The 70644-nt window shown below is 48.7% G+C and overlaps 2 protein-coding genes across 3 annotated transcripts; both read left to right on the top strand.

Moving 5' to 3' along the window:
* The first annotated feature begins 14926 nt into the window (after positions 1-14926).
* Positions 14927-39457, top strand: LOC103542252 (histo-blood group ABO system transferase 2-like). Of its 2 annotated transcripts, none has more exons than XM_070594672.1 (8): positions 14927-15109; positions 25538-25610; positions 28378-28428; positions 29228-29275; positions 30115-30162; positions 30962-30997; positions 33188-33316; positions 36091-39457. In XM_070594672.1, exons 1-8 carry the CDS (start codon positions 15097-15099, stop codon positions 36779-36781), a joined length of 1089 nt encoding a protein of 362 aa, XP_070450773.1. In that variant the 5' UTR covers positions 14927-15096; the 3' UTR covers positions 36782-39457. The 2 variants fall into 2 exon arrangements, with proteins under 2 accessions (XP_070450773.1, XP_070450772.1); XM_070594671.1 differs by having other exon boundaries at positions 14959-15109; positions 29225-29275.
* A 7873-nt stretch (positions 39458-47330) lies between these two features.
* LOC103542251 (histo-blood group ABO system transferase-like) lies at positions 47331-60744 on the top strand. The gene is given in 8 exon segments (XM_008509190.2): positions 47331-47528; positions 53692-53761; positions 54394-54450; positions 55379-55426; positions 57602-57637; positions 58132-58266; positions 59394-59829; positions 59831-60744. Coding segments are annotated over 8 exon segments (1065 nt in total). The 5' UTR covers positions 47331-47500; the 3' UTR covers positions 60086-60744.
* The last annotated feature ends 9900 nt before the right edge of the window (positions 60745-70644 follow it).

Genomic DNA, 70644 nt, shown 5'->3' with positions numbered 1-70644 from the left:
TCTGCTTCTTCTTGACTCAGCTTTGGGAGATTGTAAGAGTCTAAGAATTTATCCATTTCCTCTAGGTTATCCATTTTGTTGGCATATAGTTTTTTGTAGTAGTCTCTTATAATCCGTTGTATTTTTGTGGAGTGTTGTTATTTCTCTTCTTTCATTTCTGATTTTGTTTATTTGAGCTTTCTCCCATTTTTTCTTTGTAAGTCTGGCTAGGGGTTTTATTTATCAGTTTTATTTATCTTCTCAAAGAGCCAGCTCTTTGTTTCATTGATTCTTTCTACTGCCTTTTTCTGTTTCAATAACATTTATGTCTGCTCTGATTTTTGTTATTTCACTCCTTCTGCTGACTTTGGGCTTTGTTTGTTCTTCTTTCTCTAATTCAGTTAGGTGTAGTTTAAGATTGATTATTTGGGATTTTCCTTGTTTGTTAAGGTGTGCCTGTATTGCAATGAATTTCCCTCTGAATACAGCTTTTGCTATATCCCATATGAGTTGGTATGGCATATTATCATTTTCATTTGCCTCCAGATATTTTTTGATTTCTTCTTTAATTTCCTCAATGATCCATTGCTTGTTCAATAGCATATTGTTTAGTCTCCACATCTTTGTCCCTTGTCAGCTTTTTTCTTGTAATTAATTTCTAGCTTTATAGCATAATGATTGGAGAAGATGCTTGTTGTTATTTCCATTTTTTAAAATATATAGAGGCTTGCCTTGTTTCCCAACATATGGTCTATCCTTGAGAATGGTCCGTGCACACTTGAGAAGAATGTGTATTCTGCTGTTTTTGGATGGAGTGTTCTATATCTGTCTATTTACTCCAACTGCTTTAGCTTTTTGTTTAATTCCACTGTTTCCTTGTTGATTTTCTGTCTGGATGATCTGTCCAATGATGTGAGTGGGGTGTTGAGCCCCCCTCCCATTATTGTGCTATTGTGCTGTTAGGTTTGTTAATAGTTGCTTTGTGAACTTTGGTGCTCCTGTGTTGGGTGCATAGATATTTATAAGCATTATTTCTTCTTGATGAAGTGTCCCTTTGATCATTATATACTAATCCTCTATGTCTCTCTTTACCTGCCTCATCTTGAAATCCGTTTTGCCTGATATAAGTATTGTGACACCTGCTTTCTTTTGTTTGCCATTAGCTTGGAGTATTGTCTTCCACCTCTTCACTCTGAGCCTGTGTTTGTCCTTGGAGCTGAGGTGTGTTTCCTGGAGGCAACAAATTGTTGGATCTTGTTCTTTAATCCATCTTGTGGCTCTGTGTCTTTTTATTGGAGAGTTCAATACGTTTACATTGAGGGTGATTATTGATGTGTGAGGGCTTAATGCTGTCATTCTGTCACTCGTTTTCTCATTTTCCTGCATTTCCTTTGTTTCTTGTCCTGTGTGTTTTGGCCTACCCATTGACTTCTGCAGTTTCTTATGCTGTGTTTCTTAGTTTTCCCTTTCTTTATGTTTTTTGTCTCTATTCTGTTTCTTAGTTTAGTGGCTACCCTGAAGTTTGTATTCAGAATCTCATGCATAACATAGTCCATTTTCTGGTGGCCTCTTATTTCCTTAGCCTAAACTGATTCAGTCCCTTTCCTCCTCCCCTCCTAAGTTATTATTTTCATCTCTTATACCCACTTGTGTTGTGAGTTTGTGGTTAAAGTGACAAGATTGTCTTTGTTTTTGGTGTTTTCCTTCCCTTTATCTTAATGCTATAGTTGAATATTTGCTGTCCTATTCTGATTCTATCTGTCTCCTTACTCTGTGTTTTGTGGCCCCTTTCTCCCTTCTTTTCTTTTTTCATGTATGAGGGCCTTCTTGAGGATTTCTTGTGGGTGTGGGGTCTTGTGGCTACGAAGTCCCTTAGCTTTCAGTTGTCTGGGAAAGATTTAATTTCTCCTTCATATCTGAAGGAGATTTTTGCGGGCTAGAGTATTCTGGGCTGAAGATTTTTGTCTTTTAAAGTTTTGAGTATGTCATTCCAATCTCTCCTGGCTTGTGAGGTTTCTGCAGAGAAATCCACTGAAAGTCTGATAGGGGTTCCTTTGTAGGTTATTTTCTTCTGCCTTGCTGCCCTGAGTATTCTTTCTTTGTCATTCATGTTTGCCAGTTTTACTACAATATGCCTTGCAGTAGGTCTTTTTACATTGACATATGTAGGAGACCTGAAAGCTTCCATCACATGCATTTCTCTCTCATTCCCTAGATTTGGGAAGTTCTCTGCTATTATTTCTTTGAGCACACTTTCTGCTCCATTCTCCTTCTCTTCACCTTCTTGGATAACTATAATTCTTATTTTGCATTTACTTATTGAGTTGGCTATTACTCGGAGATTTTCTTCCTTTCTTTTTAGTCTTAGTTGTCTCTCTTCCACTGTCTGCAAGCATTCAGCCTGTCTGCCTTCGATTATGCTGATTTGCTCCTCTGTGGTGGCCACACGAGCATACAGGGAATCTCTATTTTGTCTTATCTGATCCATTGTATTCTTCATCTCTAGTATTTCTGATTGACTCTTCTTTATAGTTTCAATCTTTTGTGAAGTAACTCCAGAACTCGTTGAGTTGTTTCTCTATATTTTCTTTTACCTCATTGAGTTTTTCGACGATGACTATTCTGAATTCATTGTCGTTTAGTTTACTTATTTCCAAGTCCTCGGGACATAATTCTGGGTGCTGGTTTTCCCTCTGATCTGGAGATTTAATGAATTGACGGATGCTGGAAGGACCCGTCTTCCCCCTTGTGATATTATCTGGTTGCAGTCACAGCCTGTTCCCACTTGATGGGGATCAATAGCCACATATTCTGGGCCCTCTGCCTTTACCCGAGATGGTGCAGCCTCACTGGTGGCGGTGAGAGGGGGCACTTTCTCTTGTGCACAGACCTGGTTTTCCTGATCAGCTCTCGCTATCTGGTCTCCTGGGGTCTTGGCTTGATGAGGTCACCCCACGTGAAAGCTTTCACCTCGTTAGAGGGCTGCCCTCTAGGCTGCAAGGGCGCTAGGGAACCATGGGCCATCCTGTGGATGCCCGACCCCTCCCCTGCTTCTTCCCTCTTGGAGCCTCCCCTGGCAGCGATCCAGGTCTTTATGGGAGGGAGCAAAGATCTCTCTTGCCCTGTTCCAGCTCCTCGAGGGGGCTCCAGCCTGTCCGCCCTCTGTCGTCTGGCTACTGTGGGTCTCCCAGGATTCCTGTGGTATTGGGATACTTTTTGTTGGAATGTGGTTGCTCCTTTTTGTTGTATGTTGGTTTGGAGAGAGTCCTAGGCAAGCTCACTCCACCATGACGCTGATGTCACTCTCTCATAAAACTTGGATGAGTTTTATGGTGTGTGAATTATATTTCAATAAAGCTGTTAATAAGATTCTTTTGACCAAACTCCAGGTAAGAAACAGTATAACCAAGAGGAAGCTGGTGTGTCTCTATTAGACGTGGGGCTTGAGGAGGAAATGCACCACCAAAGAGAGAATGTCATCACGTGTTGGAAGGGGGTTCAGCTCACCTGGAAGGTAGAATGGTTCTGACGTGCACCCGTAACACAGCTTCACACCCATTTAGCACAAACTGACATGACTACAAGGAGAAAGCAATTTACAAACAAAAGTGGGGGATTTTTAACATCTCATAGGAATTGATATACCACGCAGACCAAAACCAGATGGATGTGGGAGGTTTGGATGATCGAGTTCACAAGCTTGACCTAATGGACACAGAACAGTGTATCTGAGAACAGTCCACGCTCTCTCAGCACATGGAACAGTAATGGAAACAGCCTCACTGGTCCCTTAGCCAAGTCTTATGTTTCAAAGAACTGGCATCGTAGGAAGTATGTTATCTCACCGTAGCACAATTTAGTTAAACAATTTAAGAGGTAATTGTCAAAATTTCATGCTTGGAAGTTTAAAAACACTTCTGAATTTCCTCTGAGTCAAAGAATAATTCATAGTGGGTGTTAGAGAGTATTTAGACTGAAAGATTATGGAACTACTATGAATTAACATTTGTGGGTGCAAAAAGCATTTTATAGCCTTAAAGTGTGTGTGTGTGTGTGTGTGTGAGTTCTTGGATATAGATCTTAGGAAGGGATTGCATTATGCAGCATAGTTTTCTACCATTTTGGTTGACCTGCAGCCTTGTCCCAGGATTCTATTGTCCCACCCCATCCACACCCAGCAATCACTCCCAAATCATTTTCCATCCTGAATTCAGGAGAGCTGGGAGAGGGTAACGCCATGTGAAACGGCACAGGAGCATCTCAAAAGGCCTGGATTTTCAACCAATCCTGTGTGTCGTTGGGTATGCCCCTGAAGCCTCAAGGCTGAGGAGCTCGCCCCTGCCGCTCAGAGTGCCCCTGTGTCCTCAGCGTCTTGCAGCTGGCAAGAAGAGGAGTGGGGAGAGGAGGTGATGCATTTTGGTGGCAGGTGGCTTCAGAAATGCCTCATTTCTAGAAGCAGCGTTGCACAGTAGGAGATACACCACAGGAAAGAAAAAGTGAGGGAGTATGGGGAATTCTTCACCTGGTGACAGGTGGAGAAACAATGTAACTCCGAGTTTAAACACTGAAAATGCCCCAGCTTCCCCTTCTCAGCCTTAGGCTTGGCCAGTCACACCCCTTGCTGGCTGATTGCTGGGAGTTGATGATGCAAAGAAGCAAAGACAGCACATCATTTAGTTTGGTGGCTGGTGGCAACACAAACACCTCTTGTGTAGAAGCAACAGTGGACCCTGGAATGGACAAGAGGGATGAAAAGGCAACATTACAGAATGAGTCTGGGAGGCTCGAACTAGAACTCTTGGGTGTTGCGTGCCGCACGTGCAGAAAATAAAGCAACGTTGTGGGAGAAACTTCCAAGGGCCTAATGTCAGAAGAATTTCCAGAACCAAATGGCAAGAGTCTCCGCCTCAGAAGGTCTCCTTCTTGGTGTCCAGCAAGTTGGATAAAAATAGCGCTAATGAGAACACATGCTTGGGAGCCGTGGTCCACTAAGAACTGGGGTTGTAACAGCCCTGATGGGTCAGGATAGTCTCTTGCCACTGGCCCCTTTGGGTGAGGCTGGGAAGAAGGCTCACAGCCAGCCTTTCCTTCGTTTGGGGTCCAGGACTCGAGCTGCAGCACATCTGGAAATGCAGGGAGGGGCTGTGACGACCAGGTAGCTCAAGCGAAGCCTCCTCACCAGGCCAGGGCAAGGGAGTGGAGGCAGAGACAGGAGTTGATTGTCTCCAGATCTCTGGGTTGGCTCATCTGGTTCACACAGTAGCCTTGCTGACAGTCACAGGGGTCTTGCATATGTGGCCAGTGAAGTGCTGCTGTGTTCTCTGCTGCCAGGGGCTTCTGGCATCTGCATCAGCCGTGGGAGCTCAGTTCTACATCTCCCACCAGCACGCCAGCCTCAGAACACAGCCAGCATGATGCTTGCCCAAGATGTCTGTGCTCTGCCGTCCCTGCTTTCCTCAGTGCCTGGACAAAGGCTGAGTCCCCTGGGCCCTCCCCAGGCAACCTGTTGGGCGGTTGAGCAGGTAACATCTGGAAAGTCTCCTCGAACAAGGCTACCTCTCTACTGAGATGTCTTACCTCTATGTCATTCCAAGGGATTTCTGGAAGATGCACTGACCTTCCTGTGGGCCACTGTGGGGTCCAGGTTTCAGTTGAGCAACACAGGAAATAACTGAATCTTCCCCAGTCTCCAGCCGGCTCACTTAAGCTTGATTCTAGATGGAACCTCATCTGAAATTATGTCCCTTGGTTTTGGCCAAGCACTTCCAGAATCAACTCCCGTATATTTCTTGCATCTTTTTTTTTTCAAGGTAAAACAGCAAATATATTTGTTCATTTACTGGGTTAAAGCTTTTTCTGACTTTGTAATTGGCCACTTGAGACCTGCTGGGGTCTGACTCTACTTATGGGTCTAGAGAGAAGCAGAGGTGGCGGTGGGGCTGAGGAGACGACTTCTCCTTGGAAGTAACTCCCTGAAGATGAGTCTTCAAGCAAGGCACAAATAGCCTTATTGATCAGGGGAGGAGGGGCTGATTTCTCGAAGCTCAGGGAGGTTGGGTGTTCAGGGTGCCAGGGTCCTCTAGGGTCACCTGAATATCTCCATTTCAGTTCTGGGGGCCCCACTTTTTGCTGATCGGTGCTTCAGCTTTCCTGTGAGAGCTCTGGTGAGTTGGTGAACCCACCTGCCGATATGACTGTTGAGGGGCTGGCCGAAACTTTGGTTTTCAGTTATATCTATCTCACAGCTGCAAATGATATGAGAGATTTTTCTACAGAGCAATAGAAAGTCCCTGATTTTCAGTCCAGGTCTTGAGCTAAAAATTTAGGACTTTGAACCTGTCCATTTGTGTCACCTACCCAGCACTGTTAAAGGAGCCACACCACCCTACAGTCCTTGAGTTTGTCAACCCTTTCCCCTTGTTTTATGGTGGTGTTCAGCTATCCTCTCAAAGTCCTGCCTCCAAAAGACATTTGTCTCAGGTGACCACATCTCCAGATAAGTTGTTTTGTAGCTGTGCACCAATATGTCCAGAGTCCCATCCCTTAACACTAACTAGATTCCTACTATCCTCAGCTGAAATCCACCTAGATAAATCCCAGATTTTCCTTATATCAGTCATGATAGGTCATCTTATATTGCATTGACAACAGTAACTTTTAATAGATAGAATCAATACTTTAAAACCAGACTGATCACTGGATGTGTCTCAGCAATGAGGAACAGAGGAGATCTCCTTCAACTGGATAAAGAACATTTACCAAAAGTCTACAGACAACATCATACTCAGTGGTGAGAAACTTGAAGTGTTCCTGCTATGATCAGGAACAAGGCAAGAATATCCCTTCTCATCATTGCTTTTCAAAATCATACTAGAAGTCCTAGCACATGCAATAAGACAAGACACACACACAATGGAATACTACTTAGCCAGAAAAAAGACAAAATTGTCCCATTTGCAACCACACGATAGGACCTCGAGGGTATTATGTTAAGTGAAACCAGACAGACAGAGAAAGACAAACATCATATGATTTCACTCATGTGGAAGATAAACACACGGACATAGAGAACAGTTGAGTGGTGACCGGGGGAAGGGGGCTGGGGGGTGGGCACAGGGGGTGAAGGAGGGTACTTGTATGGTGATGGACAATGAATATTGTACAGCTGAAATTTCATAATGTTGTAAGCTATTATAAACTCAGTTAAAAAAACATGATAAGAAAATGAAATGGAATAAGGTGTTAAGAAAGTTTAAAGAGAAAAGGACAGCTATGAAAGAAAGGCAAAAAAGATATACCTATACAAAATAGAGATCCTCAAAGAAGAAAACTGAAATGTAGGAATAGAAAAAATAATTAAAAATAGAATCCAACAAACCTTTGTGGGAATTAAATACACGAGTCCAGTCCCATGAAAACTTCGTCCTGAATGTCCCACACTGAGATCTGTCCTAGAAAGGTGTGCTGGGCTTCAGGATGAGGAAAACAACCCTTAGGCAGCCATGCAAATGTGAAATTATGTATAGAGGGAAATCAGACCTCCCTCCTGCTTTGTCACAGTAATGTTCAGCTTCAGAAGCTGGTAGGCTAGGGCTCCACCAAGTCTCCAAGGAAAGAAAGAGTGAATTTTACACTGAGCCAAACTCTCCTTCAAGTATTAAGGCAACAGGCAAACAGTTTGAACATAGAAAAACTCAAGAAAGCTGTTCCCATTAACTCTTCTTGAAAAACTGCTAGAGAACAAATCTCAGTGGCCACACCTTAAGCGTATAAAGGATGACAACAAGGTTAGTGGCAACAGGACCCTGTTTAAGTCTAGAAGCAAGTCAGAAACAAGGTGAAGACCATAGTTCCAGAACGTAAGTAGAAATTATGTAATTTTCACAAAAAATCGAGAAGAGAAAGTGAGAGATATTAAAGTAAGTGGGTTTCTTCATTTTTATAGACATGAATAAATTATATCATTTAAAGCTGAAAATTCAAGTAATGGAGGCGTAAGTATGTTCACAGTACCAACGTAAATATTTAGAAGCATAACAAAGTCAATTAAATGAGGTAAGGAGGGAAAGGAAGGGGGAATACAGAGGAGAAAATTAATTACTTTTAACAGGGAATGAATATGCATTGTTTAAGTAAATAGAGAATGAAAGGTATTTCAAGAAATTGTGCTTATAAAATTTTCCACTCTATTCAAATCCAGATCTTCCAAATTATTACATAAAACAAAGAAAACACACAATGAAAGGTCTTTCCAAGCTATAAGAGCGAAACAAATACAAATAACTTCGTTGAACTCAGAGTCAACATAGCCATAACTGAAAATTTGCTCAGTATTGTTAGTAAAGAAAAAGGTTCAAATTGGATCACAAAGCAAGCTAAACTAGTACTATAGATAAGAAACATACTTGAAAAGGATGTGATGCATATGGGCTCGCAGTCAAAAGGTTCACAAAGAGACTGGATGAGTGCAAACCAAAAATACACCAAGGACATGATCTGAGTATGTGTCACCGCTGATTTCCAGGGGAAAGCATTACTTGAGGAAAAGAAGGGCATCTTCCGATGACAACAAGTGACATTCTCCGTGGAGATATAGTGGGTGTGATTCTATCTCCACCAAACGATGTAGGACCAGCATGAAAAATGCCAGAAACGGACAGAACAGGCTTCAGTTTATCTATATCTATTCATGTCAGATCAACTTGACACGAAATAATATGGAAAGCTAAGGTAACATAAGTATTATTTTCAGTCTGATACATGTGCCAAAAATGGAAATTATGGCGTTCAAATACTCATGGCACATTCACAATCAGAAATGCGTGAACGTTATTACACTATAAAATAAATCAATAAATTAAAACAAAAACACTACAAGTAACATTCCTACATTCTCCAATTACAGCATATAATAATGATAATAATATCAATGATAGTAAAATAATAAAAAGCTGCTACATCCTAATAATTTAAAAAATCTCAACTTTTGGGTTAGAAGAAAACAAAATGGTCATGATATCATGGGATGCAGCTAATGCAGAACTCAAAGAAAAACTAATTAATTACCTCTATTAAGAAACAAGAAGAATAAAAATAAGTAAACTAAACATCCATTCAAGATGTATGGAAAATAACAACAAAATAAACTAAAGAAGAGGATTTCGTAAATCCAAAAGGAGATATGAATTAGAAATAATTGAATCTATAAACTATTAGCAAAGAAAGAAGGAAAGAAGGACTAAGAAAAAAAAAAGAAATGTAAAATAAGAAATACTAACAGGGAAACAACCAAGGATATATAGAAGAGATTTTAAAAACCATAAGCAACTTCTTTGCTCAATTCTATGCAAATAGGTTTGATGATTTGAATGAAATAGATAACTTCCTAGAAAATATAATTTATCAAAGCTGATTCTAGAAAAGATAGAAGGTTAAAACAGACTGATTTTAATAAAACAAATGGAGAAAATTTCAGAGTTATCCCCACCTTGGGAAAAAACAATTTACCAGGCACAGATTTTTCACAGAATTTTACCCAACCTTTAAAGAATAGATAGTTTTAAGGTTTGTAAAATGTTCAGAAAATAGAAAAAGACATATTGCTTCTAAATTATTTTTAGTAATTGATCATAACATTGATAACAGGACCCAACAAAGATAGCACAAAAGAGAAAACTACAAATAACACTTAAGGATATAGATGCAAAAATCTAGAATAAAATTTTAACAAACAAAATCAAGCAGCCCATTAAAAGAAGAATATACAGGGACCAACTGGGATTTGTTGCAAGAAGGCAAGGAGGGTTTTATATTAGGAAATGTACAGCATAATTCATTATATTAATAGATCTAATGACAAAAATATGATCAGCCTCTACATGCTTGTTGCAAGAGACCATGGCAACATTGTTGCTAGGCTTCAAGCTTAGCAACAACAAGTTACAAAATGTGTGGCTGAGAAATATGTGATCTGTTGATTCTCATAAACTACTATACTAAATTGTTTGTACTTTGGAATCAAAGGCCAGAAGGGAGTATCTTATCAAGCATGAAGGCCAGGGGCTTAAGAGCGCTTGGCCCTTGCACTAATGGAATGGCATGTGCATAACTTGATGATTGTTCCTAGGATACTCCCTAAGGCAACAGCCTTGGGTGGGGCCGGGGTACATTGAAAGGAGGAAGACTAGAACTGCTGAGTTTTGCCTTGCATATCCCTGCTGGCATGAGTTCCTGCTATGCTTGTATTTCTTTGCCTGCAAAGAAATACGTGGAAATCGGAGGAACCTCACCTCAGTCCTTGAGGCTGATGGTCCCCTGTCCCGTTAAATAATATAGATTGTGTCTTGTCTATTATATAGACTGTGTTCTGTCTATTAATTCTGTCCGCCCCTTCAGCTGGCTGCCTAGCTGGTCTCGACAGCAATGCTGAAAAAATTTTTGATTAATTTTAACTTCCATTCTTAGTTTTAAAAAAACAGATAATAGGAATTATAACACGATAATAACAGAAGATAGGAGTAGCTGGGGTGGCAGAGGCTGCTAGGTAACCCTCAGTATTTATCCTTTCCTTCTTCCTTGGTGATAAACTCCCACCTTTTAGCTGGGTATGGGGTCACCCTAGATATATACAACATTTCTTCGCCTCTCCTGCAGTCAGGTTTGATCATGTGACCAAGTTTTGGTGAATGGGACATAAGCAGAAATGTTACTTCCAGGAAGTTTTCTTAAACTGAGGGAGGCACGCCCTTCTTTGGCTCTTCCTCCTAGCTGGAATGTGGTTGTGATGACTGGAGCTCAAGTAGTCTTCATTGCCTGTGTCCCCAGTGCTACAGGCTCTTAACATCAGCCCTGATATCAGTTCCCCCACACTGAACCCAGCGTATATGGGGTTAAACTAAAACCCACCACCCCCTTTCCTGCTTCTCTAGCTTCACTCATATGTAAACACCTGTTTCTTTAAACTTGGACTCTTTGAGCTTTACAACTAAATGGGAGTTACAAATTGTTAAAAGCCCAGGTGGCCTGGAGTTGGAGGCACACTAAAGTTTAGCTAATCATGTGTTCTTGAGTTTGCCAGGAAAGCCGCTGTCTCAAGAATATCAGGGAGCAGAGGCTTCCCAGACCTCAACGCCTCGACTCCCGGCACTCGAACCCGCCTCAAACAAGAAGACGAGACAATGGCGTCCCCCCGTCCCCCCCCCCCGGCCCCTCCCCCCCCCTTGCTGCAAGCAGCCTCTCAAGGCCAAATGCAGGCTGGTGGGAAAACGCCAGCCTGCACAGCTACATGCACCCCCTCCCCTACCCAAAACCCCAAATAAAAATCCCTACCCATTCCTCATCGGGGAGCTAGCAATTTTTGAGGCATGAGCCCTTGCTTTGCTCCCTGTGCCTGGCACAGTAAACACCTTTCCTCTTCCACTCAAGACTCTGTTCTCGTTATTTGGATTGGCATCGGGTTCAGAGACCAAACTTTCGGTTACTCCAGCGCCTGGAGCTGAGCCTGCCGACAAATGGTGGTGGAGTGAATGAATGTTTGTGCACCAGGTCCTGTACCGGCTGTTGGGGACACGTGTCAAATGTCTCATCCCTGTCCTCATATTCTAGAGCGGGCATGGAGCTCCATTCAGGGCTGCAGTTGGGGCTGCTGTGGGCCAGTGCCAAGTGCCCTATGGGGGAACTGAGGCATGGCTCCCGACACAGGCTTGGGGCGTCGGGGCAGACCCCTGGAGGAGCAGTGCACGAGGGAGAGGCCTGGGAAAGAAGTTGGAGGTAGCCATCGTAGCAGGAGAGGGGTGCTGAGGCAGGTGGGGGAGGGAGAGAGACGAATGCACTCTGGGGGTCTCGTGGAGTTTGCTTTGGCAGGACCCAGAGCAGCAGGTGAAAGAAAGGGGGCCAGTGGGCCTTGCAGGGGAGGTGGTGCGAGGAGTTTGCACTCTATCTGAGGGCTGTGCATCTTCAAAGGGATTTCATGTCAAAGGTGACCTGGCAACACAGGCCCCGGGTGGAGGGGTTGGAGGAGGAAGTGGTGAGTCCTGTTTCATTTGAGACAGAGCTAGTCTTGGGTTACGAGAACTGGGCATAGGGCCGGGGCCAAAGTCCTCGGTCCATGTTGACAAATGTCTGGGTGGGGGAGGACAGCTCCAGAGCGACCTGGGAAGGAGGCCCTGCAGGCCGGGGGCAGAGGCAGAGAGAAGATGGGAGGGGTTTCTCAAAAAGGCAGAGGGGAAAACAGTTTTGAGGAACAAACCTGAGCTGTACCGTGGTTGTCATGGGACTGGATGGGCTCCTTGCCGGCAGGGTGTGGGCAATGTCACACCTGTTCTTCCTCAGTTCCTGTTGGATCTGGCCCTGCCATGCTGTGTGTCTGGCATTGAAACCTTGGCCCAATTAGAGGTTTACCTGTTGAGGGGCTCCTTTCCTTCCTTTCCTGGCCACATCACCACCATTGTTGCTTCAGCCACATGGTGCCACTTGGTGGTCCCTGGCCCTGACCTCAGGGTGGGGCTGCAGGGGCCCTCCCTTCTGTCCCCCAGGCCTCAGTCTCAGCGTCCAGCCCTGACAGGTACTCATGCAGGTATGCCCACCAGTGTCCAGCCATCTCAGGCTGGGCATGCAAGTGGGGACCCGCCCTCTGCCTCACCCCTAGGCCCATCGAAGTGTTGAAAGGGATTTCACAGCAAAGGTGAAAGGAGCACCTGACCTCAGGAACTGGGAGACCTGGTTGTCGGGATGACCGGGCAAAGGAAATATCTTTTATTTGTTCATCACGAGCCAGTGGTTGAAGATACAACACAGTTGAGTTTTTAAAATTTATTAAGCTGAAATTCACATAATATTAAATCAGTAATTTTAAAGTGTGCAATTCATTGTCATCGAGTGCATTCACACTGTTGTGCAGCCGTCACTGTGATCTTGCTCCAGGGCATTTTCATCACCCTCAAAAAAGGTCCAGTATGGATTAAACAGCCATTCTGCCTTCCCTCCTCCCCCAGCCCCCAGCAACCACCAATCTGCTCATCTCTACGGATTTCCCTGTTCTGGATATTTTGTATAAGTAGAATTATATGATATTGGCCTTTGTGTCTGATTGCTTTCACTGAGCATAATGTTTTTGATCCGTCCATGTTGCAGCGTGTGTCGCTACTTCGTTCCTCTTTACGGCTGAATAACATTCTGCCGTGTGGATGGACCACACTTGTTTATCTGTTCGTGCATTGATGGGCACGGGGGCTGCTTCCCCCTTTGGCTGTTGTGAATAGGGCTGGTCTGAACATGCAGCTACAGTGTTTGTTTGGGGACCTATTTTGAATTCCTTGGGGTACAGACCTAGAGGGGGAATTGCTGGCTCGTATGGTATTCTGTGTTTACATTTTTGAGGACCTGCCTAACTGTTTTCCACAGCAGCTGCACCGTTTTACATTCCCACCAACAAGTTATGGGCTTCCAGTTTCTCCACATCCTCACCAACGCTTGTTATTTTCCGTTTTTTTTGGGTATAGCCGTTCTAGTGAGTGTGAAGTGGTATCTCATCGTGACTTTGATTTGTAGATCCTTGAGGACTAATGGTGTTGAACATTTTTTCACGTGCTGGTTGACTATCTGTATCTCTTTTTTGGAAAAATGTCTATTCAAGTCCTTTGTCCATTTTTAAATTGGATGTCTTTTATTGAGTTGTAAGAATTCTTTATATCTTCAGGATACTAGGCCCTAATCAGATCTATGATCTGCAAATATTTTCTCCCCTTCTGTAGGTTGTCTTTTCACGCTCTTGATGGTTTTGACTTTCGATGCACAAAAGTTTAAAATTTAGGTGAAGTTCGGTTCATCTTTTTTTGTTTTCTTGCTTGTGCTTTGGGGGTCATATCTAAGACGCCATCACTAAATCCAAGGTCAAGAGACCCCTGTGTTTTTCTCTAAGAGTTTTATAGTTTAAGCTCTTGGGTTTAGGTGAGTGACCCATTTTGAGTTTCTTGTATATGGTGTGAGGTAGGGGCAACAGTTGACTTTTCAGCTTCTCCTGCTGCCATACGACCCTGACAGGGGCCTCTGTGGACCCAGCTCTGTCCCCTCCCCACTTGACACAGGTAGGGCACACCCTTGGCATGATGCATGGAAGGACCCCCTCTTCCATGCCCCAGGACTGGCACCGAGCAGTGGAGCCAGGCAGGTTGGGATCGGAGGGGTGGAGACTGGAGAGGAGAAGGGGGTCTCCAGATTGGGGGTGACCATGAGCCATTGGTCGGGGCCTCGGGCTCCTCCCTGCTGGGTCTGGTTCCCTCATCCGTCTCCCCCGCCAGGTGAGAGCCTGCAGAGGAAGCGTGCGCTGGAGGAGAAGGGCAGAGAGGGGGCTGTCCTCTGCCTGTCCCTCCCTCTGGGGTGTGCCATGTGTCATCCCTGGACATGCTTGCACCACAGATGGGTCTCCCCTGAAGACATAGGTGGCACCCTCTCAGAAGCATCCTCTACTGAGGCCCTCATTTAATCTCATCTTTATCCCAGCGTGTCAGAAATCTCTGGGACCAGGAACTTTCCTCTAGAGAAAAGATAAGCCCTGGAAAGAGTTGGTGGCCTCTGGGCTGTTGTGTCCCTGGGCCAATGTGCCAGGTGGTGTGAGAGCAGCAGCTCCCCAGGTTGGAGAGACAAGCAAGGAGAGGTGGATAGGGGGTTGGGGGGGCAGCCAGCCTCAGCTGGAGAGGTGGGCAGGGGCCACATCCCCCAGGGCCTGGGGCTGTAACTGGGGCAGGGCTTGGTCCTGAGAGCAGGGGTAAGCCACCAGCTGGGCCCCTCCATGATCTGACATGTGGCTAAAACGCTGCCCCCGGGGCCAGCTGGGATGGCTGGCCTCAGACACCTAGCTGAAAAGTCTGGTTTCTGTCCTGGGATTGAGTTAGCTGCCTGCCCTGCCAGATGCAGGCAAATCAGAAACCGGCTGAGACTCCTCCCACCCAGAAGGGAAAGGTAAGGTTGGGCCCGGGCAGAGGCTGGGCATCATTCCTCAGGTGGATCTGGCTCTGAGTCTGAGGTCTGAGCTGTGCTTAGCTTCTGCCTAGCTCACCTCCACCTCCCATCTCCAGCCTCTGCCGCCAGGCACCTGGCCTGTGGGTCCTCGGAGAAGCCATGGAGCTCAGAGGTGAGCAGGGGGGCACAACGGCTCCAGGAATGGGCTGTGGGTATCTCTACGGCCAGCTGACCATCTGGCTGGGGCTTCCCTGCTGGTCCAGAGCCAGGGGTCCAGAGCCAGCCTTGGCGAGGACAGCTGGGCAGAGTGGAAGCAGAGAGCATCTGGGGAGCCGTGTTTGCGTGCATGTGTGGGGTGGTCTTGGGCAGGGATGGCACCCAGGGAAGTAGAACAGACAGGATGTGGCCAGGACGGTGTTAGGGCAGACGGCAGACCCTTGGGGGAGGTGTCCTGACTGCCTGGCCCTCCTGCCCAGGGCCCCTGCGTGTGGAAGCACCTGCCTCTGTCCCTCTCCTGGCCTCTGTCTTCTGTTTTCTTGACTTGTCTGGGCCCCAAGGACAGAGCCGGTGTCGGTGAGGGGATTTCCTCCTGTCGTGAAGCCTGCCTGTGATAGAGCAGGTCCACCGCCCCTCAGAGGAGCTTGGACACAGCCAGCGCCTGGAGAAAGTGGGGACCCAGGGCACCCGCTGGGGGCAGGGAGGGAGAGAGGGAGGGAGGAGGAAGTGAGCTGAGGGGAAAGGAGTCTCTTGCAATGTCGGCTGGGTCCCTGATGTCGTCAGTCCTGCCCTAGCTGTCCCAAGGTCACACTGTGAGGCTGGGGTAGGAGGGCAGAGAGGAGGAAGGGAGAGAGGAGGGGAGGGGACGGGAGGGGGCCTGGAGCTCTGCAGGCAAGTGGAGTGCTGGGTGTCTGGACTCCACAGAACCCGACAGAAGGGGTGTTCATGTGCCCCTTTCCGAGGAGGGCCCAGCGCAGTGAGCGCCTCCAGCGGGCACAGCAGAACAGGGAGCTGCTGGTCAGCTGCTCAGAGTTCCTGCCTGGGCCACCCTGCACCCAGCTGCCCCTCCTCCCAGGGACCCAGCTGGTAAGGATGGGGCCCTTGTTTGCCTGTATCTCCTGAAGGGCAGGACCAGGCCTTGCTCATTCACCTTCTCACTGGGGCCCTTTGCATGGGCCCGGCACACAGTGCGGCCTCAATGAACTTTCCAGAATGGCCATCCGAAGTGTGTGCCCAGCTTCATGGATGTAAAAACTAGCTCTGTGGGCCTGAAGCCACAGCCGGGGTCAACCCCAGCCCCTGGAGTCACACCTTATTGGCCAGAGGAGGAAGGCAGAAGCTTCCTGGGGGCTCTGGGCTTTCCAGACATCCAGGAAGCTCCGTGCCCCTGCTCAGCCCACTTCCCTGAGAGCAGGGGGAAGTGGCACTGGGGAGAAGCTGGGCGGTCCGGTGAGGCAACAACAGATGCCAGATTCCTCTCTCCTTTCTGTCCTGACTCCTGGGACAGAGACTGGCTGTAGGGGGCCCTGCCAGAGCCTGTGAGGAGGCGGTAGGGAGGAAAGGGGCTTCTGTGGTCCTTCAGGGAGTCAGGGCTCATCCCGGGCAGGACCCAGGCCTCCATCTGCCAGCTGGCACGGGGAAGCCACTGGGTGCCCGGAGGAGGGCACAGGTCTCCCTGGAAGAGAGAACCAGAGGGAGTGGCCGCTCCTTTTCGTGACGTGAAGTCATCAAAATTCTCTTTTGTTGATAGCAGGCAGCCAGACTGGCCTGGCTTGGGCTCCCTGGAGTGGGGCTCCCAGAGGAAAGTCTGTCGCTACACAGGCTGGGAGGGATGCGCTGGGTGGTCGCTGTTCACTTTTGCACTGGTTGCCTAAATCCCTGTGTCTCAGAGTCTGCTCTTCGTGACCGAAGCAGAGAGGCCCTTCCGTGGGTGTGGCTGGTGGAAAGGTCTACCAGCTCCCAGAGCCAGCCAAATCCCACAGCCCACCAGGCGTGAGAAACAGTGAGCAGAGTTCTGCGCTCCTGTGAGGTCACAGCATCCCGAGTGTGCCCCCTGGACTTGGGGTTTCCTAGTCCCCTGAAATGTGGTGACCATGGCCCCGAGGACAGTCAGGATTGGATGGGGTCCACCAGGGCATGTGTTGGTTCTGATGCCAAGCACCCCAAAGGAGACAAGACCGGAATCCACAGCCTTAGCCATCTGGCCCCCCAAGCGCACCCTCTGAGAGTCCAGGCAGTGACAACCCTGGACCAACGGTCAGGGACCTGATAGGGTGACCGATGCATCGCAGGTTGCTTAGGCTTGTCCTGGTTTTAGCACTTTAGTCCCATGCAGACCAGGCAGGGGGTCACCCTGGACCTGGGTTTGGGCCCTAACCTTGCGGTGAACTCTCCATGACCTGGGGCAAAACTGTTCTTTCTGCGAAAGTCCCGCCCCGCCCTGCCCTGCCCTGCCCTGCCCCGCCCCACCCCGCCTGAGGAGCTGTGGTAACCCGTGGTGCAAGGACTCCACCTGTGCTGTCCTTTGCAAAGCCCCTTGTGCCCTCCCCCTCCCCTGGCAGCAAGCAGAGGTTTTCAGGGAAAAAAATTCAGGGAGCCATAGGGAAGGCCTGAGCCCCTTTGGCTCTTTGATACAAAAAGAAAAAATTGTTTTAAGTTGCTGCATTGATTGGCGGTTAATAAAATGTTCTCTGTTCTTTTGACCTCATTTGTCAGCAGCAGCCCAGGGGCACAGCTGGGTGTGTTTTTCCCTGTGCAGAGCAGCCTTTAGGAGCTGCCATGAAAGTGCAGCCCTAGAAACCTCCTTCCTGACCCAGCCCAGAACAACCCCTGCACCCTCTCATCTCACCGTCCAACACCGCTTTGGTGCCATTTTCTGCCCTGCCTCCAGACCACTCCCTGAGGCCTGGCCTGGCCTTCCAGCCCCCTCTCTCTGGGGATGGCCTCTGCTCCACCTACACCCCCTGGGTCCTCCAGCTCCGGGTGGTTCCTGCTGCTGCTGTTGTCCACGGTCCCTTCCCAGACCCTGCCCTCCTGCCTCTCTTGCCTTTCTCTGTGTCTGGCCTGCTGCCCCCTGGTGCAGACTAGCTCTGCGCTCCCTCCCTTCCTGGGCTGGATTTGCAGTCTAGGGTGTGCTTGCCCTACACATTTTGCATGCTGAGCTCCTTGCACATCGACAACCCAAACAGCCTGCTCTGTTTCAAAAGTGGACGAGAAGTGGGGAGGTCAAAAAGTCAGCAGGAAAGTTCCAGAACTCAGACCACCCCACCCCTCCCCTGCCACCTGCCCTGATCTACAAAACATGGGCCAAGAGGATTCAATACACAGCTGTCCACTGAGCTCCTACAGTGTGCCAGGCACTGTCCAGAGAGGGGGCAAGAGAAATGTGAGAACAAACGACCTGAGCCCCTGGGCAGGGTGGATACCGGGCAGGGTGGCAGAAACTTACCAGCAGACAAAGAGTGGGGCATAGTCAACGGACACACGATAGCCCAGCTCTCAGCACCCCACCCGGCAGGTCAGGGGAAGGCTGCCTTCCGACACCAGCTGCCCTGCATGGTGGAGGTGTGAACCAGGAGGGCACCCAGCGGTCAGGAAGCCGCCTTGTTGGACAGGACCCGCCTTCAGCCTGTGTTCCCATCCGCTAGCTCAGGCCACTGAGCACCACCAGGAGCAGGACGTGAGCCTCCAGGCCTATCCCATTTGTATGCCCATTCTTTTTTTTTTTAAATTATTATTCTGGTAAAATATACATAACAAAAAAATTACCATTTTCGAGTGCACAGTCCAGCGGCATTAAGCATATTCTCATTGTTGTGCAGCCATCCCCACCATCGGTCTCCAGGACTTTCTCATCTTCCCAAACTGAAGCTCTGTCCCCACTGGACACTCACCCCGTCCCCTCTTCAGCCCCTGGCACCACCATCCCCCTTCCTGTCTCTGTGGGTTGACGATTCCTGGGACCTCAGATAAGTAGAATGCTACAGGATGTGTCCTTCTGTGACTGGCATATGTCACTTGGCCTAATGTCCTTAAGTGCATCCGTGTTGCAGCACGTGTCAGATGTTCCTTCTTTTTTAAGGCTGAGTAACATTCCAGTGAATGTACGTGCTGCATTTTCTTTATCCATTCATCCATCACTGGACACTTGGGTTGCTTCCAGTTTTTGGCTCTTGCGAATGATACTGCTGTGAACACAGGTGTACATATATCCGAGTCTCTCTTTCTTTTTAAATGATTGGCACCTGAGCTAACATCTGTTGCCAATCTTCTTTCCCCGCCTCCTTCTTCTTCTCCTTAAAGCCCCCCACTGTATAGTTCTGTATTCTAGTTGTGAGTGCCTCTGGTTGTGCTATGAGGGACGCCGCCTCAGCATGGCCTGATGAGCGGGGCCATGTCGGCGCCAGGATCTGAACCGGCGAAACCCTGGGCCGCAGAAGCGGAGCGTGTGAACTTAAGCACTCGGCCACGGGCCGGCCCTGGAGCCTCTGCTTTTACCTCTTTGGGGTGTACAGCCAGATGCAGACTTGCCGCGTCGGATGGTAACTCTCTGTTCAGTTTTGTGAGGGACTGCCGCACTTGTTTCCGCAGCAGCCGCTCCAGGGACACGGTGCAGGCGGAGCTGACGTGGTGGCTGCAGAACTGGATTTGGGGTGGGAGGGAAAGGAAGTGTCCCAGATGCCTCTGAGCTTCCGACGCCCAGTGGCGCCCTATCTTGAGACGGGAAGAGAGCCCCACTTGAGGGGTGGTGACGGGGACCTGGAGTCCCGTTTGGCCGTGATAAGGTTGATGGGCCTTCCGTGGGGATGGCCCATGAGTGGTTGGGTTTCCAAGTCCAGAGGTCCACAGAGAGGTGGAGGCTGGAGACAGGACGGGGCCAGCAGCACGGGTACGGCAGCTGATGCTCCATGCCAGGCAGGACCTCCCGGGCGGTGAGTGTGGCACAGCAGAGTCTGAGACCATGCCTGGTGCCTGCGACATGTGTGTTAGAAGGAGGGAGAGCACAGGCAGGTGTGGCCACGAAAAGAGACCAAAGAGCAGAGCGCAGCCGCTGCTGCCAGGTGAGGTGGGACGAGGACGGTGAACACGAGATCAGGGCTGCCAAGAGCCCAGAGCCTTTGCTAGGAGAAGTTCCCATGGGGCAGTGAGTTGAAAGGCTGGCCAGGGAGGGTGAAGAAAGAACGGGCGAAGGGGTGGAGGGCATGGCTATAGGCGAGTTTTTCAAGGTTTTCTCTAAAGGGAAGATGAGAATGGGAGGGAGCCGAAAGGGAAGTGTCACAAGAAAAATATGAATGAGGGACAGACATAGCACTGCTGCATTCCTCGGTGGGCATCCTGCTCTGATCACGGCCGCTCCTCCCTGCTCACCTCGCCCAGCACACGCCTTACCTGCGCAGGCCTCGGCCGGCGCCCCTCGCTCACCTAACAGGTGAAAACTGGAGTCTCAGGATGATCTTTATCGGCATTGCTCTTACTAGAGTGAGGGTGAATGCCTTTCAGCATGAATAGTCTCCTATCCCTGGCCCTTTTAAGAAATTAAACTGTTGCTCTTATTTATATCATAGGAGCCATTATTAAGGAATTTAGGGCTTTCTGTGATATAAGTTGCAAACCTATAGTTTTTCCCATTTGTTTCTTTTCATTTTGCTTGCATTTTTTTTTAACCATACATAAAATTTTCCATCTTCATTGGGTCATATGTATTTGTCTTCATTTTGGGCTTAAAAAATTCTTTAAAAACGAGATCTTTTGTCAAATTTAGGCTTTCCCCGTTCAAGATTTAAAAATCTCTTTCTATGTTTTATCCTGGTTGCTTTCTATTTTTGTTTAATTTTCTTATTTTGAATAGGTAGTACACTTACATGGTTCAAAAATAAAAACGATGCTTGGGGTTACACACTGGGATGCGTCACTTCCGCCCGGTTCCTGCCGACCTCTCCCAGCTCCCGGCTCCCGCGATAACCGTGTTTGCTCATTGCTTGTGCAGACTTTTAGGCTTATCTGTAAATAGAAGCAAATATGGTTATACCTCCTCTCACCTCCTTTCTCATGCAAAAGGTTTGTACTGTTCCAGACTTCGCTTGAAATGTAACCCGTACGTCCTGAGAGCGGCCCCATTCTTTTCTTCACAGCAGCATAGCACACCCATGCTGCACTCACCACCCTTGAGTGAATCAGCCCCCTGTGGGTGAATACCGGGGTTGTTTCCAGTCTTTTCTCTTACAAACAAAGCCTTTGTGAACGACCTTGTCCCTCTGTCATTCCACGTGTGGGCAGGTGACTCTGTAGTGTAGACAGACCCCAGAAGTGGGTTTGTCAGGTCAGATGCTAAGTGAGTCTGACTCTGGTAATTACTGCCAGATCTCCCTTCGTATGTGGCTCCATCCTTTTCCTCTCCCTACAGCAGTGTTTCTCAGCCTCCTACCCCCTGATTATGGCACTGTAAGGAGAAAAATTAGACTGAATTTAAATTGTCCCTGAAGACAAATCACTAAATACTAAGGAATAAGATTTTGTTGGGTAAGGTTAAGCTTTGGAAGGCCACAGACTGTTAATATCTAAGATTTTTTCCACATGGCCCATTTTCACCTTGTTAGGGACGATATCCCTCCCCTCCTCCCTACTCCTGCCTCTGCCCTCAGAATGCAGGTCTGAGCCGGCCTCTGGAGTCTGCGCTGGGGAGCTTGTAGTCCCGCGCTTGGGACTATCGCCATCTGATGGTGGAAAATGGTACCCACTGTGGCTTGTTTTTTTTTAAGTCTGTTTTTTTTTTCTGAGGAGCATTGGCCCTGAGCTAAGATCTGTTGCCAATCTTCCTCAGTTTTTCCTTTTTTTTCCCCAAAGCCCCAGTGCATAGTTGTATATCCTACTTGTAAGTCACTCTAGTTCTTCTGTGTGGGACGCCGCCTCAGCATGGCTTGATGAGCAGTGCATAGGTCCGTGCCCAGGATCTGAACCCGAGAACCCGGGCTACTGAAGCGGAGCACACGAACCTAACCACTTGGCCACGAGGTGGCCTGCCTACCTTTTTTTTTTTAAAAAATAGCTTCAGGAATAATTAACATACAGTAAACTACACATATTTAAAGTGTGCTTTTAGATAAATTTTAACATTTGTGTACAGCTGTGAAGCCACAATCAAGATAATGAACATATCCACCACCTCCAAAGTTTCCTCCTGCCTTTCTGCAGTCCAGCCCCACCCTCCCCACCCCTGCCATCCAAGGCTACCGTTGGTCTGCTTTTGTCACTACAGACTAGTTTGCATTTTCTAGAATTTCATATAAAAGGAACTGGACAGTAATTACTCCTTTTCATCTGGCCCCATTCAGCATAATTACTTTGAGATTCCTCCGTGCCATTGAGTGCATCCATAATGTGCGTTCTTTGTGCTATCGTAAGGACACACCTCAATTTGTTCTTCTCTTCATCTGTCGATGCACATTTGGGTTGTTCCCAGGTTTTGGCTGTGACAAAATAAAGCTGCTGTGAACATATGTGTACAAGTCTTTGTGTGGACATGCTTCCGCTTCTCCTGGAATGACTGAGTCATGATAAGAAATGCCAACTGTTTTCAAAGCGGTTGTGCAATTCTCCATTCCCACCGCAAGCCTGTGAGAGTTCCGGTTGTTCCACGGCCTCGCCTGCTTGTGCTATAGTCAGTCTTTTTAATCCTAACAGATGCATAATGGTATCTGACTGATTTTAATGTACATTTCCCTAATAGCTGATGACGTTGGACATTTTTAAAAATTTATTTTTCTTTTTTTTCTTTTCCCCAAAGCCCCCCAGTACATAGCTGTATATTCTAGTTGTGGGTCCTTCTAGTTGAGCTGTGTGGGATGCCGCCTTAGCAAGGCTTGATGAGCGGTGCTAGGTCTGCGCCCAGGATCCGAACTGGTGAAACCCCAGGTGGTGGAAGCGGAGCGTGTGAACTTAACCACGAAGTCATGGGGCCGGCCCCAATGTTGGACATTTTTCATGAACCTTTTTGCCATATTTTTTTCTTTTTTATTGAAGTGTGTGTTCAAATCTTCTGCATATATATATATATAGACACACACACACATTTTTTTGGGTGGAGTTTGTTTTCATGTAATTGAGTTCTCAGATACAGCTGCTTTATCAGATATGTGATTTGGAAATAATTTTTTCCTAGCCTGGCCTCTCTTTTCATTCTCTTAACTGTATCATTCAAAGAGCAGAAGTTATTAATTTTGATCAAGTCCAATTTGTGAATTTTTTATTTTGGTGTTGTATCTAATAAATCTTTGCCTAATCCAAGGCTATAAGAGTTGTGTTCTGTTTTCTTCCAAATGTTTTATAGTTTTAGCTCTTTTATTTTTGTCCATGACTCATTTTAGTTATATACATATTTTTTCTTTTGGTGAAGAAGATTGTCCCTGAGCTCACATCTGTGCCAGTCTTCCTCTATTTTATATGTGGGATGCCTCTGCAGCATGGCTTGACGAATGGTGTGTAGGTCCACACAGGGATCCAAACCAGAGAACCCCAGGTCGCCAAAGTGGAGCATGTAAACTTAATCACTACCGCACTGAGTGGCCCCTGGTTAATTTTCGTAAATGAAATGAAGTTCGTTATTTTTCTGTGTGGCTAGCCAATTGTTCCAGCACCATTTGTTGAAAAGACTCTTCTTTTTCTGCTAAGTTGCCTTTGTGCTTTGTCAAAAATTAATCAATCATGTGCATGCCTATTTCTGGACTCCCCTCTGTGCCATTGGTTGGTTTGTCTTCCTTGATTTCGCTGCCTTTCTGATAGGACAGGACTTAAAATTAGGTAGTCCTTCAAATTTATTCATATTTTTCAAAGTTATTTTGGCTGCTCTAGGTCCTTTGCATTTCCATATGGATTTCAGAATTCAGCTTGTCAATTTCTACAAAAAAGCCTGCTGGGATTTTGATGGGAATTATACTGAATCTAGAAATTAACTTGTAGAGGTTTGACATCCGAACAATATTAAGTGTTCTGATCCACGATCATGGTAGATCTCACCATTTTTAAAGCTTGTTTTAATTTCCCTTGACAATGTTTTATAGTTTTCCCTAACAGGTTTTGCACCTTTTTTGGGCAGAGTTATGTGACGAACTCTTTCGATCTTTTATACTATTCTAAATGGTCTTGTCTTATTACTTTCCGTCTCTACTTGTTGGTTGTTAGTGTAGAGAAATCATTGATTTTTGTGTATTGATCTTGTGTGCTACAGCTTTGCTAACCTCACCAACTCACTTATTCTGGTGGCTTTTTCGTAGATTCCTTTAGATTTTCTACATAGATTAACATGTCGTATGGGAATAAAGATAGATCTGCTGGATGCTTTTCTTTTTCTTTTTTTAAAGCAGCTTTGTAGAGGTAAAGTGGACATATAATAAACTGCACACTTATTCAAAGTGTAGAATTTGGTAACTTTTGATATGTATACACCTGCGAAAGCATCACTGCAATTACAAAAATTAACATAGCTATTACCCCCAACAGGTTCCTGTGCTCGTCTGCAATACCCCCCTGCCACGCTCACACACCCACCTCCATTCCTGGGCAACCACGGTTGTGTCTTCTAGCACAATAGATTAGTTGGCATTTTCTAGAATTATATCAATGGGATCGTACATTAAGTACTTGCTTTTATCTGGATTTGTCCCACCCAGCATAATTCGTTTTCAACCGTGGCTATAAGTTTAATCGACCTGATTCTCTCAGACACACCAGACTCGGGACAGAGCAGACTCTCAAATATGACAAAAACAGATCCAATTGACACAAAGCTACTCTTATTTTTGGATACATCCCTGGGTTTTCCATTTTCCTACCCAGTCGAGGGAAACAGTTATCTATCTTAGGCCAAATGAAATTCTTTGGGAGGAGTTTCTGGGCGGCACCAGGTGTGTCTGGTTTTCTCAGTCCGGCACTTGGGACCCCAACACATTTATGATCAGCAAGAGTCTGACGGCATCGGACTCAGGCCTCATCAGACCTGGCGGTGGGGTCACGGGGGGTGGGGGGCCCTTCATCAGTGGTGGGGCTTGCTAAACCCACAGCCTTCAGGAAGATTTAACCAACGCATACAATTTCCTCCAAACGCACGCTTTTCCTGGAAGTGTCGAGTCCCCGCAGTGATCTCCCAGGCCTTCGCGTTGCTGTTGTGTGTGACTCTGCTGTGAGCTCCTACAGCCTTAGGGCTGCGGGTGTAGCCATGGGCTTAGAATCCTCTCAGTGAGGCTGGATTGGCACACGTCTGTCTTTCACAGTCCTTAGCTGTCTCATCATCCACACTTTCCTAGTCAGTTTGTTGCCACCAGCCACGGCACCCCATCCTTAGGAGTGGACAGAGTGGACCTGGCCCCCGGGGGCTTGTCAACAAGTAGGGGCACCAGGGCAGGCGCCCAGGGGCTGCAAAGCGAGGTTCAGTGGCATTATGCCTCCAGCAGAGGTATAACCCACTTTCCCTGCCAGCACGAAAGAGGAAAAGGGCTTTCGGCTGGAGCCGACACGAGGCCATCCGTGGCCAGGGCCCAATTTCGGCCTCGACGAGGTGAGCCAGAGATCAGGTACTCCAGCCCCGAGTAACCAGGCTTCCTCTCTGCAGACTTCTGGGGAAAGAGCAGCAAGTCCTGGCTGTTCCTGATCCTGCTCTTTGTTGCAAGTTTTGGCTTCTACAGGTAAGGGGGATGGGAATGGTGGGGCTCCTAACGGCTGGTTGGGATTTATGACTTGTTTGACTTTACTTTATGAGCCTCGTTGGGTTTTGGCTCACAATGACGATCCCAGAGAAGGAGTGACCAGGACTGTCCTCCTCATTTTGCAGAATTCCTAGCCTCAAGTCCTGTCCCTTGACGGGGGTGGGGCTGAGACAAGGTTCCCAGCCAGCGTTTGCTCTGCTCCCCGATGATTTACGGGCATTTCTAGGCGCCGGGTTCGCCCCGGGGTGTGAGGATAAACATGACTGTGGTTTGGAGGGCTTCAGAAGGCAGTTTATAGCCTTTTGGAAACACCAATTACATCAACACATGGAGCCCACATCAAACTTCAGCGACATGTATGGAAGATGATGACACCTTTCAACCGCATCACATTCCGCTAGGTTATGTTTTAAAACAAACTTGGTAGTTGTAAAATTGCGCTCCCTTGCAAAGATAGGACCCAGTGGACACCTTTTCAGTATGCCAGCTCTGGTTCCACAGAAGGTGAACTTGTCCCCAGCCTCCACTTTGCAATGGTGCTGAGTGTTTTCAGGTAGAGCTCAGACCAAAGAAGGCAGGTTCACGTGGTCGTCAGCTTTCAGAGCTGTGCGCCTTTTCACTGCCCATTTGAACCCCAGCTCCCTCTTCATTGCATGCAGGTGAGTGTAGCGTGAGTGTCATGCATCCCCAGGCTCTAGCGCTTGGTGGGTAGTCGTGTCACCAAGAGAGACAGTGTATAGAGGAGGGTCAAGTCGGGGAGGGGGAGTACAGAAAAGCTTGTTTCAGACAATTGAGCTCCAGGAGCCTGCAGACGTCCAGGTGCAGATGGCACCCAGGAGCGGTCTGGCTGGAAATAAAGAACGTGAGGTACCCACACTGGGGGCCGCTGCTGTCTGAGAGCAGATGAACGCAAGAGGAGGTGGGCCAGGTCGGGCTGGGCATGCGTTGGGGATGCAGCCTCCCGCGTTCTCCCCAGGGGTCCTGATGGAGAGCACCCCTTCTCGGCTTGCATCGTCAGCTCAGCTGGCTTCATTCATTCACTCCCTCACTTGCTCACGTGTTCACTGTGTGCACACCTGTTGGGCCTCAGCCTGGGGTCCTGGGATGCCCAGGTGATTCAGACACTGTCCCTACCCCCAAGGTAACACTTTGGAGGAGAGAGGTGAGGTGGTGATGTAACCGAAAGTTCGGTCTCTGAACCCAATGCCAATCCAAATAACGAGAACAGAGTCTTGAGTGGAAGAGGAAAGATTTTTACTGTGCCGGGCACAGGGAGCAGAGCAAGGGCTCATGCCTCAAAAATTGTTAGCTCCCCGATGAGGAATGGGTAGGGATTTTTATTGGGGATTTTGGGTAGGGGAGGGGGAACATGTAGCTTGTGCAGCTGGGTGCTTTCCCACCAGCCTGCGTTTGGCCTTGAGAGGCTGCTTGCAGCGAGGCGGGCGGGGGGTGGGGGTGGGGCGTGGGGGGCGTGGGAGTGGGTGGGGGAGGTGTGATAGGAGGATGGCAGGTGGGCGTCCTTCGCCGTTGTCTCATCTTCCTGTTTGAGGCGGGTTCCAGCGCCGGGAGTCGAGGAGTTGAGGTCTGGGAAGCCTCCGCTCCCTGATACTCTTGAGACAGCGGCTTTCCTGGCAAACTCAAGGCCACATGATTAGCTAAACTTTAGTGTGCCTCCAACTCCAGGCCACCTGGGCTTTTAACAATGTGTAACTCCCATTTAGTTGTAAAGCTCAAAGAGTCCAAGTTTAAAGAAACAGGTATTTACATATGAGTGAAGCTAGAGAAGCAGGAAAGGGGATGGTGGATTTTAGTTTTAACCCCATATACGCTGGGTTCAATGTGGGGGAACTGATATCAGGGCTAATGTTAAGAGCCTGTAGCAGTGACACACTTAGTCAGTCTAACCCAAATCCCAGCCAAGAAGCCTACAGTTCAGGGAGGGGTCACTTCACAGGGAGACGGAGCCCCTTCGTGAAGGAGGGGGTGCATGTCCTGGGACCAGCAGTGCTTGGATGGGGGGCCTCAGGGCAGGGCAGGGGAGGGCAGGCCAGCCAGCCAAGCTGAGAGGGGGATTCCAGCCCCTGCTGTGTCCCAATGCGGGGCCGGGGTCTCTGGGAGCCCTCTCCTCAGCCGAGCACTGGGGTTGCTGCAAAGGCTGCGATTCCCTCTTCACTCTGACGCTTCACCAGAGAGCCGCCGGGTTCCAGGGGCCTCAAGGCCCTGACGGCCGTTTGACTTCTAGTATTCCGTATGGCAGGGTTGTTATAAAACAGAAAGGAGGCATGGTATGCACCAGAGTGTACACAGGTCGCCTGGGGAAATTGTTGAAAGTAGAGATTGCCACCCACACACACCTCCCAAGTGCTCGGGGCTGGATTCAGGGAGTCTGGAATTGCATCTGGAAACAAGCCCTGGGCTACTCGTCATGCAGCATCCCGGTCCACAGAGGAAGGCCACGGGCACGTACAAGCTCTTGTCGTGTAACGAGACCGTGTTACAATAGTTGAGATGTCAGGTCGGGGAGCGGGGTGGGTAGCAGGGTGAGGCTTGGGGAGTCTGCCTGGGCACCCCGTTCTCTCCTTCTACCAGAGTAAGATGTCCCGCTGGCTCTGCTTGGGCCCCGCCTCTGTTTTCTCAGGAGCCAGCAACCAAAAAGTCTGTTGAAGTCTCAGCCTCAAAACCACAGCCGTGCGTTCTCCCCAGCCCAGTGAGGACTCAGTCTCATGGTGTTCTTTTTGTTCCCCAGCAATGTTTTCAACTGGATTCCCAGATGGAGGCAGAGAGAAGTGTCTCAAAGGTAATGGAGGAGTCTTTGGAATCAAAGTGGTTCCTTCTAGAAAGATCTAGAACAGAAATAGAAACACAAGTATGTATTGAATTGGAGGTCATTATAACCAGAGACACTCGGTTCCCAGTGTGGCTCCTGGGGTCCATTCTCTACCATGTTTTCTCAAACCCTGAAAAAGGACAAAGGGGGCCTGCCCCATGGCTGAGTGGTTAAGTTCACGTGCTCCACTTCGGTGGCCCAGGGTTTCGCTGGTTTGGATCCTGGGCACAGACATGGCACCGCTCATCAGGCCACGCTGAGGTGGCGTCCCACACAGCAGAGCCAGAGGGACCTATAACTAGGAGATACAACTATGTGCTGGGGGCTTTGGGCGGAAGAAGAAGGAAAAAAAAGAACAAAGATTGAATCCTAATTTCTGTTGGAGATGACATGTTTACAACAGCAAAGGTACTAGCCAGCGGGCTGCATCCCAAAGGCGGGGTTTGGGGAGAAATAGCGCCCAGGGTTGATTCCAGGTAAAGTCGTTCCCTTCAGCCTCCTTGATGGGGCCGACCATGATGGGGCTCCCTGCCTCCATTAGGACAGGACAGTTGGAGGCTCATTTTTCCTTTCAGAGCTCATTTCTCCTGGGGCCATCACTCTCTGGCTGAGCAGCGAACAGCAGGGAGGGAGCTCCTAACCAGTAATGCGTAGAGCCGCACCCTCCCTGCGGCGCTCCTCCCTCTGTCCAGCGCTCAAGGGGGCAGCAAATGCTTATTGGAGGGATGGTGGGTGAATGCGCTGAGCTGACGTGACTTTCTCCCAGCAGCTGTGAGGCCCACCACCTCCAGGGCCAGCGGGAGAGCCCGCCACTGAGGTAAGGACTTGCATTTTCTTCTTTTCACCCACACAAGTTGGCATTTCTGAGCTTGGCCCGGTGGTGGGAGCTTTTGCTTGGTCTTCAGGCTGGGGATGGCCCCACCAGGCTACGTCTAGGGGCCTGCCTCCCCTCCTCCCCTCCGTCAGGGAAGCTCGCCTGTGCCTGGTTGGGGCAGTGTGGGACTGGGGGATGCAAGGCCAACACCGCTCGTCAGGCCATGCTGAGGTGGCGTCCTGCATCACAGAACTAGAAGGACTTGCAACTAGAGTATACACTGTCTACTGGGGGGCTTTGGAGAGGAGGAGAGGGAGGGGAAGGAGGCGGGGGAGGAGGAGGAGGAGAAGAAAAAAGGTTGGCAAGAGATGTTAACTCAGGTGCCAATGTCAAAAGAAAAAAAAGAGAGATGCTACCTTTTCATGAAGTGACTCAGATACAGGCAGGATAAGTGTAGCACGCGCTGCTGGAGACAAAGTGGTCCGGGCAGGGGGCGGAAAGGGGTGGGAGCTGGGCTCCTGGGGGTGAGAGGCCCAGGGAGGCATTGCCAGAGTTTCCCTTGGGATTCCAGGGCCAACCTGGGTGGCCAGGGCTCCTGCTTTCTGGTCTTGGCTCCTCCCCTCCCCAGAGAGGGGCTCTCCCCAGGAGGGTTTGTCACCCTCTGGTGTGGCATGCCCCTTGGGCAGAGCTGTGCACCACAAGCTCCCAGACGTAGTCAGCGTGTGCACGGTGTCTTTGCCCTGCTTCACACCCCTGGCCCCTGGGGAAGCCTGGCCGGTCCAGCACAGCAGGCTCCTCCCAGGACCCCGCCCAGCTCTGAGCCCTCTGCTTTCCTCCCTCAGCGAAGGGGACTGCTACCCAGACACCTGCCGAGTGCCCAGAGTGCCCAGGTATGGAGACCACATCTTCGGGCTGCTTCTGTGCATATTGCCAAGCAAGTCAACACCGGTTCCCCCTCCATTCCTTGCCTCAGCCCCTCTTCCAGGGTCCGAGGGAAGAGGCGATGGGGCGGAGAGAGGAGGGCAATGAGGAGGCGTTAGAGGGTGGAAGCCACCCATGAGTTCCAGTTGACCTGGGGCCTCGTGGCTGCCCCCGCTCACATGTCTTACCTGAGGCCGACTCAGCCCCACTTCCCAGCCCTCAGCTCAGTTGAAATCTGGACTGACGCCGGGGAGGGCGTGGAGCACACAGGAGGCTGCACGGTGGGAGGCGGGTAGGCGGCGAGGTGGATCTGGCCCAACTTAGGGGGTGGACGGGGCGGGTGTGTGCCAGCCCTTGTGCTTCCCACCCCCTGAATAAAAGCAGGACATGGGGACCTTAGTCATCATGGGTTAGACCACGGGAAGGACTTACAAGGCACAAGGAGTGAAGAAAGAGCCGTGCATGGGTCTGTAACCACAGCAGTTATCACAAAACAGTTAGGGAAGACCCCCGTTTCCTTTCTGTGTATTTCAGCCCATCGGTTTATCCCTGGGAAAGCACATGGCATCCTTGGGGCTAGGTGGGTGTGCTGGCTGGGGGTTGGTCTGGTGAGTGAACAAAGGGCTTCCTGAAGGAAGGAGGGAGGGCTCCTGGCCGAGCTGGCACCCAGGGCAGGGGGACAGCAGCTTGTAGCCGAGAGGCGTGGACTAACCCGTCCCTGGTTCTCTGCACGGGAGCCTCATTTCTCACTGTGCTCGTCTTCCGCAGGATGCTCTACCCCAAGGCCCATGTCCTCCAGCCCACGTAAGTAGGGGACTTCCTGCCGTGGCCAGTGGGTCCCTGTCACCGAGGACCTCGTGCTTTCCTTTCTCTCGCTCCTGCTGGCTCCAGTCTTCCTTTCCCTTTTTCCTCTTCTCCCTTTCATGGCTGTAGGAGGCCGGTTGGTTTTGAATGGGTTTGGCACAAGTTGAGGGAGCAAGGGAGGGGCCTCCAGTTCTTGGGGTCGGGAGCCGTGTGGGTGTGCACACCAGGCCCTGACCCTCTTCTCGTGTCTTCACGGGGAAGGAGGACGGAGATCCGGGCCGAGTCATCCCTGAGGTCTTTCCACAGGTGTCAATGTCAGAGAGACAACGGTTCCAAGCCAGTCTCCACATGCAAATGCCTGTCCCCAAATCCAGGCCTCCTTAGCCCGAGCCCACCCTCCAGCTGCCACTGCCTGAACGAGGGGCACCAGACCCGAGAGTTTCGGCACAGCAAGGTGGCCCAGAGACCACTTTGACCAGCCCTGGCTTGACCAGCAGGGAAACTGAGGCTGAGAGAAGTGAAGGAGATTGCCTGAGGCCCTGCCACCAGTGAGGGGCAGGTCGGGATGCGAGCCCAGGCCCGTGGACTCGACAGCCCCACGGCTTCTGTCATGTCATGTCACCTCCCTGCCAGGAGAGCTGGAAATGCCATTTCTGAGCCCAACACCCACATCTGCTTGAGTTTCTAGAGCCACCAGCCACGTGGGGTGATGAACGCTTGACACGTGGCCGATCTGGAATGAGATGTGCTGTCAGTGTGAAATACACACTGGATTTCAAGCACTTAGTACGCAAAACGAAATATATCTCGAAAAAAGTAAGATATCTCATTTTTAATTGAGATTGCATATTGAACTGATAATATTTTGGATATAGTGAGTTAAACAAAGTATACCAAATTAACCGTCATTTCACTCGGTTCCTTCTGCTTTTCTGTGGGCACTAGAAAATTTTAGATTACATATGTTTCTGTTGGACAGCACTGATGTGGCGGGACAAGTTGGCACGAGTTTTTTGGTGGATCCTGGTGGCATGATGCCACGAGGACCCATGAATGCATGAGCACCGTGAAATCAGAATGGCAGGAGTGAGAGGACCCTGTGCGGGCTAGAGGGAGAGTCAGGGGGGTGTAGAGGGACAGAGACACAGCCCAGAGAAGATCGAGGGGCTGCAGGGGGCAGGGCCCTGAGATGGGAGGGGGCTTCAAACCCAGCTTTGTCTCATTTCCTCTGCTCACAGCAAACATGTGGGTTTCCCCACCGAGCAGTGCTGACGCCGCCCGCAGTTAGCACAGACCCTGGGGCGAGGGTCTCCGTCCCACAGACAGCCCCCACTTCAGATGCCAGTCACAAGGCCAGGTTGTCCCCTGTGCTTCTGACCTACTGGCTGTAAACTAGGGCTTCCCGCTGACCCCTCCTTGGGTTCAAGAATTTGTTAGAACAGTCCATGGAACTCAAGAAAACAGTTGACTTACCAGATGCTCAGTTTATGATGAAGGACACAGCTCGGGAACAGTCAGAGGAAGAGCTAAATAGGGCCAGGTGTGGGCAGGGGCCAGAGCCACCACGCCCTCTCCAGGTGCGCCACCACCAGCACCTGCACGTGTTCAACCCGGAAGCTCCCGAACCCCATCGCTCTCCCCTCCTGGAGGACGGGCGTGGGGCTCAAGCTCCAGGCTTCCAGTCACAGCTTGGTCTTTCTGCTCACCAGCCCCCTCCTGAGCTACCTGGAGCCACCCAGAGTCTCCTCGTTAGAACAAAAGGTGCTCCCATCACCCAGGAAATCCCAAGGGCTTGAGGAGCACTGTGTCAGGAACCGGGGGCAGAGACCAGATACATATTTCTTCTGATGGCCAAGTCTCCTCATGCTGGGAGAGGGCTTAGTTCTCGCCCTCCCTGAGACTCTGCTCCTCCCTGGAAACGGGCTTGGGAGGCCTCAAAGAAGGACTGCCCCATGGGATCCAGCACACACCTGGTGCTCTGGAGATGCGCCGAATTAGGGCAGTGAAGGAATTGGGGGTTCGGGGCTCGGGTGCTGAGCTTATGGTGCAAAGAGCACTGGATTGGAAGTCTGGAGTCCTGTGTTCTCCGAGCTCTGCTGCTCACAGACTGTGCAACTTTGGACGAGTCCTTCCCTCGGTGGCCCGCATCCCCGCGCCCTGCTCTCACCCACTGTGCTTCCTCTCCTCCAGGAGGGTGGACGTGCTCCTCATGACTCCCTGGTTTGCTCCCATCATCTGGGACGGGACCTATGACTCTGCCATCCTGAACGCACAATTCAAAAACACCACCATCGGGGTGGTGGTGTTTGCTATCAAAAAGTAAGTAAGGTCCGGGCAGCTGGGCTGGGCAAGGGTGCTTGCCCAGGAAAACCAGGGAGCCGACCTGTGGTGTAGGGGGCGCTCCTCACCCAGGGTCTCTCATTTCCAGGATGAAGAGTTTGGCTCATGGGGTCGGGGGGGATGCAGAGGCCTGAGTGACTTTGTGTGTAGGAGAACTTGGTGGGATCTGAGGGGGCCGCTAGGCAGAACCCTGCTCAAAATAGCAGCCCCACCGCTCAGAGTCATCTGCTCCAGAGGTCGCCGTATCAACCTCTTGGAGATGTGCTGCTGACATGGACCACTCACGCGTGCCAGCCGCTCTGCTAGGAGCTTAACCCCAGCAGGGCCCATGCGTGCGTGCCCTGGTACCCCAATCTGTTACCCAGGGAGGCCAGCTGAGGCTTAGCTTCTTAGTTAGCCGAAGAAAGTATACTATGTGGCAAAGTCGGCTCTGAGTTTCCAAGTTGCATTTCCGGCTTTGGGGTCTTGCTTGATTGTTTCAAAAACTGGTTCGTATTTTACCATCAGTTTCCCACTGTGTGTCTTGGACACCTTTGCCCTTGGCGCGTGCGGGCCTTCCTCATTCTTTTGAAGGGCTGCCCGCTGTTTTACTCCATAGATGCTTCATTCCGCGCTGGAGCTAAGCATTCTTTGAAAGTTGCCTAAGGTGGCGCCATGACAATAATGTTTGATCAGGGAACTTCTCAAACGTGCAGCAAAGTTGCAAGAATTTTATAGTGAATGCGTGCATGCCCACCACTGAGAGTCCACCATTAACATTATTTCTTTTTTTCTCTCATTTTCTCCCCAGTTTTATTGAGATATAATTGACATGAAACATTGTATAAGTTTAAAGGGTATAATATGATGGTTTGACATATGTATATATTATGAAATGATTAGCCCACCACGTTTAGTTAATATCTATCATGTCCCATAGTTACAGATTTTTTTTTCTTGTGATGAGAACTTTTAAGATCTACTCTTAGCAACTTTCAAATATACAATACAGTACTGTTAACTAGAGTCTCTGTCCATGAGCAGCTTTATGAGGCAAAGATAAAATGTGGAAAGAGAGGCTTTATCAAAGGTTTGCAAACTAGGCTCATAAGTTGATAGGTGAGCCCCTCTCGGGTCTTGGGGTGGCTGGGCTTATAAAGGCAAAACCTGGAGGGTCTGCAAGGCTGCTGAGTCCAGTATCTTCTTCTTTTTCTTTTGAGGAAGATTAGCCCTGAGCTAACTGCTGCCAATCCTCCTCTTTTTGCTGAGGAAGACTGGCCCTGAGCTAACATCTGTGCCTATCTTCCTCTACTTTTATATGTGGGACGCCTACCACAGCATGGCTTGCCAAGCGGTGCCATGTCCGCACCTGGGATCCGAACCGGCGAACCCTGGGCTGCCGAAGCAGAACGTGCGCACTTAACCACTGCGCCACCAGGCGGGCCCTGAATAACTTTTTATTATGATTTTTCTCTTTATTTTTTGATTTTTAATTGTGGTAAGATACACGCAACATAAAATTTACCATCTTAACATTTTGTATTTTATTTTATTTATTTTTTTGAGGAACATTAGCCCTGTGCTAACATCTGTGCTCATCTTCCTCTACTTTATATGTGGGATGCCTGCCACAGCATGGCTTGATAGGTGAGGCATAGGGCCGTGCTTGGGATCTGAACTGGCGAACCCCAGGCCACTGTGTACGAACACAGCGTACGAACCTAACCACTACACCACCGGGCTGGCCCCACATCTCGACTGTTTTCGGGTGTACAGTTCAGCAGTGTTAAGTATTCATGTTATGCAACCATCACTACCATCCGTCTCCAGAACTCTTTTGATCTTGCAAAACTGAAATTCTGTACCCATTAAACAATAACTCCCATTTCCTCCTCCCCAGCGTCTGGCAGCCACCATTCTACTTTCTGTCTCTATGAATTTGCCTGTTCTAGGTAACTCACACAAGTGGACTCATGTGGTATTTGACTTTTTGTGATTGGCTTTGTCAACTTAAAAAGCAAATTTTCCTGGTATTTTATCCTTGAAACAAGTTTATTCAGGAATACCCAAAAGAATTGCAATTCAGGAGGTGCATGCTATGGCCAATCGTGGGCAAAGCAAGAAAGCAAAGGAGGGAGCTGCTTCTATAGAGAAAAATGGGGAGAGGCAGGGCCTGTTCTAAAGGGAAGTCCATTGGGGAAAGTAACAGATGAGGGCAGGAACAGCTTCTCATTGGCTGAGCTGCAGCGTTTCTGATTGGCTGGGCTTCGGCATTTCTGATTGGCTGGGCTGTGGCATTTCTGATTGGCTGAGTTGCAGCGTTTCTGATTGGCTAGGCTGTGGCATTTCTGATTGGCTGGGCTTCAGTATTTCTGATTGGCTGGGCTGTGGCATTTCTGATTGGCTCAGCTGCAGCGTTTCTGATTGGCTGAGCTGTCGCATTTGTGATTGGCTGTGGTGTTGCCAGCTCGGGAGAGAAGTCTCCCGGCAGCAGTAGCTAGTTTTACTTCCTGTCCAAGAGCCAAGCCTCAGTCTCTTCCTGTTTGGTGTAATTAAGGATGTGTCGTGGGGCGTGAGAGCTGCCCCTGCAGGCCTGCCCAAGTCCAGTTTAGTTAAGGCTTCTTTGTTAATTTGCACAGCTTATTTCACTTGGGGTACCGTCCTCAAGGGATGCTATGGCTGTATAAGCCATTTTGCCTAAGTCTGTTCTGCTGCTGCTGTTTGACTGTGTCTAACACCCACCCTCTCTTTCCTGGGGTGCTTGTTGGTCTTAGATATGTGGTCTTCCTGAAGCTGTTCCTGGAGACGGCAGAGAAGTACTTCATGGTGGGTCACAGGGTCATCTACTACATCTTAACCGACCGGCCGGCAGACGTGCCCCAGATCCCCCTCCAGGAAGGAAGGCGAGTGGTGATCCTCAAGGTCCGAAACTACACGCGCTGGCAGGACGTGGTCTTGCACCGCATGGAGATGATCAGCAACTTCTCCCAGCAGCGCTTCCTCCATGAGGTCGATTACCTTGTGTCCGCGGACGTCGACATGAAGTTCAGCGACCACGTGGGTGTGGAGATCCTGTCGTCTCTCTTTGGCACCCTCCATCCCGGTTTCTATGCCAGCGATCGCCGGCGTTTCACCTATGAACGCCGCCCATTGTCTCAGGCCTACATTCCGGAAGACGAGGGTGATTTTTACTATGCAGCAGCCTTGTATGGGGGGTCAGTGGCTGAGGTTTACCGGCTCGCCACAGCCTGTCACCAGGCAACGCTGATCGACAAGGCCAATGGCATCGAGGCCGTGTGGCACGAGGAGAGCCACCTGAACAAGTACCTGCTCTACCACAAGCCCACCAAGGTGCTGTCCCCAGAGTACGTGTGGGATGAGCGGATGCTGCGGAAACCGCCTTACCTTAGGAGACTGCGATACGTGGCTGTGCCCAAGAATCATGCACAAATTCGGAGCAGATGAGACCAGACTTTCCAGGAGACCCCACATATAAGGCTGTGGTATGCGTTAGTGGTTCTAATTTTGGGTAAGGGATTGATTGGCCAAAGATTCAATGAGTCGTCCCTCGGTTTCCTCTTCTGGAGTGGCTTCCACCACTCATCACACGAACCCAGCTCTGACTTTTCCTCCCCTCCCAGTCCAGCTTTCTGTCTCAGTGCTGCTCTTCCTTCAAGGTCCTGACAAAGTCACCTTCCCCGTGAAGTTTTCTTGGATTGTCTCCTCCTCCTGCAGTTGAAGTGAATTGCCCCTCCCCCTGCATTTCCATAGAACACTGGATGTATTCCTTTGGCTGTATGAGCCCTCATGCCCAAATTCCCCATTGGTCTTGCCCATCATGATGCTAGCTCCTGAGGGCAGAGGCTAAGATTTCTTCATCTTTATATCCATCAGTACCTAGCTGAGTGCCTTATGCCTGGAGACTTTCAAAATATGTTCACATATAAATTAAAGTGACCTTTAAAAACCTACTCTACCGGTGCCGGCCCCGTGGCCGAGTGGTTAAGTTCGAGCACTCTGCTTCGGCGGCCCAGGGTTTTGTCGGTTGGAATCCTGGGCGCAGACATGGCGCCACTCATCAAGCCACGCTGAGGTGGCGTCCCACATGCCACAGCTAGAAGGACCCACAACTAAAATTATACAACTATCTACCGAGGGACTTCGGGGAGAAAAAGGAAAAATAAAATCTTTAAAAAAAAAATGAAACCTATTCTACCATGTTCTGAGACAAGGGCGAGGCCCCGCCTGCAAGCACTTGCTGGGTTTGATTTGTTTGTGTTGGTATCTTGTTTCTTGGTTGTTTGTCTTTTCTTACTGAAATCACGAAGACAGTCTCCTGTGTTATCATCCAAAAGCTTTATGTTTTTGCCTTACACTTACGACTTTAATCTACTGGAATTGCCTTACGTGTGGTTTTAATGTGAGGGTCCAGTTTAGGTGTTTTTCCTCTGGGTAACCATTATCTCAGCCCCACTTACTGAAAATGTGTTAGAAAACATATTGAATTTTTTCCCCACTGATTTGCAATATCATTGGTCTCGTAGTCTCAAGTGTCCCTGTGTGCCTGGGTCTGTTTGGGGGCTCCCTATACTGTTCCATTGGTCTGTTTGTCTATCCTTATGGCAATAACACACCGTCTTAGTTACTTGAGGTTTATAAATAAACCTTGGTATCTGGTAGGGCAAGTCCTCCCACCTGGGTCTTCAAGAGTGTCTTGACTGCTCTTGGCCTGTTGAATTTCCACCTAATTTTTTTTTTTTTTTTTGAGGAAGATTGGCCCCTAGCTAACATCTGCTACAAAGCTTCCTCTTTTTGCTGAGGAAGGCTGGCCCCGAGCTAACATCCGTGCCCACCTTCTTCTACTTTATATGTGGGACACCTGCCACAGCATGGCTTGCCAAGTGGTGCGTCAGGTCCATACCCGGGATCTGAACCAGTGAACCCCGGGCTGCCGAAGCAGAATGTGCAAACTTAACCACTGTGCCATCAGGCCGGCCCCTCCATCTAACTTTTCAACTTTTGTCAGATTGCACAAAGGAGCCTGGTGGAGTTTGCATCAGAATTGTGTTGAAGATATCTGACGTCTTTTCAATATTGAATATCCCAAACTCTGAACACATCTCTCCATTTGCTGAGGGCTTCTTTAATGTCTTTCAACAGAACTTCAGAATTTTCTCAAGAAACTTCTTACAAATCTTTTTTAATGATTTCTAGCTGAGGTGCCAGTGTTTTTTCCCAACATTCTATTTTGAAAAATTTAAAACAAAAATTTTTTAAAGAATGGTACAGCAAACGCTCACAACTATGACGTGGATTCGACCACTAACATTCTGCTCTGGGCTATGATTCCGCTGCCCACACATGTCACCCATCTCCCCATCCATACCTCCATCCGTCCGTCAGCCCATCTCAGTTTTTGTCTGCATGTGAAAACAAGTTGCAGGTTTCACTTTAAATACTTGAACATACGTACTATGAATTAGAGTTGAATATTTATTTAGAGTTTTTCTTAGATAAAATTTACATACGATGCATGTGAATCCACTGCACAGATCTGAAGTGTATCACTGGGTGAGTTTGACAAATATGTGCTCCTGTGTACTACAAACTCAGCTGACACATGGACTGTCAGTATCATGCCAGAAAGGTCCCTTTCCAATCAGTTCTTTCTCCCAGCCCTCAGAGACAACCACTGGTGTGATACTTTTCACTGTAGGCTGGTTTTGCCTTTTCCATCACTTTACACAGATGGTGTCACAGAATTCTCCCTGCATTTACCTGTTGACATTTCAGCTGCACTTCTTTAGTGGTTGTTGTAGGGATTACAATATACATTCTGAGCTTTTCACAACTGACTTAGACTTCATATTGTACCATTTCATGTGCAACGTAAGGAACTTGCACGGGCATTTGTGCATTTACTGCCTCCCTGTCCTACAGGCTATAGTTGTCACATATGTTATAACTCTGTAGGTTACAAAACCCAAACCACAGTCTCATAATTCTTGCTTAAAACAGTCATATTTAAAGGACACCACGAAAAAAGAGAACTACAGGCCAATATCACTGATGAACATAGATGCAAAAATTCTAAACAAAATTTCGGCAACCAGAATTCAGCAATTCATCAAAAGGATCATACATCATGATCAGGTGGGATTCATACCAGGGACACAGGGATGGTTCAACATCCGCAAATCAATCAAGGTGATACACCACATCAACAAACTGAGGAATAAAAACCACGTGATCATCTCAATAGATGCAGAGAAAGCATTTGACAAGATCCAACAGCCATTTATGATAAAAACTCTGAACAAAATGGGCATAGAAGGGAACTACCTCAACATAATAAAAATAATATACGACAAACCCACAGCCAGCATCACACTCAATGGGCAAAAACTGAGCACCATCCCCCTGAAAACAGGAATGAGACAAGGATGTCTTCTATCACCACTCTTATTTAACATAGTACTGGAGGTCCTGGCCAGAGCAATCAGGCAAGAAAAAGGAATAAAAGGAATCCAAATAGGGAGGGAAGAAGTGAAACTCTCGCTATTTGCAGACAATGTGGTCTTATATATAGAAAACCCCAAAGAATGCATTGGAAAACTCTTAGAAGTAATCAACAACTACAGCAAAGTTGCAGGGTATAAAATCAATTTGCATAAATCAGTATCACTTCTATATTTTAATAACAAACTAACAGAAAAAGAACTCAAGAACACAATACCATTCACAATCGCAACAAAAAGAATAAAATACCTCAGGGTAAATTTAACTAAGGAAGTGAAGGACCTATATAATGAAAATTACAAGGCCTTTCTGAGAGAATTGGACGACAACATAAGGAGATGGAAAGACATTGCATGCACATGGATTGGAAGAATAAACATAGTTCAAATGTCCATTCTACCTAAAGCAATCTACAGATTCAACACTATCCCAATCAGAATCCCAATGACATTCTTTACAGAAATAGAACAAAGAACCCTAAAATTTATATGGGGCAACAAAAGACCCCGAATTGCTAAAGCAATCCTGAGAAAAAAGAACAAAGCGGGAGGCATCACAATCCCTGACTTCAAAACATACTACAAAGTTACAGTAATCAAAACAGCATGGTACTGGTACAAAAACAGGTGCACAGATCAATGGAACAGAATTGAAAGCCCAAATATAAAACCACACATCTATGGACAACTAATCTTCGACAAAGGACCTGAGGGCCTACAATGGAGAAAAGAAAGTCTTTTCAACAAATGGTGATGGGAAAACTGGAAAGCCATATGTAAAAGAATGAAAATTGACCATTCTTTTTCACCATTCACCAAAATAAACTCAAAATGGATCAAAGACCTAAAGGTGAGACCTGAAACCATAAGACTTCTGGAAGAAAATGCAGGCAGTACACTCTTTGACATCAGTTTTAAATGAACCTTTTCGGACACCATGTCTTCTCAGACAAGGGAAACAATAGAAAGAATAAACAAATGGGACTTCATCAGACTAAAGAGCTTCTTCAAGGCAAATGAAAACAGGATTGAAACAAAAAAACAACCCACTAACTGGGAAAAAATATTTGCAAGTCATATATCTGACAAAGGCTTAATATCCATAATATATAAAGAACTCTCACAACTCAACAACAAAAAATCAAACCCGATCAAAAAATGAGCTGGAGACATGAACAGACATTTCTCCAAAGAAGATATATGGATGGCCAATAGGCACCTGAAAAGATGTTCATCATCGCTGATCATCAGGGAAATGCAAATCAAAACTACACTAAGATATCACCTTACACCCATTAGAATGACAAAAATATCTAAATCTAATAGTAACAAATGTTGGAGAGGTTGTGGAGAGAATGGAACCCTCATACACTGCTGGTGGGAATGTAAACTGGTGCAGCCACTATGGAAAACAGTATGGAGATTCCTCAAAAAATTAAAAATAGAACTACCATACGATCCAGCCATCCCACTACTGGGTATCTATCCAAAGAGCTTGAAGTCAGCAATCCCAAAAGTCCTATGCACCCCAATGTTCATTGCAGCATTATTTACAATAGCCAAGACATGGAAGCAACCTAAGTGTCCAGCAACAGACAATGGATAAAGAAGATGTGGTACATATATACAATGGAATACTACTCAGCTGCAAAACAGAACAAAAATCATCCCATTTGCAATAACATGGATGGACCTTGAGGGAATTATGTTAAGTGAAATAAGCCAGTTAGAGAAGGATAATCTCTGTATGACTCCACTCATATGAGGAATTTAAAAATGTGGACAAAGAGAACAGATTAGTGGCTACCAGGGGAAAGGTGGGGTGGGGGGTGGGCACAAAGGGTGAAGTGGTGCACCTACAACACGAATGACAAACAGTAATGTACAACTGAAATCACACAAGATTGTAACCTATCATTAACTCAATAAAAAAATTAAATAGATAAATAAATAAAAAATTTTTAAAAGTCATATTTATTCTTATGAAATTAAGAATAAAAATTGTCCTTCACCATTTCTGATGTCCTTCACTCCTTCCTAAATATCCCAGTTTCAATCTAGTACCAGGTTCCTTCAGCCTGAAGATTTTCCATTCGCATATCTTGCAGTGCAGGGTTGCTGGCAACAGGGTCTCAGTTTTCTCTTATCTGACTATGTCTGCGTTTGACCTTTATTCATGAAGGATAGTTTCACTAGACAAAGTATTCTGAGTTGACAGTTTTCTCTTCCAGCCCTTTTAAGATGCCGATCCACTGTTTTCTGGCCTCCATTTCTTCTGATGATAAGTCTCTGTTTATCGTTGTCCTTCTGCTCTTGTATATAATATGTTTTTTTCCTTTGACTATTTTAAGACTTTTTCTTTTGAAGTCTGGATTCAATCCGTTTGACTCTGGTTGTGCCAGGATGTGTGTGTGCATCTAGTTATGTGCATGTGTTGTTTATTCTGCTGTGGTTCACTAAGCTTCTGGAATCTTTAAATTTATGTTTTCCACCAAATTTGGGGAGATTTTAGCCGTTATTTCTTCAAATATATTTTTTTCCCCAGTTGCTCTTTCTTTTCCTTCTGTGATTCCAGTTACATGTGAGTTAGATTTTTTGATATTATCCCACTGATCCCTGAGGTTTTGTTGATTTTTTTCCTCTTTTTTTTTTTACTCTTTCCTTCACATTAGGTAATTTTAAAATATATCTTCTAGTTTACTTATACTTGTTCTGCCATCTCCCGTCTACTATTAAAGCCAATGAGTTTTTTAAATTTCAGGAACTATATTTTTCAATACTAGAATCTCTATTGCGCTCTTTCTCATAGTTTCTATTTCTTTGCTGAGGTTCATATTTTTTCTTTCATTATGAGCATATTTTCCTTTATACCCTTGAGCATAATTATAATAGCTCTTTTAAAATCCTTGTCCACCTAACCCAGCATCTGGGCTATCTCGGTTTTGGTCTTCATTGACTGCTTTTTTTCTCTGAGTACGGACCACCTATTCAGAAAAATACATTTCTTGTTTCTTCCCATGTCTACTCATTCTGTGTTGTCTCCTAGATATTGTGATGATTCATTGTGGAGATCGATTCTGTTATATTCTTCAGGAAATGTTTAATTCATTTGTTTTGGGAGGCAGTGAACATGAAATATGAGTGGATTCATATCTCAAGCTCCATCTCCTCTGTGGTGGGCAGCAACTAAATCCTCTGTTGCTCCTGTAGGGTCAGCATTGTGGCCTGGAGTCTGCCCCACACATGAGAGGTTCACAGGTCAGCCAAAGATTTGGGTTGAGTTATACACAGAACTCAGGGCTTCTTCTCTTTGGCTCTCTCTTTTCTGGTATTTCCCCCTGCACTTTCCAGCTGCTGTGGTTGCCCCAAACTTATCCCCTTATTCTTCAAATCTGTGAATTTTTTACTGAGTTTTAGCTGCATGTTGCTGATGGGCACCTGACCTCAGACTAAGAGCTGTAAACAAAGGGAATCTCTCCAAGTGCTGATCTCTTCTTCCGAGTGAAGACTCCCTCCCAAATCTCCACCTTTGGTCACTTTCCAGAGCCTTCAGGTAGTTTTTAAAAAATTTTATATTTTGGCAAAATCTTACAGTTATTAAGTGCAGGAGGGTGGGTTGGCTATGAGCTACTCCTCCTTTACTAAAAGCAGAACCTCCTCGTTTTCGTTTATACACATTGCACGTGGTTGGGAAGTTCATCTCTAGGCATTTAATGGTTTTTATGGCTATTATGTATGCATGTTTTATTCCTATTACCAGGAGCCAGCAAATTTTTTCTGTAGAGGGCCAAATAGTAAATGTTTTAGGGCTTATGGGTCATGCAGTCCCTGTCACAATTATTCATCTCTGTCCCTAGAGTGCAAATGAGTACAGCTGTGTTCCAATAAGAATTTATTTCCAAAAGCAGGCAGTGAGACAGATTTGGCCCACAGGCCATAGTTGGCTGATTCCTTCTATTACATTTGTTAATTAGTTATTGCTGGCATATAGTGTATACAAAAGCTATTTATCCTTGTACAGCCTATATATCAGGCATCTGGCTAAATTATTAAAACCTTTTATAAGTCTTAGCAGATTTTTTCCCCAATTGATTCTCTCGAAATTTCTAGATAGATAATCACATCAGCAATGAATAATAATAATACTTTTAGTTTTTTCCTTTCTAGTACTCCTGTTGACTTTCTCTTTTCCTTCCCTTTTGAGACCTGTCCAGCGCTCAGGGTCATGGTAAACAGGGAGACCAATCTACACAGTCTGAATCTAGGTAATCCCAGGCCAGCTCATTTAGGGCACATGGAATAAGAGCTTCTCCTTGGCCCTGTTTTTAGTTTCCTCCATTCAGCAATGCTGGCAAGTTGGCAGACGTGTGTATGCAGGTTGGCTGTCCCCCAGAAGGTCTCCTACATGAACACTTGGATTCATGTATCCCCTCAAATCACACTTCTTTGGATCCCATCTGTATTTCTACACAGGACATCCAGTCAGGTGGTCTGTACCATTCTCTGGGTGCTCCCACAGTGTTGCCTGCTCCCAAGACCTCCTTAGGCATGACCACTTCCCATGGTGTCACTATGTCATTACATCATGGAGAAGGGGCTTGGTGTCCTGGGCCACCCCTCAAGCTTCTGTGTCTAGTGTTCTCATTGTCACTCATTTCTAATTAGTCTGGGTTTCTTTCCTCTTTGACGCAAAGTTATTTAGAACAGTAATTTTTCCCCTTTTTTTTTTCAATGTGGTTCATTTCGTTTATTTGTTGTTGCAATCCTTTAATTGTTCCTTTCTAGATTTACTGTTTTTTAGTCTAAGGATATGACCTGTATTGGTTTGGCCCCATGAGCCCTCATGCTAGTTGTTTTCCTTCCAGGTAAATACAGCCACAATGTGGATCGGTAATCAAAATTATGCAAAGAGCCACATGTTTACTTTTGGTAACATCTCAGGCCAACCAGTGGTAATAAACAGATTTATCTATTTATTTATTGTCCTTGACCTGTTGATTCTGGGGGTGGGGGAGGGTGGTGTGTCTGTAGGCCTAATTTTATTTACACTGTCTGCTTCTCCCTAAGTTACCATTCAGCTTACTTGTGTATTTTATTTTACTCCCCACAAGCCTTTCTTCTGCTGCTGCTCCTTCTCCTTCTTTCTGCTTTTCTCGGTTATTGCAGAACCTCCAAAGAAATGCTGATGGGCAGTGTCCTAGTCACATTTCTTACTTCAATTGGAATATTACTGCCGACTTACCGTTAGAAACAGAGTTGTTGCTTCATGATAATTTCTCTTTGTTAAATTTAGAATATTTCTTTGTATTCCTGCTTAATGACTGCTGTAGTTTTTTTCTTAAACCAGTAAAGGGTTTTGAGTTTTGTCAAGTCTTTTTGTAATCTATTGTGATAATCATATCATCTCAGTCTCTCATACTATTAATATAAGTGAATTGCAGTTTATTTATGAATTGAATTGTCCTCACAAATCTGGAATAAATCCTAAATAATACCTCAATTATTTATATCTAGCATACGGATTTATTATTTCTTAGGTCCATATTCACCAGTAAGGTTGATCGATGGTTTCCTTTCTTTTCTTTGTTTTTTTTTAAAGATTAATTTATTATTATTTTTTTCCTTCCCAAAGCCCCCTGCTAAATAGTTGTATATTCTTAGTTATGGGTCCTTCTAGTTGTGGCATGGGGGATGCCACCTCAGCATGGCCTGATGGGCGGTGCCATGTCTGCGCCCAGGATCCGAACCTGCAAAACTCTGGGCCGTCCAACTGGAGCGCGGACACTTAACCACTTCGCCACCGGCCGGCCCCGATGGTTTCCTTTCTGAATCTTCTCAGTAGATTTTGGTATGTGGTCTAGATAGGCTAGCACATTGAATTCACAACTCTTCATTATTTTCTATGTTCTGGGATATTTGAATAATCTTGAACTTTGTTTTTACTCAGAAAACCCGTGGAACCGAGTGCAGTTTATGGTGGTAAATGTTTGATTAGTTTTTTTATCTCCTTCTATGGCACATGCAGCTCCTTCTGTTGTAATTTATTGAAGTTTCTACTTCTCGAGTCAATTTTGATCATTTATATTTTCTTGGAAAATCTATTTCATATTGATTTTTTAATTTGTTGGCAAAAAGAATGGCAGTGCAATTTTGAAATAACTTTAAAATCTCTGTATCTAAAATCATCTTCTTATTTCTACTGCTGTTTATTTGTGCTTTCTCTCTCCTTTTTTCTGACCTTCTTACACAGGTATCAGAGATTATTTTATTTTATTTTTAAAAAGAAGCATCTGGCCTACTATTTGTTTGTTTATTAAATGGTAGTGTCTGCTTTCATGCTTATTAATTTATTCCTTCAACTTTATTTTAGTTTATTTTTTCCTAGCATTCTTGAGTAGAATGCCTGGTTAACAGGGTCATTTATTGGGAATGCTGCCTGTTTCTGAGAAAAGCACATGCCTTCAACTTTCTTTTTGAGTAGAGTGCAAGTTGTGTCCCTCAGGCATTTATATCCAGTGTCCACGTTGTCACTCATTTCTAAATAGTCTGCTTTTATTTTCTCTTTAACTCAAAATTATTTAGAATAGTAATTTTTAAATTTCCAAGAAGTTAGCTTTGTTTCTTGTTACGTTGTTTGTTCCTAGATATATAGTTTTGTAGTAGGAATAAAGTGAGCTGCACAATTTCAACTTTGGGGCATTTGTTGAGTTGCTTCTATGGCTTACAGATGGATCACTCAAAAAATTTTCATGGGTAGTTGAAAAGAATGTACACAACATAGTACAAACACTTTGGAGAATGTCTGGCAATTTCTTATAAAGTTAAATATACATCTACCCTATAACTTTTCATTCCACTCCCCCATATTTACCCAAGAGAGCTGAAAACGTAGCCACAAAAAGGCTGGTGCAAGAAAGTTTCTATCAGCATTAGCGATAACGCCCTCCAACTGGATAAAATCCAGATGTCCCCCAACAGAGGAGCGGATAAGGCAACAGCGGAACACTGCTCAGCAAGGAGAATGAACACACTGCGGATGTGTGGGACACACGGCGGAGTCTTTGAAACGTGATGCCGAGCCCAAGAGACGAGACAGAAAAGCGCACAGACTGTTGGATTCCGTGTGCGCCACGTCCAAGCACAGGCGAACGCCTCTGCGATCGATGGTCGACGATCAAGATCAGAAAGCGGCCACCCTTTGTGGGGGGACGGCAGTAGTTGTATGGAAAAGGGGCGTCGGGGCTCGGGGACGCGTGGCTCTGCCCAGACTAGTGCGTGGGGCGGGGTGTCGGGGACGCGCCCCGGGGGTCGGGGGTCGGGGGTCGGGGGTCGGGGGGCGGGGGGCGGGGGGCGGGGGGCGGGGGGCGGGCTGGGAGGGGCGCGCGGCCTCATTGGTGCGTATGGAGGAGGCCCCGCCCGTTCTCTTCCCCCCGACCCCGAGCCGTGGTGCCCGGGGACCGGTGCCAGCCTCTGCGCCCCGCTGTTCCTTCGATCGGTCCCACCTCCCGGAGTCCTGGCCGCGGGCGGAGCGGGCAGCACGTGGACGCCTCGGGGTCTGCGGGGTCGGCCTCACCCCGCCCCGGAGGCCCGGGCGGAAGGTCGCGGAGGAGCGGGCGCCCTGGCAGCGCGGAGGGGACCTGAGGCTGCCGCTGTCGGACGCGGGGCCATGGCCGAGCTGCTGCGGACGCAGGCCCGTGAGTGGCGGTCCCCGAGGTCGCCCAGGAGGAAGGGTCCTGGCGGGCAAACCGCGCACGGCGCCCGAGGGCTGGGCCGGGAGGGCGCCTGAAGTCGCCTGCGGAGCGGCCGCGAAGGGAGGTCTGGAGCCTCCTGGGGCCCAGGTACTCGGGACCCGCTGGCAAGGTCCGAGCCTGGTCCTCGGTAGGTCGGGTGGCCCTGCCGTCTCCAGGAATCTCCCGCGCCCCGCTGTCCACGCCCCCGCCGTTCCCTGCAGGGGCTTCCCGGAGCTGCCGCCTGGGGACCGGCGAGGGCCGGGGCAGCCCGCTCCGCCCCTGCGGAAGGCTGGGGGCTGCTCGCCGCGCCAGCTCAGCCCTGTTTCTTTGTCACGGTCCCCTGGGCACCTGCTGTGCCTGGAAGAGCTCCAGGCTGGCCAGGCGGAGGTGCGGAGTCCGGAGAGCGGGGCGCAGGGGCGCGGGCGCCGGCGGGGCCGCAGATCTGTGGGCAGGGCTGGGAGGGGGACGAAAGCCAGGCCCACGCGGCCCCAGGGCACAGAGCCCTTAATCTAGAGCACATGTTGGGTTCAGGAGGGCCTGAGATGGACAGAGGCCTCGCCTGGGTTTAGGGGAGGAGGGCAGGGCAGGAAGAGTGCAAGTTTTCAGGAAAAAACCAGGTGGGTGTGCTGGCACATCTCGCCCCTGCCCTGCAGAATACTCACAGCTGGTTAGCGTTCACTGTGAGCCAGGACTCTGTCTATGCCCCTGACCCTTCCGGACACCCTGGGAGGTGAGTGTTTGTCCCATTTTCGCCAGAGAAAACTGGTTTCGCCAGATTGAGGCCACTGTCCCGCTCCCACGGGGGCAGAATGGAGTCTGGAATCCAGGTCTGACCGCAGAGACGCTCTTCACCTGCTGCTGGCGCTCTCTGCATCCCTCCCCGACCCTCCTTGTGGTCCGTCCTTCCTTTTGCTGTTGTTCCTTTTTTCCCCTCTTAAAATATTTTAACAGTTTTTTGTACAATAAACAACACACGAAGTGCAGTGGCCCCGATCAAGGTAATGAACACATCCGTCTCCCCAGCGTCACTCATGCCCCGGGTCTTACACTGTCCTGGTCGGGCTTCAGGTTATTGGACTATCTTTCACCTGCTCTGGACCCTCGGAGGACCAGGGACTCTGCCATTGGTCTCCATACCCCTGGGGTTCCAGCAAATTCTGGCCCATGACTGACCGGATGCAAACTCCAAGATGAAGATGTTCAGGTCTTTTGAGAAACCTGGCAAAGGAATCCCCATTCCCAGGGTCACGTTCATTCATGTGTTCATTCATTGATTAAGTAACAGGAGGCCTGGTGCTGGGAAGGACAGCTGCCACAGTGAGCCAGCTGAGGAGGTGGGCTTAGAGGCATGAATGGGGAGGCGCCCAGTGTGTGAAGATCTGGGGCATGAGCGTGCCAGGGAGAGGACCTGGCACCGGGGATGGCTCTGCCCCAGAAATCGGTAGGGCAGCGGGCGTGTTAGGGGAGAGAAGGAGGGCAGGGGGCTGAGGAAGGGAAGCCGGTCTGAGAGTGGTGAGAAGGGGACGTGGAGGGTAAAGGATGAAGTTGGCAGGTGGCAAGGTGGCTGCTGTGTGGGTGGCTCCTAGGAGATGCCTGACTCCACGCCAAGACCTGGCTCCCTGGAGGCCTGACAGCCCCGTGCAGGAGTTCTGGCTCTCCTCTCATTGTGGCAGGTCTCCCCAATGACCGGGGAAGAAGGGAGCAAAATCTCACCCAGAATTACAAGCAGGACTTCGGGGCAGTCTCTGCTGAGCCGTCCTCTCCCTTCAGCCTGGGGCCAGTGATCTCTTCCTGATGGCTTTGCTTTCCTAAACAGCTTTGTTGAGTTCTCGTTTACGCACCACAACACTTATCTGTTTGAAGGGTACTACTCAGCTATTTTTAGTCAGTTTGCAGAGTTGTGTCATCAATTTTAGAACTTTCCCATCCCCCCCAGAATTCCCTGATGCCCATTGCGATCCCTCCCTGTTCGCATCTCCAGCCTTTCTCTTACCATCCCGTCCTCAGGGTGCCTCCGTGTCGTAGCGTGTAGCAGCATCTCATTCCTGTTGGTGGCTGAATAATTGTTGTGGGGCTGCAACGGAATTCATCTGTGGATGGGCATTTGGGTTGTTTCCACTTCTTAGTTTTTTGAACACTGCTTTGAACATTTGTGTACAAGTCTTTGTGTGCACGTATGTTTTCCTTTCTCTTGGGTAGATACCTAGCAGTGGAATCATTGGGTCAGATGGTAAATATGTGTTCAATGTTTTAAGAAGCTACCAAACTCTTTTGCAAAGTGGCTTTACCATTTGACATCCCCATCAGCGGTGTATGAGGTTCCAATTTCTCCACATCCTCACCAACACTTATTACAGCCACTCTTGTGGATGTGAAGTGTTATCTCCTTGCTATTTTTTTTTTTTTTTTGGAGGAAGATTAGCCCTGAGCTAACACCTGCTGCCAATCCTCCTCTTTTTGCTGAGGTAGACTGGCCGTGAGCTAACATCCGTGCCCATCTTCCTCCACTTTATTTGTGGGATGCTGCCACAGCGTGGCTTGATGAGCAGTGCGTAGGTCCACACCTGGGATCTGCGCCTGCGAACCCCAGGCCTCTGAAGCGAGGTGCTCGAACTTAACTGCTACACCACTGTGCTGGCCCCTCCTTGTGGTTTGGATTTACTTTTCCCTGATGGCTAATGATGTTGAGCATCTTTCCATGTGCTTATTAGCTGTTTGAGTATCTTTGGTGAAATGTCTGTTAAGATTTTTTGCCTTTTTAAAATTGGAGTACACGTCTTCTTTGTTGAGTTTTAGGATTCCTTTATATTCTGGGTACCTGTTCCTTATCAGATATATGATTTGCAAATATTTTCTCCCTATCTATGACTTGTCTTTTCAGTTTCTTAACGGTTTTTTTGAAAAGTTTTGATTTGGATTAACTCCAATATAACATTTTATTGTTTGTGGGTTTTGGGTCATATGTGGGAATTCTTTGCTTAACCCAATGTCACAAAGATTTAGTTCTGTTTTCTTCTAAGAGTTTTGTAGCTTGTATCTTTCAAGAGTTTGTGCATTTCATCTAAGTTATCTAAATTGTTGGCAAACAGTTGTTAATAGCGTTCCCTTAAAATCCTTTTAATTTCTGTAAGATTGGTGTTGGTGTATCCTCTGTCACTCCTGATTTTCGTCATTTGTGCTCTCTCTCTCTCTCTTTAAATTTGGTCAGCCTAGCTACAGCTTTATCAATTTTATTGTTTGGTTTCATTGTTTTTTTTCTTTATGTTTTCTATTAATTTATTTTCACTCTAATCTTTATTATTTTCTCCCTTCTCACTTTGGGTTTTATCTGCTCCTTTTTCTTTTTCTACTTTCTTAACATGGAAACTTAAGTATTGATCTGAGATTTTTCTTTTCTCAACTAGGTATTTATAATTATAAATTTCCCTCTAAAAATGGCTTCAGCTTCATCCTGTAAATTTTGGGATGTTATGCTTTATTTTTTATTCAGCTCAGAATATTTTTTTATTTTCTTCTTTGACACATTGGTGGTTTGGAAGCATGCTGTTTAATTTTCACATATTTGTGGATTTGCCAAAGCTCCTTTGTTATTGATTTCTACTTTCATTCCATTGCAGTTAGAGAACATACTTTGTGTTATGTCAGTTCTTTTAAATTCTTTTACATTTGTTTTGTGACCTCATATGTGGTGCATCTTGCAGAATATTTATGGCCCCTTGAGGAGAATGTGTATTTTGCTGTTTTGGGTGGAGTATTGGAGAGGTGTCAGCAAGGTTAGCTTATAATGTTGATAAGTGTTCCATGTCTGCCAATTTCCTATCGAACTATCCCACCCGTTATTGAGAGTGGAGTAGGATTTTGAAGCATCCGACCATTATTGTGGAATTAACTATTTCTGTTTTCAGTTCTGTCAGTTTTTGCTTCCTGCCTTTTGGGGCTGGGTTGCTAGGTGTGCGTACATTTACGTTTGTTATAGCTTGCTCACGGGATGAACTTTTGTCATTGTAAAATGTTCTCTTTGTCTCCAGTAGCATTTTTGGCCTCAGTCTGTTTCGTCTGATGTTACTATTGCTGCTCTCAGCTGTCTTTGTGCTTACCGTTTGCATGATACATCTTTTACTGTCCTTTCACTTTGGGTCTATTTGTGCTTTTTTCCCTAAATATCTCTCGTGTAGACAGCTTATATGGAAGTTCTTTTCTTAAATTGAGTCTCGCTTCCTCTGCCTTCAGTTAGTGTCTAATCTTTTCACCTTCAGTGTTATTGCTGCGGTTGGATTTCCAGCTGCCGTTTAGCTATCCGTCTTCCGTGTGTTTCCTATCTTTTTGCTCTTCTGTTCTTCCTTTACTGTCTTCCTTTGTATTAAGTAGAACTTTCTAGTATGCCATTGTGACTCGCCAGAAGCCACAGTGAGATGCCACCCCACGCCCTCCAGAATGTAAAGCTGAAGAGATGACTATCCAAGGCTGACAAGAATGTGGAGACACTGGAGTTCTCACGCATTACCCACGGGGTCGGGAAATCCTCCAGCCACTTTGCAAAACGATTGAGCAGTTTCTTACGAAGTTAAACATACACTTAACATGTGACCCGTCCCTTCCACTCCTAGGTATTTGCTCGAGAGAATGGAAAGCTTGTGTCAAAAAACATACCTGGACATAAATGTTTATAGAAGCTTTGTGCTAGGCCCCAATAAGGGGAAAACCCCGAAATGTCTGTGAGCAGGTGAAACGATAAGCAATTTGGGGCATGTCAACAGTGGAGGACTCCTTGCAGTAAGAAAAAATGATACATGCAAGAGCATGAATGAATCTTAAAAACATGATGCTGGAGCCAGCCCGGCGGTGTAGTGGTTAAGTCTGCGTGCTCCACTTCGGCGGCCTGGGGTTCACAGGTTCGGATCCCAGGCGCAGACCTACACACCACTCACGAGCCACACTATGGTGGCATCCTCATACAAAATAGAGGAAGATTAGTACAGATGTTAGTTCAGGGCCAATCCTCTTCACCAAAAAAACAAAACAGACAAAACATAACAAAACATGATGCTGTGTGAATGAAGCCAGACAGCAGAGTATGGACTGTAGGATTCCGTTTAGAAATGCCTGAGAAGGGAAATCTGTAGTGAGGGAAGAAGATCAGGGGTTGCCCGGGGCAAGGGTGTGTGGTGTTTGACTGGAAAAGGGCAGGCCGGGGCGGGGACTTATTAGGTTATGGAAATGTGTATCTTGGCTGGGGTGGTGGTTCCCCGTGTGTAAACTCGTCAAACTGTGTCCCTACAGTGGGTACATTTTATTGGATATAAATTAAACCTCAAATGAGATTGACTTTAAAAGTTTAAAAAAAGAGACATGGAACCATTTTTTCAAAATGGAAGGGAAATTATTTCCAACCTAGACTGCCCGACAAACTATCTAGAAACTGCAAAAATGAAAAAATTCATTTAAACATGTAAAGGCTCAAATTTTACCACCCGTGTTGCTCGGTTTCAGGAAAATATTAGAGATACACTGTTCCGTGGGCATGGGGTTTAGAAATGCGGGGGCAGGAGCAGGGGAGCAGGGTAGGATCAGAGAAGCAGGGGGAGAGCAGTCCTGCAGGGCTGATGGGGGGAGGGGCGCGGAGGTGCTCTTTCCACATGGAAGCCTTTGAAATCTTGACCTTGTGAATATACCACTTTCATAAATGTAGAAATCACCACAAACAAAGACCAGCGATTGTTTCGAAGTGCAGGAGCTACAGGGGTCTGTGAAATGCTTGGGGGCAGAGGGTCACTTGCTCCTGGAGGGGAGTTCTGGTTATTGTGGTCCCAGCCCCTTGATGGGAGGGTCAGCAGGGGTCCTCCGGTGGTCATTTCAGTGCGGTCATTTCAGGCTCCAGGGAAAGGCACTCGGTGGAAAGGGGCTGTCAGGAGGGGAGAGTAACTCCGGGTTTTGGAGGGAACACCTGGGCCATGTGCCGGGAGGAACCAACACCCTGCGCCTCTCTCTACGGGAGAGGAGAAACTGATCTCCACCTGCAAGGGGAGGGGGCTGTCTCAGGACCTGACGTCTGAGTCATGAGAAGAGAGCAGTGGGCGGACGGGAGGAGGAGAGAGGAGTGACCTGGTTTCCACGGCTGTTTTTTCAGGAAAACCAAAATGCTACCTGCTTCGTCCTGTGACCTTTCTCCTGATAATGCTCATCTTGGTCTTCTTTGGGTAAGAAATGTTCATGGCCGTTGAGGCCTGCCAGGCTTGGGGAGAAGCAGAATAGCGCAAATCACATCCTTGTGGGGTCCCCGCCCCAGTATCGCAGCAGTGATGACAGGACTGATGACAGCGATCTCCCAGTTCCGGCCAGTCACACACACCCTCTTCTTGAAGCCTCACCTTGTGAGTGAGCTGTCTTCCCCCCATGGGGAGTTGGGGGTGAGGCCACGAAGCCCCCGTGAGCTGTGTGGCTGGGCAGTGGGGAAGGCCATTGGGAGCTGTGCTGTTAGCCACGTCCAGATGGAGAAGGTATGGGGCAGTGTTCCTGGACGCTGCCAGGAATCGCTCCCTGCCACAGTCTCGAGGCTGCGCTGACCGTGCACAGGGACCTGCTGCAGCTGCCAGAGGAGCTCAGACAGCAGCACTGTCCACAGTGACCACCCCTCCTGCCACCTCCGTGACGTGTAACAAGTCGCCCAAGCTTTGGGGAGTTGCTCCGGCCCTGCCCGAGGCCCAGCAGCCACACCAGCGAGCTCTGGACTCACCACATGGGCACCAGCTCCTGCTTTGCGAGGGCATGATGGACAGGCCATCCCGGGTCTGCCCTCCTCAACAGTGGCCTTTGGTGACTCTTCCCACAGCGCTGGTTTCCTGAGCCCAAGAAGCCCGGTGCTGTGGAGCAGGCGAGCAGGGGCAGGGTGAGTGAGGGTGAAAGTCAGGGTCACACCGCTGTGACCTGTGAGAGCCAGCTCAAGGACTGGCCAGGTGCTAGGGGGCAGTGGTGGCTGCTTCATGGGTCCCCTGCCTGGGCTGATCCATCGGTGGGTCTGGGCCTCCTCCTCTTCCCTCCTCTCTCCTCCCACCCTCTGTATCTGGCCAGTTCCTCCTCGGATCAGTCGTCTGCTGCATAACAAACCCCAATTCATGATTTGAAACAGTCAGCCATCGATCCCTGTGTCTCTCCAGGTCCTGGGGTTGCCTGGGCTCAGCTGGATGGTTCCCTTCTCAGGCCAATGTGGGCAGACAGTGGCTGGGCTGGGGTCGGCTCAAAGGCCTCCTCCAAGCTCCGGCTGTCGATGCTGGCTCTCGGCTGAGCCCCAGAGCGCCTGGGCTTCCTCTCAGCTTGCTTGGGAGGGTCCAAGATCAGTGTCCCCAAAAGAGACAGAGTTGTATGCCTTCTCCGACCTGACTTCAGGAGTCCCACAGCATCACCTCACAGCCGTATTTTATTTGTCAGACTCTTGAGACCAAGGCCAGTCTGTGTGCAAGTGGCAGAGCACAGACCCACCGTGATGGGCGGGAGCCTCAGAATTCGGACTTGTGCGTCTTGAAACCACCAGCTGTGCAGTCACAGCTCAGCAGCGTCTGGTGGACGTGGCGTCTGCAGATTGGCAGAGGGTGAACCTCCGACTGCAGTGTCTGGTGTCACAGTGTCTAGGGACATGCCGGGACACAGGCCAGCATCAGACCCACTGCCCACAGCGACGGCTGTTCTGGCATGTTTCAGATGGACCCTGTCTCCACACTCCAGGCTGCTACTGTCCCCATCTACTGGGACCCCCGGCTGTGATCCGTGAACCCTGATTTTTCCTGCTAAAACCCCCTTTCTGTGTTCTCATTCTGCAGTGAGGCTGGAAGGGAATCAATCGGCCTGCAAGTTGTGAAACTGTCGAGGTACAATGTCTTTATGTGGTGCCTCCCCATCTGATACCTGCCCTCCAGGCGGAGTGTGTGCTCCAGGAGAGAGGCATGGGGAGAGGGGCGTGGCCACTGGGACAGGCTGTCTTCCTCCTGCGCCTCCGCCTCCCATGGAGCATGCTGCTCCCTTCCCTGAGGCCGGGTCTGACACTGCCCTCCTCCTGCAGCCACGGAAAGATCCAGGAATAGCTGGTGCTTCAGTTTTGACCAGCTCCATGGCATCTGGCTGTTAAAGAGGGGACCAACTGGCCTGGTTTGCCAGGGCTCAGAGGTTTGGGCGGAGGGGCTCTGGGATGTGGGCCTTTGTCAGTGCCGACACCAGAAAAGTCTCAGGCAGTCTGGGACAAGGTGGCCACCCCACTTTTTTTTTTTTTTAAAGATTTTATTTTTTTCCTTTTTCTCCCCAAAGCCCCCCAGTACATAGTTGTATATTCTTCGTTGTGGGTCCTTCTAGTTGTGGCATGTGGGACGCTGCCTCAGCGTGGTTTGATGAGCAGTGCCATGTCCACGCCCAGGACTTGAACCAACGAAACACTGGGCCGCCTGCAGCGGAGCACAGGAACTTAACCACTCGGCCACAGGGCCAGCCCCAACCCCACTTTTTCTTTTTTCTTTTTCTTTCTTTTTTTGTTTCCTGAGGAAGATTAGCCCTGAGCTAATATCCATCGCCAATCCTTCTTTTTTTGCTGAGGAAGATTGGCCCTGAGCTAAGATCTGTGCCCATTTTCCTCTATTTTTTTTTTTATATGTGGGATGCCTGCCACAGCATGGTTTGGTAAGCGATGTGTAGGTCCGTGCCTGGGATCTGAACCCGCAAAACCTGGGCCACCAAAGTAGAGCCTGGGAACTTAACCGCTACGCCACTAGGCCTGCCCTATTTATTTTTCTTTCTTTCTTTCTTCTTTTGCTGAGGAAGATTCATCCTGAGCTAACATTCACTGCCAATCTTCCTCTTTTTTTAATGGGAGCTGTCACCACAGCCACTGACAGATGAGTGGTAAAGGTCTACACCCAGGAACCGAACCCAGGCCGCTCAAGTGGAGTGTGCCGAACTTAACCACTAGGCCACTGGGGCTGGCCCCCACCCTACTTTTTTAAAAAAACTTTTAACTATGGTAAAATACACAGGACCTAAAACTTACCATCTTAACCATTTTTAAGCTCACAGTTCAGTGGCCTTAAATACGTCACATTGCTGTGCAACCATCCCCACCATCCATCTCCAGAATTTCTTCATCTTTCCAAAGTGAAGCTCTGTCCCCATTAAACACTCACCCCAGCCCCTCCCCCCCAGCCCCTGGAACCACCTTTCTACCTCCTGTCTCTGGATTTGATGACTCTAGATCCCTCATGTAAGTGGAATCATAGAGCATTTGTCCTTGTGACTGGCTTATTTCACTTGCATCATGTCCTCAAGGTTCATCCATGGAGTAGCATGTTGCGGAATTTCCTTCCTTTTCCCTAAAAAGGGAAAAGTGCCCTGCTTTAAACGCCATCCCAGGAAATGCTAATTGCAGTCATTACTGTGGATGACGCGTGCCCACTGGCTCCTCTTCCTGGGGACTCCACAATACTGTAGTTGGGCCAGGGCCACCACTCACAAATTTCCCAGGGTTGCTGCACCTGACGGTGCTTTAAGCTCACGCTGGAGCTGGTCCTGTGACAACCAAGTCGGGGAGGTGTTCCTCTCCCCACTTTGCACACAGGAGGCCTGGGCTCTGGGAACCTGGTCACCTGCCCCTGTCACCCAGCCAGTGAAGGGGCAAAGGAGCTGCGGGCCCAGGTGGACTGCCTGCGTGTCTGACTGCCTTTCCTTTGGGCCGGCTTTCCTTTGGATAGTCCCTTGTGGGAACTACCCAGGATTGACGCCACTTCCGGCTCCCTCCCGCCCACGCCCACGGTGAATTACAACACAGGCCCTGGGACTCCTCCTGCCTTAGGCAAGAGGAAGGCAGTGCACCTGAGGTCTCTTTGCTCCGTTGCCCATTTTACAAAGGGTGAAACTGACACTGTGAGACTGAGTGCAGCCTGCCAGGGTCCCTGGTCCTGGGAGGAGACAGACCCTCCTCTGCTTTCACAGCTCCACCAGCCCCACCTCTAGGGCGTCCATCAAATTTCCTGTGCACTCACTTCACGGGTGTTCTTTTTCAGGATGGTGTATCCGCAGCCCAAGGTGCTCACACCCTCGTGAGTAAATGTACTGAAATTTGCTGCAGCCCTGGGCACTGTCCTAAAGGCACTGGAGGGCGGTTTCCTTGAAGTCACTGCGGGAGCTTGCTTTGTACTCTTTTCCTCTGGGGTCTTTCCGAGAGCTGAAGTGGAGCCCACAGATATTCTCTGTCCTCTTCTCCTTCTGTGGCTTGCATTTCTTGTTTTCTATCCTCTGTGCACCAAAAAGTATGCAAAGATGTGAGGGGAGCTTGGGGAGGGGCCCACCCCTCTGCTGGCAAATCCCGGTGCCCACTCTGAGCCAGCGGGTCCAGCGTTCTGAGCCAGCTGGAGGCATGTGCACAGATTGGAGTCTGGCTTTGCATCTGGTTGGTTTCCTGCGAATGCCTGGGGGCAGCGAGGGGACGGAGGCTGAGTAGGGGGGTCCCAGGTGGGGGTGACAAGCACCAGGGACGAGTGTGTTCACCCTCCCGCCAGCTCACACGTTGCCCCGTGGCTTTCTCACCGTGCAGTAGGAAAGATGTCCTTGTCCTTACCCCTTGGCTGGCCCCCATCATCTGGGAGGCGACCTTCAACACTGACATCCTGAACGAGCAGTTCCGACTCCAGAATGCCACCATCGGAATCACGGTGTTTGCCATTAAAAAGTAAGAAAGCGAGATGACAGAGGATAGAGACCGGGAGGAGGGAGTGACCAGGGACATCAAGGTCTGTCCTTGTGTCCAGGGCAGAGTGAGGCGGCGCCTGCCTTGTCCTCCCGAGGGGTAGATGTGAAAGGCTGTTCACTCAGTGGTCTTACTGTGTCCTCCTGGGCTCAGCGAATGGATGCCACCCGCTCCTTCTCAGGAGGCTGCATGTCACCCAGGATCATAGCTCCAGCCTACTGTCTGTGTCCTGTGCCTCCCCCGCCAACCCCCCCGCCCCCCCCCCCCCGCCACCGTGGCAGACATGTCAGTGACCCCAGCACATGTCCCTGATGAGCCTGGGAGCAGCCACGGACCCTCTGTCAAGGCTGCAGGTGGTCCCTCCACCAACCAGAGAAGCAGGTAGGAGGGAGGAAGCCTGTGGCCTCCTTGGACAAGTAGAAAGGTGGTACCCACAGATCTGGGCTCCTCCCGGTGCTCAGATACAGGATGGGGGGCAGCGAGGGGGACAGCCAGGTCAGGCTCAGCACTCGGTCCCAGACCCCTGAGAAGGAGCTGACCAGTGAGGCCCTGGGACACCAGGGTTGGGTGACTTCATGGCGAATGAACTGCAGGCAAGTGACTCGACTTCTCTGAGCCTCTGGAAAGTGGAGCTGACGACAGCACCTGCGCAAGGGAGGGGGATTGGAGCAGCCTTCCCTCACAGAGCTCACCTGAGACCCCCTTTCCTACTCAGACCTGAGAGAGCTGGTGTGCAGGGCCTAAGAGGGGCACAGGGTTGCCTCTGAATTCTTGCTCCAGTCCCAGGACAAGGGTCTGTGGGATCACCAACCAGAAACCTCAGTGCCCAGCATTGGAGTTTGTCGAGGGGGAGGGGACCTGCAGGGGGTTGTCAGTCTCTCCTATGTAAGATGGGGTGCTGATGGACCCCCATCTCAGGGAGCAGAGGATTAGGGGGGCACAGCCCATGGAATCGCTTAGGGTGGGCCAGGAGAGTGGCTGCTGCTTGAAGCAGCCGAGGACCTGCCTTCCGGAAGAGGGCACACCCACTGCTGGCCGCCAAGCTTTGGGGTCCCTCCGCCGGGCTCGGCAGGGACCCTGTCCCAGCCCTGCTCTCGGCCTCCCCGCAGATACGTGGTCTTCCTGAAGCTGTTCCTGGAGACGGCAGAGCAGCACTTTATGGTGGGTCACAGGGTCAACTACTACGTCTTCACTGACCGGCCAGCCGATGTGCCGCACGTGCCCCTCGGGGAGGGCCGGCAGATGGTGGTCCTCGAGGTGCTGGCCTCCGCGCGCTGGCAGGACGTGTCCATGCGCCGCATGGAGATGATCAGCAGCTTCTGCGAGCAGCGCTTCCTCCGCGAGGTGGACTTCCTCGTGTGCGCGGACGTGGACATGAAGTTCCGTGACCACGTGGGCGTAGAGATCCTGTCCCAGCTCTTCGGCACCCTCCATCCCGGTTACTATCGGGCCAGTTGCGAGGCTTTTCCATACGAGCGCCGGCCGCAGTCACAGGCGCACATCCCCCGGGACCAGGGCGACTTTTACTACATGGGGGCCTTTTTTGGGGGGGTCAGTGTCTGAGGTTTACCGGCTTACCAAGGCCTGTCACCAGGCGATAGTGGCCGACCGGGCCAATGGCATCGAGGCCGTGTGGCACGACAAGAGCCACCTAAACAGGTACCTCCTGGACCACAAGCCCACCAAGGTGCTGTCCCCGGAGTACATGTGGGACGAGAAGCTGCTGGGCTGGCCCGCCATCATGAGGAAGCTGAGATACGTGGCTGTGCCCAAGAATCACCGGGAGATCCGGAACCGATGACGGGCTGCCAGGAGGACTGCGCAAGGGCGTGGGCGGCCGCCCAGTGTCGCTCCTGGGGGCGCTGCCCTGATGGGGACCTTTATAACAGGCTGGGTAACCCCACTTCCTTTTTCTGTCCTTGTTGAGGCCTCTTAATTAATACCAGCCCTAACATGGGTTCCCTTCCATTGAAACCAGCGTCTATGGGGCTAAAACCCAAAGCACACATTCCCTGTTCTCTGCTGCTTTACTTACACTCATCAAATATGTAAATATTTGTTTCTGTAGTCTCTGACTCCCTGAGCTTTACAATCACAAAGAAGTTAGAAATTGTTTAAAGCTCAGATGGCCTCCCGCTGGGCTCCCAGTAAACTTGTGACTAATCACAGGTCCTTGAGGTCTATTACAGGGAGCCTAATGTCCAGAGAATATCAGGAAACTAAAGCAGCCCAGGCCCCAACTCCTCGGCTTCCTGACACCAGACTCTACCCTCCACCACGGAGATGAACAGTCAAGGACACCCACCTGCAAAATTCCCTTCTCTTCCCCCCTTGCAAACAGCAAAACCTTAAAACCCTTTAGTCGTTTCTGAACGAGGGAGCTAGCAGTTCTTAAGGCACTAGCCATTGCTCTGTTCCCTCCACCTGGCAAAAACAATAAAGCCTTTCCTTTCCACTCAACACTCTGCTTATTATTTAGATTGGCATCAGGTTCAGAGACTGAACTTTCAGTAACATTCTGTTGAGGGAAGTTGTTGAGGCCTAGCGCTTACACACACACCCCCCATTTGGGCCAGCCCAGCACCACACCCCTGCCACACACGCACACACACAATTAGACCTGACGCCAGACCTCAGGCACACAAGTTCCTGGCACGTGGCAGGCCCACCTTCAGCTGCCCAGTGGGTGCTCTGAAGGTCCTTCAGCTCCCAGGAGGCAGGTGGTCTCAGCGCCTCCTGAGAAACAGGAACCGGAGATGCAGCCTCCTCCAGAGCCAGAAGGAGGGTGCAGCGCCACAGTCACCCAGCTCCAGCTTTAGGCCAAATCTCTGCCTTTTCTGGAGTCTGGACAAAGATGAAAGGTCCCTTGGGCAGCAGGTGGCAGATGAAGGTGATGCTGTTTCAGGACCCTCTTGGCTAGTGCCAGGCCCTCGTCCAGCCCAGGGCACAGCCCGCTGTCCGCCGCCCCCCGCCGACTTGGAGCTCAGCAACCACCTTCACCCGTCACCTCAGGCAACTCTCGGTTCACTCAGGAGCCGCCAGTTCTCTTACTGAGAACGAAATATTTCTAGATGATGATAGGAAGTGGCTAATTGTGGTGAAAACCTGTCTCTTACATCCAAACGATTTCCATGTCCCTCCGAGAGGCCCTCCCATGGTCTAAAGGCTGCATCTTCTTGCCCCTGCTTTCCCCTATCACATGCGAAGACAGAGGGAAGTCAGATGTGACACCATCACTGCTCTGCTGCGGTTGGTCAAGATCCATAATTGCTGGGTCCTTTGCAGCTGTTGGATGTTTATCTGTGTCAATCCTGAGCAGCCGTTTTTACATAAGAACAATTCGGGAAAAGGGTTTTCTCCCTGGAGAAATGAACACAACCCGGTCAGGCTGGGAGAGGCCCCGCCATGAGCCCTGAAAGCCCAACAGGCCCTGGGCCGGGTTCTTCCCTGCTCCACGCTCCACCTCGTGGCCATGAGGCTTCAGGGGCGCGGGTGCCGCCTCGCAGGCCCTTCAGTCTCCTGACGCTGGGGCTTGCCTGGGACCGCTGAGCGCAGCCCCGAGAACACAGTGCCCTCTGGGTCCCAGGGTGGTTTTTGTCTGGATGTGCGTCCTGTTGGGATTCTCAGTGCTCACTGCCGGATTTGCACCCGTGCACTCTCCCTGGAACCATCTGCCTTCACTACATCGCAGCAAGCATTTATTGAGTGCCTGCTGTGTGCTCAGGAGCATGAGGGAGTGAAGAACTGTGCAGGGTCTGGCTCCAGGCCCTCCTGGGACGCAGCCGTGGCTCCTTCCTTCTGAGTAACTTCTCCGTTATTGTGGCCAAGTATACATAACGGGCACCATTTAGGTCCTGTCTAAGTGGACGGTTCAGGGGCATTAAGTACCTTCACTGTTGTGCAACCGTCTCCTCCATGTCTCCAGAACTTTCTCATCTTCCCAAACTGAAGTTCCTCCCACTGAGCACTCGCTCCCTCAGGCGGAGCCTTGCCCTCGCTGTTCTGCTTCCTGTTTCTGTGCATCTGACTGCTCTGGGTCCCTCGGGTAAGTGGGGTCATCCAGTACTTGTCCTTTAGGGACTGGCTTCTTTCCTGTCGCACCATGTTCTCAAGGTCCGTCCACAGTGAGCCTGGAGCCTGGGCCCCTTTCTGCACCCAGGGAGTTGCTCCATCCCACTCTTGGGTCTCCTGTCTGCCCTGCGCCTCCTCCTCCTCATCTGCCCCCATCAGCCTGAAGGGCCCCAGGCTCCAGTCCCACCTGCCCCCTCTGGACACACAAACCTGAGGGCTACGGGCCCCACCCGTCCATGTCAGCTCCCTGCTCTCCACCCTCACCCCACCCGGCCGCCCGCTTCTCCCACAGCTGTCCCCATCTCAGCAGAGGGAAACGCCAAGCCCAGAGCCCTGGGGTCATCTCTGATTTGTCACTTGCTGCTGCCTCCAAACCGTCCACAAGTCCCGCCGGCTGTCTCTCCCTCCAGCCATTGTGATCACCGACCACTTCTACCGGCTGGTCCCGGACACAGCCCCGTTGGCCTGGACCTCAGGGACAGCCTCCTGCCTGGTCGTTCTGCTTCTGCCCTGGTCCCTCCAGTCCCTAGTCCCCTCAGAAGCCAGACAGTTCCCGAAAATGGTCCACAGAGTTCCTCCTCTGCCGGGCCCTGTGGGGCTCCCCCCGCCCCAGAGTCAGTGTGCTTCCAGTGGCCTCCCCAAGCCAGCCACCACCTCCGCGCCGTCCTCACTCACACTCCAAGTCAGACCCAGGCTGTAGGAGACCTCAGACTTACACTTTGGGGGTCTTCAAGGAAAAGAGTAAACACTGAAGAACAACGGGAATATTTAGAACAAGAAAGGAAGTCGCTGGCCCTGCCTCCCACCAGGAGCCTCCCAGCTGTGCTGGGCGCCTTGCTTTCCTCCAAACCCCAGGCCTTCAGGTGACCTCCACAGGGGCCCCCCAGAGGTTCACACTGCTTCCTCCCCTCTTCCTCAGAGGACCCTTCCCTGGCCACCTGACCTCCAGGAGCAACTGCAGCCTCCCTGGGCCACTCCATCCTCCCGCCAGCCCCTGACCCCCCTCTCTTTTCCATCTCTAACTTTCTCATTTGGAGAATGTTGTGTAAATGGAATCATTCATTCTGTGACCTTCTGAGATTTGTGTGTAGGGAGAGTTCGTCCTTTTTTGTTGCTGAGTAGTATTCCATGGTCTGGAGGGACCACAGTGCATTTAACCATTCACCTATTGAAGGATGTTTGGGTTCTTTGCAGTTTGGGGCTGTTTGAAATAAAGCTACTATGATCATTCTTGTGTGGGTTTCTGTGTGGACATAAATTTTCAACTCTTGGGAAAATACCAAGGAACTCAATAGTTGGATCTTATGTTAAGATATGTTTAATTTCATAAGAAACCACCAAACTGCCTCCCGAAGTGGCTGCGCCGTTTTGCGTTCCCACCAGCCGTGACTTTCCTGATGCTCCACGTCCTTGCCAGCATTTCATGGTGTCAGCATTCGGGCTTTTAGCCGTTCTAATAGGTGTGTAGTGGTACCTCATTGTTGTTTCAATTTGCAAAGCCCTGGTGGCATATCATGGGCAGTTTCTTTCCAGGTACTTATTTGCTGTCTGTGTATCTTCTCCGGTGAGGTGTCTGTCCAGATCTTTGGCCCATTTTTTTAATTGGGTGGTTTGTTTTCTTGTTGAGTTTCGAGTTCTTTGTATATTCAAATACCAGTTCTTTACCAGATATGTGTTTTAAAAATATTTTGTCCCAGTTTGTGGCTTGTCTTAAAATCAAGAGTGACATCCACAAAAATGTCCACTAACTGTGGTGCCGGGTGGTTTCTAGCTGAAAGCTGTGTTGAAGAAGCCTGCTGAAGGCTCGGAGACCCCTTCTCCATTCCGTGGCTCCACACGTGAAGGCGCACAGCCACAGAAGCACGGGCGGTCCGGCTCAGGGCTGCCCCTGGGGTCCTGGACCAAGCCCAGAGCAGGAGGCAGCAGCGACCTCCCTCCCCCCACCCACTTGTGAAAGCTCCAGAAACAGCTCGGCCCTGAACCCAGAACTCCCTGGTCCACGTGGGAAGAATCGAGCTCCCAGGGCTGTGGGGAGGACGTGGCAGGCACTCATATTTGAGAGAAGCGGGAAGGCCTGGATTGTATCAGTCATGTCCTTGGGAGAGTCCGAGGTGCAGGGCCCCCCGTGTCTCCGTGTTTGACTTTCCGTGCTGATTCCACTCACCGTGACAGCAGGTGCTGGGCCGCCTGCTCCACCTGCATCCATCTCACTTAACTTCACGGAAGCCCCGCCCTGGAAGGAGCACTGTCCCCACGTCTGTCTGGGAACTGGAGGTGCAGGAAGTGTCACCAATGCCCCCCAACTCATAGGTACAGTTGGCATGGACTCAGGGTCAGGAAAAGTGTTCCTGGAAGCTTCTACCTGCTGAACCTGGCCAGGTTTTCACCCCCGTCCTGGCCGGCACTGTCTCTCCAGGGCTTTGGGAAATGCATGGAGGCACTTTGGGCTGACCCAGTGCCTGGGGTGTTGGGGAGACCACTGTCATGTAAGGGGGGGCGGGACATGCCACAGACTGAAGCATTGTCCCCACCCTCCACCCCATGCCCAGGGCACCCAGGTGAGAACCACTGGGAGGATTGGAGAAGGACCTTCTAGCTCTGGCCTCACGTGGTTGCTGAGATGAAGAAGGTGCTCCTCCCAACACAACGGCTGGTCCCTGAGGCACCTGGAGCAAATTAAGGAAAACACTGAAACGCTTAGAGCTCCGGAGTGGTCTGGGCCTTTCACCTTCTCTGAGAAAGGATCCCTGTGGCCTTGCAGCTGCGTTGAAGGTCACAGGGTTGTGGTCCCCAGGTAAGCCTTGAGGGAGACCCTTGTCACCATCAGCCCCGGGCAGCTTCCCTAAGCCCCTCTGACCCCCTGTGCTCCTCAGCATCTCTCAGACCTGGCCCCACACCTTTGTCCAAGCTCTGCTGGGACCCGCTTCCAGGCCCCTGTGCTGCTCAGCCCCATGCCCTGGGCTGTACCTCACAACCCCTGTCCAGCCTCCTCCTCCAACGGAGCCCCCGCCCCACCTGAGTCCTGCCCACTTGTGACCAAATCACGAACCAGGTCCTGCCGGTCAATCACAGCCACTGCCCAGCTGTCCTTCCCCTTGATGGCGGTCACCTGCAGCAGCAGCTCCGCAGGTACCACTGGAGGGGCTGATGGGCACCTGGAAGGCTCTGGGGACGGAGATCCCAGGGCCAAGAGGGTCAGCGCTGCCCGCATCGCCCCCTGTCCTCCCTCCAGCCCTGCATTGCCTGTCAGGCTGGGGCGCCGTCTCTCATCTCTCCCCTTTTGTCGTTAGTCACAAACGCTGCTGGTTTTCTCCTGGTAAAGTGGATGTGCTTTAAATAAAGTGAGAAATGGAGAAAGATTATCAAGAAGACATTAATAACCACAGCTAATCCCTGCCCCCACCTAACATTCTGGAAAATTTTCTCCCAGGGTTTTGAGCCCCTGCTGTGTATGTGCTTTCACATCTTGTTTTCGTCATTAACCTTGTTTCCTAAGCATTTTCTGAAGTCAGCACCAATTTTTCCCCAGCCTTGTCAAGGCTTGATTGAAAAGGGAAAACTGTGTATACGCAAGGTGTACAATGTGAGGTTTTGATATGTGAACATACTGTGAAGTGATTACCACAATCAAGCTAGGAAATGATGCGGGGTAGGTGAGCCGAGGAGTCGAAAGAAAGATTTCTTAGACTCTCAAGATCTGGCAGTAGTGCTCTTTTATTTAGAAAATAGTGTGGAATAGCATGGGGACAGGACCCATGGGCAGTCAGAGCTTCTGCTGCCGCCGCTTCTGCTGCCCCCGCTGGCATGGGGACAGAGCCCATGGGCAGGCAGAGCCGCTGCTGCTGCCCCCGCTGGCATGGGGACAGGATCCATGGGCAGGCAGAGCTGGTGCGTGGGGACAGGACCCACGGGCAGTCAGAGCTCCTGCTGCTGCTGTCCCGAGTTGAGGGTTAGGACTAAATTTAAGGCATAGGTATGTGAGTTATCGCTTTACAAGACAAAGAATATGTAAAAAAGTTAAAATGGTAGATAAGAATCAAACCGGATTGAGTAAATGGCAGAAGTCACCGCTTGAATTTTATCCTCGGCTAAAGACAAAGGAGGATTTGTGGGGGGGAGGGTCAGTTACATGAGGTTGCCAGACAGTAACCAACTTAAGTTCTTGCCTCTGGCATTGACCAAGAGCCTCTAGAGATAAGACCATCCCCCCCCTTCCTGGCACAGAGAGGGAGGCATCTTCACAGATAGAGGTTTCCCTTAGAAATGTAAATGTTTCCCAACAAAGGGGCAAACAAATTCCACTCCTTGGAGCCTGAATCTCATCTGTAGTTTTAAAACTAACCAGCCTAAAAATCCTCATCATAAGCCATTTTAAAATTAAGCAGCCTAAAAATCCTCATCATAAACCATTTTAAAATTAAGCAGCCTAAAAATCCTCATCAGTTAACATACCCCTATCCATCACCTTACATAGTGATCCTTTTGTGTGTGTGTGTGTGTGAGAGAGAGAACACTGAAGACCTACTTTCTTAGCACATTTCAAGTATATAATATGGTATTATTGCGTTCACCATGCAGTGCATAAGGTCTCTAGAACTGACTCATGTTATATCTGAAAGTTTATACCCTTCGACCAATATCTGCCCATTTCCCGCACCCCGTAGCCTGGGTAACCCCCGTTCTACTCTGTTCCCTTGAGTCTGACGTTTTTAGAGTTCACATGTAAGTGAGATCAGACAGTATTTGTCTTTCTGTCTGACCTATTTAACTTTGCATAGTGTCCTGCAGGTCATCCATGTTGTTGCAAATGGCAGAGTTTCCTTCTTTTTTGTGGCTGAATAATATCATACACTATATAAATATATGTTGCATTTTCTTTATTCACTCATCTGGCAGTGGACATTTAGGTTGTTTTCATGTCTTGGCTATTGTGAGTAATGCTGCAGTGAACATGGGAGTGCAGCTCTCTCTTCAAGAGAGTGATTTCCTGTCCTTTGGATGTACGTCCAGAAGTGGAATTGCTGGACGATTTGGTGGTTCTGTTTTTGATATTTTGAGGAAGATCCATACTGTTTTTAGTGGCGGCACCAGTTTACATTCCCGCTAACAGTACACAGGCGTTCCGTTTCTCCACGTCCTTGCCAACACTTGTTATCTCTTGTCTTTTTGATAACCGACATCCTAACAGGTGTGAGGTGATATCTCATTGTGGTTTTGATTTGCGTTTTCCTGATGATTCGTGATGCTGAGCATCTTTTCGTGTACCTGTTGGCCATTTGTTTGTCTTCTTTGGAAAAATATCTACTCAAGTCAACTATCCATTTCTTAATCAAGTTATTTGTTTTTTTGCTATTGAGTTGTAAGCATTCTTTATATATTTTGGATAGTAACCCCTTATTGGGTATATAGTTTGCAAATATTTTCTCCCTTCTGCTGGTTGTATTTTATTTTTCATTGGTTCCTTTGCTGTACAGAAACTTTGATGTGGTCTCATTTGCATATTTTTGCTTTTGTTGCCTGTGCTTTGGGTGTCAATTCCAAGAAACCATTGTCTAGATCAATCTCGAGGAGCTTTCCCACTATGTTTTCTTCTAGGAGGTCCATGGATTTGGGTCTTATGTTTAAGCAAGTTTTCAATCCATTTTGAGTTAATTTTTGTGTATAGTAAGGGTCTGGTTTTATTCTTCCATATGTGAGGGTCCAGTTTTCCTAATATCACTTATTGAAGAGACCGTCATTTCCCCATTGTGTATATTCCTGGTACACTTGACGAAGGTGAGTTGACCATACGTGCGAAGGTTTATTTCTAGGCCCTCTGTTCTGTTCCACTGATCTATGTGGCAAGTTTTATAGCAGTACCACACTGTTGGAAACAGTTTGAAATCAGGACGTATGATGCCTCTAGCTTTGTTGTTCTTTCTCAAGATTGATTTCGTTATTTGCGGTCTTTTGTGGTTCCATGCAAATTAAGATTACTTTTTCTATTTTTGTGAAAAATGCTATTGGAATGTGACAGGGATTGCACTGAATCTGTAGATTGCTTTGGGTATTATGAATATTTTAACAATATTAATTCCTCCAATCTATGAACATGTGATATCTTTCCATTTATTTGTAACTTCTTCCATTTCTTTCATCAATGTTTTATAGTTTCCAGTGTACAGATCTTTCACCTCCTAGGAAAATTTATTCCTAAATATTTCATTCTTTTTGGTGCTATTGTAAATGAGATTATTTTCTTAATTTCTTTTTTGGGTAATTTGTTGTTAGTGTATACAAATATAACTGATTTTTCTATGTTGTCTAGGTATCCTGCAACTTGATTGAATTTACTTGTTGGTTCTAACAGTTTTTTGGTGGAGTCTGTAGGATTTTCTATACATAAGGTCATGTCATCTGCAGATAGAGACAGTTTTACTTCTTCCTTACCAATTTGGATGTATTTTATTTCCTTTTTGTCTAATTCTCTGGCTGGAACTTCCAGTACCACGTTGAATAAAAGTGGAGGGAGTGAGCATCCTTGTCTTGTTCCCGATCCTAGATGAAATGGTTTCAGATTTTCACCACTGAGTATGATGTTGGGTGTGGGCTTGTCAGATATGTCCTTCGTTATGCTGAGGTACATTCTTTCTACGCCCAATTCGTTGAGAGTTTTTATCATGAAAGTACATTGAATTTTGTCAAGTGCTTTTGCTGCATCTATTGAGACGATCTTGCAATTTTTTTTTTTTTGAGGAAGATTAGCCCTGAGCTAACATCCGTGCCCATCTTCCTCTACTTTATATGTGGGACACTTGCCACAGCATGGCCTGATAAGTGGCATGTAGGTCTGCACCCAGGATCTGAACCAGTGAACCCCAGGCCACCGAAGCAGAGCGTGCGAACTTAACCACTGCGCCACCAGACCGGCCCTGGTCTTGCAGTTTTTCCCCTTCAGTCTGTTAATGTAGTGTGTCACATTTATTGATACATGTATATTGATCCATCCTTATTCCCCGGGGATAAGTCATGCTTGATCAGGGTGTATGATCCTCTAGTGTGCCGTTGAATTCAGTTTGCTAGTATTTTGTTGAGGATTTTCGCATCTCTGTTCACCAGGGATGGTGACCTGTAATTTTCTGTTCTTGTAGTCGTCTTGTCTGACTGTCTTATCTGGATAATGCCTCATCAAGTGAGTTTGGAAGTGTTCCCTCCTCTTCAATTTTTTGGAAGAGTTTAAGACGGATTGGTATTCATTCTTCTGAATGCTTGGTAGAATCTCACAGAGAAGTCGTCTGGTCCTGGGCTTCTCTTGCTTGGGAGATTTTTGATTATCGATTCAGTCTCTTGACTTGTTATTGGTCTGTTCAGATGTTCTATGTCTTCGTGATTCACTCTTCACAGGTCGTATGTTTCTAGAAATATCCAAATTGCATATAATTGTTCGTAGCATCTCTTACGATCCTTTGTATTTCTGTGGTATCACTTGTAATATCTCCTGTTTCATTTACGATTTTATTTGTGTTCGCCTTTTTTTTCATAGTCTAGCTAAAAGCTGGTCTATTTTGTGTATCTTTTCAATAAACCAACTATTATCTTCATCGATCTTTTTTATTGTTTTTCTAGTTTCTATTTCATTTATTTGCTCTGATCCCTCTTATTTCCTTTTCTGCCAACTTTGGGCTTTGTTCTTTTTCTAATTCCTTGACGTGTAAAGTGGGGCTATTTATTTGAGATCTTTCTTTTTTATTTTTTTTTAATTGAGTTAATGATAGGTTACAATCTTGTGAAATTTCACTTGTACATTAATGTTTGTCAGTCATGTTGTAGGTGCACCACTTCACCCTTTGTGCCCACCCCGCCACCCCACCTTTCCCCTGGTATCCACTAAACTGTTCTTAGTCCATAATTTTAAATTCCTCATATGAGTGGAGTCATACAGAGATTATCCTTCTCTAACTGGCTTATTTCACTTAACATAATTCCCTCAAGGTCCATCCAGGTTGTTGCAAATGGAATGATTTTGTTCTGTTTTGCAGCTGAGTAGCATTCCATTGTGTGTATATATATATACCACATCTTTATCCAATCCTCACTTGATGGGCACTTAGGTTGCTTCCATGTCTTGGCTATTGTAAATAATGCTGCAGTGAACATTGGGGTGCATAGGACTTTTGGGATTGCTGACTTCAAGCTCTTTGGATAAATACCCAGTAGTGGGATGGCTGGATCGTATGCTGGTTCTATTTTCAATTTTTTGAGGAATCTCCATACTGTTTTCCCTAGTGGCTGCACCAGTTTACATTCCCA

This window comes from Equus przewalskii, chromosome 26, assembly GCF_037783145.1.
Source record: "Equus przewalskii isolate Varuska chromosome 26, EquPr2, whole genome shotgun sequence".
NCBI classification, from domain to species: domain Eukaryota; kingdom Metazoa; phylum Chordata; class Mammalia; order Perissodactyla; family Equidae; genus Equus; species Equus przewalskii.
Note: the sequence above shows the minus strand (reverse complement) of the source record. Positions and strands in the feature narration are given on the sequence as shown.

Coding starts and splice junctions, on each gene's coding strand:
- LOC103542252 (XM_070594671.1), top strand. Junction 30,998..33,187: donor GCCCATGTCCTCCAGCCCAC/GTAAGTAGGGGA, acceptor CCTCTCCTCCAG/GAGGGTGGACGTGCTCCTCA. Junction 33,317..36,090: donor GTGGTGTTTGCTATCAAAAA/GTAAGTAAGGTC, acceptor TGTTGGTCTTAG/ATATGTGGTCTTCCTGAAGC.